Here is a 71937-nt window from a genome sequence, read left to right on the forward strand (position 1 = left end):
ACTGATAATGGGACTTGTAACAACTGTATTAATAGTTGTTATATAAAAACATTTCTGTCCTCTTCTGTCCCCAAATCCTGGTCACATGAATGCTTTGTATGATCTCTCAAAGATAGTGATTTTAAATTACAGATTAGCATAGAGCCCAGGTGAAGGTTTTTATGGGCAGAAAGTACTTATAGAAAAGACACCATGCCTTGGATTGAAGGACAAGATTCTACAGAGCAAGACTTCATGTCTTTAAATTTTTTTCATTAACTTATTTTTAATTTTTAAAGTGTTTATTATTTTTGAGAAGGAAAGAGACAGAGTGTGAGTGGAGGAGGGGCAGAGAGAGAGGGAGACACAGAATCTGAAGCAGACTGAGCTGTCAGCACAGATCCCAATGTGGGGCTTTAACTCACAAACCATGAGATCATGACCTGAGCTAAAGTCAGCCACTTAACCAACTGAGCCACCCAGGTGCCCCAAAACTTCATGTCTTGAAGGAGATTTATGTTCCCTGATTCACAATCACTTGCTTGATTTATGAAGAGGACAGGCAGCAAGTAGGAACCTTAAAGGTCGGAGGCCTCTGCAGTTAGTTGGAGGTAATACCACCATAGCTGGGAAGGCTTGATGTAGCTAGGGTTGTGGATGGATTCGTGGAGAGGGGGCAAGAAAGAGAGGAACCATTCAAGAAAGCCAAGGATCCCTCAGTGTGGGCATCTGCAGGTTCAGACAGGTGAGAGAACAGACAGGTTGAAGCAGGTTGGATCACAGGTGACACAGAAGAAAGGGCGCTTGGGAGTGAGATGAATCCGGAGAACTCACTCCTCTTGCAGCCAGTCTTGAGTCACTAAATGGATTCTGGTTGATGCAGAAAGGGGACTCTCGAAGGCAGTCTAGTAAAGTGCCTCCAAGCATATTTGAATCCCAGTCTGTCACAAGTTGAAGAATCTTGGTGAATCACTTAATCTTTAGGCTTCCACTTTCTCATCCATAAAGTGGGGATGACAACAATACCTGCCTAACTGGGATGTTACGAGGATTAAAGAACTTGATGAAAGTCAAATGCTCAGCATTGTCTCCAGCACTTGCTGCTCAGTACCAGGCCATGATGATTATTATTGGACTGGAGAGACCTAGGGCTATCACTTTTGGTTTGTGAGCCCCTCAAGGGCAGGTTCTATGGTTTTATATTTAAGTACTCATTAAATTACTTGGTTGATCATTGTTATCGTTGTTGATAAAATAACATTTAGCTTTTCTGAAACATGGCTTCTGCCTCTAGTGGTGACTAATACCTAATAATAAGCAAGCTCTCTGGAATCAACTCTTCCAGGTTTTTTCAACCAAAAAATAGATAGCTGAGGAATAGCAATACACCCAAGCTGTCATGTAAGTTTTCTTCACCCCCATTGCTTGTCTTCACTTTATTCCCTGAACCCCAGACCCCAATAAAGGAGATAGCATAGATAGAAAGAAGAAAGAAATATGAAAGCAAAAATAATTTTTGACTCAGAGTGTTGGAAGGCATTGAAGGTTCTCCGGAACCTTCCAACTACCTCACAGTCAACAAAGAGTGGTAACAATGACGTCAAGAAGGATGGAAAGAAGTGGGAGGAGGGAGGGAGCCCTCCAGGGAGAGGCAGGGGTAAAGGATATAAGGTGGTTGGACAGAAGCTTTGCTCCTAATTACAATGTTAACAACCCATCGGTGTCATGTTAAACAGGCTGCAATCTGGGGAGTAGGCAGGAGGTCTTTTTTCCCCATCCTCTCCCACTTAGATTTCTTAGTACTTGATGCATCTTTCCATCTTCCTTTGCAATTTTTTTCCTTTTGAAATGTCTCTCTACATCTCTTTTATTCTGAGCATAAACTTTTTTTTTTTTAGAAAAGTTCCTTCACTTCCTTATTTTTTCTCCCTCTGCCTCTCCAACTCTCTATCTCTTGCCCTTTTGCCCTTCTGTTCTGGTTGTTTATTTCCTTTTCTGTCTTACTTGCCATTCATCTTGCTCTAATGCCACACAAGAGTTTCTATGCATCTTCAGCCCAAGATAACTTCATTCCCTTCATGGAGAGGAAGATTTACGAAAAATCCATAGCTCTGGGTTCTGGCCCTTCTCTTATTGTGTGGCTCTGTTATTCCTTTAGTGTTTTCAATTCTCAGTCTCAGCATTAAAAAGAGAGAATGAGTTAGGATACTGCTAAGTACTGTGCTCCATGAATTACATTTCGACTAACGTTTAGAAGACACAGCTTCACTGTTTAAGATGCAAGATGTTCCAGGCCAATGTTATGCCACTGACGTTATGCTCTTATGGGACGAGGTATTCTGGTAGAAAGCCAGCCTCAGCTACTCTGCAGCCTACAGGCATTGGGACACTTTGTAATGCTTGGTAGACCTTGCTCTGGAATTATGGAGACTTTGGCAGAAAGTTCCTTCAAAGTCAAATGTAGTCTACCTTGTCCCCTGATGTCTGCATCCCTGAGTCCAGGGAAGGGGACACTCACTACCTCCCAAGGCAGCCCAGTCCATTTCACGGCCAAGTAAGAAAGTTGAATTTTCAAAGAAAACATTCTTATGTTTGGTCATGGTGGTGGTTTGCTTAGCAAACTATCTGTCCATGAATGACAGTTATTCTTAATTCTCAGTAGTCACAGGTCATTCCCCTCCAACTGAGTTCTTTGCAAAAGAAAGGGCTTTAAAGTTATCAGAATGCTGGATTATTTGTCTTCCTGAAGTTTACAGATGTAGAAATAAAAATGTGTTTCTCGTGCAGGGATCTGTCCTCCTCAGCCTCATCGTTAGGCATAATAATAATGGCTAACATTGCTATAGACATACTATGCGCAAGGCATTATTCTAAGCATTTTTACATATTAAATCAAGAAAATATGTTATTCTCTAAATAACTTTCCTATTTTCTTTCCTAAAGAAGTTTGAATATATTGGCACATCAACAAGAGAAGGAACCTAAATGTCATCTGGCCCAACCCCCAGCTTTGCTGATAAATCCCAGAGAGGGTATGTGCCTTACCTTAGGTCACCCAGCTATAGTGGTAGAGTGGGATCTCAAGTGTTTTAATAACAAGCTCACTATATTCAAAGCCAGGATCAAGGATGGTATTTTGGGAACCTGAGATTCTTTTTCTGGAAGACTCTGCCTCATTCTGCTCTACCTGTGGCTAGCACTCAGCCATAAAGGTGCCACAATCACCTTTCTATTTTTCCTAACTTCTTATCTTTTAAAATAAGCCCTTCTTTGAACCTCCTTTCAGCACCTGTATCATCTTTCATTTCCCAGTCTACTTAAAAACTTTTCTAATGTAGCCAAGTGAATTTCTCTCCAGGTTAAAGTGAGATTTCTGGTTGGGAACAAAACAATCATTTCAACTTCACTGCCATTGACTCTTATCAGAACAATTGCCAAACACAGTTCAGTTGGATAATTTAAGATTTGTTGGATCTTTTTCCTTTGGTGGCTTGTAGTAAAGGCCTGTAGTAAAGGAGAGAAGAAACAGTGGGGAAGCAGGTGTCATGGAGAGGAGACCTTTGGGTAGAAAAGGTAGATGGATAGTGTCTTTGCTGGTTTCACATTGAACAGAACACCTCTCTGGAGGGAAAAAAGCAAGGTGGCTCCTAGGCTGTTTGCTTTGATGGAAATCCATCTAAATTTTGCTTCTGGTACAGCCCAGGAGCACAGTATGGAAACTCCTGCCCAATTCTGACAGTGAACATTTCTTCCCAAGAACCTCTGTCTGTGTCCAATCCATATTTGGAACTAGGTCTGACAATATTCATAGGGAGGAAAGAATTTGTCCTCTCAGAACACAGGAATATTCTATGTCAGCAGCTGCCTTTTTCTCAATATGAGTTTGGTGCATCAGTGTGTGGGCTACATAGAATATTTTAAAATCATACTTGCCTTCAAATATTGACAACTTTATAAACATTATGGACATGGACAGATAAATCAAATTCAATTTATAACTAATGCTAAGGTAATTCCCAAACTATTTTATTATACAAAATATTATTCAGAATGTTTGTTGGGTTTAAGCTTCTTTTATTTTTTTATTACTTATTATTACTTTGTTTTATTATTATTTTTAGAGAGAGAGTGCAACTGGGGGAGAGGGGCAGGAGGAAAGAGAGAATCTTAAGTAAGCTCCACGTTCAGCACAGAGTTCGACCTGGGGGTTGATCCCAGGACCCTGGGATCATGACCTGAGCTGAAATCAAGAGTCAGACACTCAACCGACTAAGCCATCTAGGTGCCCCTTCTTTTATTTTTAATATAGATATAATTATAGTTGTATTCGGTTGGTTGATTTTTACTTAGGTTTTGGGCAAAAGTGTGTTTTCCTTAATTGTCTAAACTTTTCTTCACTTCTTAGCTAGAAAGATGGGGTTTGTATGCATTTTAGGGTCACACACACCTGGGGCTGAATCTTCATTCTACCACTTAAAATTGTTGAAGCGTGTGATTTAGCCCTTTGAGTTTCCACTTCCTTCCATGATATAACACTTCTCTCATAAGCCAAGCTGAGGGTCAAACAAGATATTTGAAAAGCACATGGAATAAATTTGCATAGTGCTGGGTATATAGACACTCAGTAAATGTTAGTTTGTGTGTGTGTGTGTGTGTGTGTGTGTGTGTGTTTGGAATGAAGAGGGGAAACTAAGTTGATGAGTATAAATTGGAGGACCATTCCAGAAATAAATGATCTGTAAACAGTCAAATTAACAAAAAAAAAAAAAAAAAAAATCAAACACAAAACAGAAAGGAACAGAGAGGTGAAAAATGGCAAAAACATTTAGAAAAATGCTACCAACACATATTTGCTAAGCACCTGCTATTTATATGTTTTAGGTCCTTTACCAGGTGACCAATGTGTGGGATTCAAGGATACACTAAGTTTGAAGAGATAAGATTTACTCATTTGTTAAATAGATAACGAAAATGCAAAGGAGCTGTTCCTCCTGGAGTTGAGAGAAGAGAGCAATTTCTGTGCTTATGGTGTCTTTGGAGACAAGAGAAGTTCAGTGGTGCTGAGGGTGGGAGGCAATGGCAGATAAGAAAACCTTGACACGACCAGCCTTTTGAGTCTGATGGCAAAAGCTTGGGAATGGCTGAACAAGGCAAGACTGTTGAGTTGTTTTTTTTAAAATAGCAGTGGTGAAAAATGATCTTGATAGTTTTATGAACAACAGAAAATCCCCCAAGCAAGCCTAAATGGGGCTGGATAGTCTTCCTGCATTTATGCTAAGGCGGTGGTGGTGGGTGGACAAGCTGAAGCCATACAGTGCATAGTCTCCTGGCTTCCTTATTGGGCCTGAGAGACACCCATACCCTTTGTTGAGTTGCTTATTCAGATCCTCCTTAAGCTCCCTTTCTTTCTTTTCCCAGCAGATCCCGGGAGAGATGTATTTTCAACCCTGCGTCTCTGCTAAATGCCTTTTGGATCCCAGCAGTGGAGCCTATTGGATGACTGGACTAACTCAGAGACTACTACAGAGGCTGATTAGGCTGGCAAAAAGAATTCTAACCAAATCTTCCAGGTTAGAAGAGAAATGACAGCTGCCCACAAAGAGATTTCCAGGATGGAGCATAGCAACCATCCTATAAAGGGTTAATACTCCCCCTCCTCTGGCCCCCAACTTGCTGCCAGAGATCAGCTAATCTGATAATTACAGCAACAAACACAGTTTAGACAAACAAGACCTGACCCTGAGGGTTTGGAATGAAAACATTTACTCTCTCCCTCCCCAGAGAGACGGTGCCTGGAGCATACACACAGAGACACTGGGAAAATACCCGTGTGCTGAAGTGAGGGGTGAAAACATCTGTGTTCCTGTGTTTCTTGAGAAGATAGCGTTAATGGGGAGGGGGTGTGGTGGGGGAGGCGGAGGAGTGGGCAGCAGTGCAGCGGAAGGGTGTGCAGGCCGGGAGCAGATGGAACATGTACCCATAACTGGAGATGTAAGCCAATTGTAATTGATTTTATAGCAGAGGCAGAGTGCAGGGAGAGGTACATAGGATACTCAGTGATCAAAATTCCAGGGAAAACCTGGAGAGTGGCTAAGTGGGGAGAAACGTCCTATGACACCAAAGTGGGATCTATTTTTTTAATTAAAAATTGTTTTTAATGTTTATTTATTTTTGAGAGAGAGAGAGAGAGAGAGAGAGCATGTGCGTGAGACTGAGGGAGAGAGAGGGGGAGACACAGAATCCAAAGCAGGCTCCAGGCTCTGAGCTGTCAGTACAAAGCCCAACTTGGGGCTCAAACCCATGAACCGTGAGATCATGACCCTAGCCAAAGTTGAGCCTTAACCAACTGAGCTACCCAGGTGCCCTGAAAGTGGGATCTATTCCTGAGAGCTAGAGGTGAAGGATATTCAAAGTAGCCCAATTCTAAGTCAAGTTGATATCTGCCCACGAGGGAGTGAGGGGATCATCCTTTTCTCATCCCCCAAGTTTGGCTTCCAAACAAAACAACATTCCCTTTCCCCTCCCTGCTGCCTCAAAACATGTCAAACTATCCCCTCCCTCTTTTACTTCTAAAATGCTGGTTCCTAGAAGAAACCTTTCTAGGTTGCTTAAACTGGAGAGGCTGACATGCCTTGCTTCAATCTGGAATTCCAGCAATTACTCCTTCCCAGCTCCGTCCTCATCATTTTTTTCTTATACTTGGCTGATGGTGTGTCAGCCCGTAAACGCTTCCTGGCCCCTTAGAGCTCTCCAAATTATCGTGAGGCATCCAAATCCTTGGAGGACTGCAGATCACTATATGGATTACATCCAGCTAAGAGGAATAACTGTGATTGATGATAGGATCAAGGTTTAAAATGAATTCCATAAGGTGAAAGATGGTCTAAAATCAATAAGATAGGATGTGTCAGGAATGTGACATACTGCATTTAGGTCCAATAGTCAATTGTACAAGTATGAGATGGAAAGACCTACAAAACAATAGTTTATGTAAAAATGACAACAAAGCAAAACACTTTTTGGCCAGTAACTGGTTCAATAAGAGATGAGCATATTTGTTTAAAGATCAAGTATTAATAAAAGTATTGTGATCACATTAACATTTTACTGTGTTCTTAATATGGACTTAACAAATCTTTTTTCTTTTTAAAAAAATGTTTGTTTATTTATTTATTTTGAGAGAGAGAGAGCAAACACACGTGTGAGTGGGAGGAGAGGGAGAGGAGAGAGAATCTCAAGCAGGCTCTGTGCTATCAGCACAGATTCCAACATGGCGCTCGATCCCAAAAAATATGAGATCATGGCCAGACCTGAAATCAAGAGTTGGGTGCTTAACCCACTGAGCCACCCAGGTGACATTCCTTTTTCTTTTTTAAGTATAACTGCTGGCTGACCAAGCACAGTGGGGAGCAATTTTATTTGTCTGTGCTTTAGTTTAATTTCAAATTCAAGTCCCCTATTGCAATCTCTATAGGGTCTACCTTGGCAATAGTCAGAGGCTCCCATACCCTGTTCAGCTAGGTTCACTCACCCCATGGTTTGAATCTCCTGCAGGCCCTCGTGTGTGCTCCTCTGTTTAGCTGTTGGAGAGCCCCCCGAGTCCTCAAGGAGACACCCTTCTTTACAAATAGGCCAGTCTTCTCATGGTTCTACACACACCCCATGGCCACTCACTCCTTCATTCCCTTGTTCCTGTACCCCTTGGCCAGCCACTATGTACCAGGCACTCTTGCAGGAACTGGGGGTTCGGTAGTGAACAAGACACAATCCTTGCCCTCATCAAGCTAATGTTCTCATGTGGGTAGGCAAATCCTAAACAAAAACTAAAAAAAGAAAAAAAAGTCAGATTAAAAAAAAAAAGATGTGAAAAGTTACCAGGTACTTGAAAAGACTTCCATTTGTCTAGACTTCTCTGAATGTCACCTCCTGCCTCCTAACCTAGCTCAAGTGCTTTTCCCTTGAAGGCAAAAAACTGCTCCAGCTCTGTCTTCCCTGAACTTCCGGTGCCCAGGGGCTTGTAACACATAATTAACACTCAGCTGGTTACTAATTGTTTCCCTAGCTAATTTTGCCACCCAACAGTTTGTAGGAGACAGAAGCTCTCTGAAGTTATAGGATACGTCTTCAATTTAAATATATTCAGTTCATCTCTGTCTAAGGTTCTCTTTAAAAGGAAGTGAAAAACACAGTTCAAACACAAGGAGGTTTTAACTGATTCACAGATAACAGGAGAACTTCTTCCAGTGTCTCTAAAATCCTCTAGAATGAGAATGTAAAGTTAGGACAATAGTTTGTTTATTTGCTGAACCTACCTCCTCCAAAGAGTCCTAGACTCTGTAAGGAGATCCTTAAAGCACATGCCTTACATGGAGTAGTAGTCGGATTAGAGGGAACAGCAGGAGAGAAGCATCCACCAAGCTCAAAAAGGGAGGAAACATAAGGACAAACAATGACAAATTCAGAAAAATGCTCAATCCAAAATCGAGGCCAAACAACATTCTTTGGGGGCCCTCGTGTTCTATAAAATAAAAGCATCAAACTGCCTCCCCAAACAATAAAAATGGCCATCAATGGAGGAGTGCAAAGAAATAATGACACCTTCATATGGTGGGCCGGCATGTGGGAGGAGTAAAAGTAGGTGGAGCTACATACACTGACCTGAAGAGATGGCCACTATGACTTGCTTTAAGAAGCAGGTCTCGGGGCACCTGGGTGGCTTAGTCGGTTAAGCGTCCGACTTTCGCTTAGGTCATNAGCAGTTCGTGGGTTTGAGCCCCACGTTGGGCTCTGTGCTGACAGCTAGGAGCCTGGAATCTGCTTCAGAGTTTGTGTCTCCCTCTTTCTCTGCCCCTCCCCTACTCACATACTCTCTGTCTCTCAAAAATAAATAAATGTTGAAAAAAAAAAAGAAGCAGTTCTCAGAACAATGCAGATAATATGATCCTTTTCATTTAAGAACTATGTTTATATATGTGTAGAAAATGCACGTAGAATTAGATATCAAACAGTTAACAATGATATTTTTGGGGATGGGGTTATAGGTAATGGAGTGGAGAAGAGAGACAGGCAGGAGAATTTAAGAACTTTTATAACGTCTGGGGAGGAGCCAAGATTGCAGAACAGCATGGAAGTCTTTTTTGCATCTTGTGTCCATGAAATATAGCCGGATCAACACTAAACCATCCTGGATACCTAGAAAACTGATTTGAGGATTAACACAGCAATCTGCACAACCTAAACCACAGAACTCTGCAGGTACACGGTGCAGAGAGGTGAACTGGGGAAGAGAGAAGCCGTGGAGGGCAAGGAGCTGTTTTTGCTTGCGGACAGAGGACGGAGACAGGGGGAGAGTATGGAAAAAGCACCCCCTCCCCAAAAGCAGCTGGAAAGAAAGTAGAAAAATAGAAATAGCCACAGGGACTGAAAAAAAAAAAAGGGGGGGGGAAGGAGAGGGTTTAAATTCCATTAAGACTCTATAAACGGGGATCACAGAGTTTGAAACTCTGCAGCTCAATACCTGGTAGTGCTCTGGTGGGAAGGGCAAATCCCCAGGAGCAGAGTGAAGTCTGGGGGTCCTCAGGCTACATGCGGAGAGGCGGTTCCCCTGCTGGGAGGACATTTGGTGAGGCTATGCGGCTGCCCCACAGCCAAAGCTTCCAGCCGACTCCAGAGAACAACCACATTCGCTGGTGCTGAACAATGTCGTTAAGGGTGAAGTCTGGGGCCGAACGTGTGTTACGATTTTCCATAATCCCTGAAATGGTGCTGCTTCACGATCGCATGAACCTTTCCTGGGGCCGGCTGGCACCCAAGCCACAGTCTTTCGGAATTTGGCAGCAACATGTCCCGTGAACATTCCTGGATGCGGCAGGCGCCGCGGCATTGCTCGGTGAGACCCTCCCGCAGAGGGTCAGAATGGTCAAAGCTACAGCGCCTCAGAAGTGAGGGGTCGGGCAACACAGCCGCATCTGAGATAAAACTCAGGAGGGAGGTGCTGCCTGGCAACCTGACGGCCTGGTAACGGACAGTGAAAAAGCACGGAGTGGACGAAAGCGGGAGACAAAGAACGGGTGCACAATTGCTGATCGGAGGACAGAGTTCTGATGCTAGAGACTGGGTAACGCCATTTTCACCCCTCCCGCGCATGCGCATTCACACATATATGCGCCACAACAATCCACCCCAGTAGGCTAAGCAGCGCCATCTTGTGGAGAACGGAGCCGTTACACTATGTCCTCCCCAACTGAGCCAATCTCGCTCTTCTGAAACACCACAAGTCTCCCCCTGCTTAGTTTAAGGACTATAAAGCGCTTCATAGTTTCACTTCTAGTGGAAAACGATGTAATTTCAATCGTATTTCAGTCTGTTTGCTGGTACATCTATTCAATTTTTTCTTTTTTTTGAATACAGAAAGAGAAAAAAATTATTTTTTAAAAAATATTTTTATTTATTTTCTTCTAATACATTTTTTACTTTTTTGGTAAATTTTTCAAATTCTATTTTACTTCCATCATTTAATTTTATTCTATTTCATTGTATTCATTTTTTTTCAAATTTTCAAACGTTTTCCTTTTCTTTTCTTTCCCTTTTTTCCCTCTAATCTATCAAGTTCCTTTCAACAACCAGACCAAAATATACCTAGGATCTAGTATCATTTATTTGATTTTTTTGTGTTGTTTTAATTTTTTAATTTTAAATTTTCTCTTACCTTATTAATTCCTTTTCTTCCTTCAAAGTGACAAAATAAAGGAATTATCCCAAAATAAAGAGCTGGAAGAAATGACAGCCAGGGACTTAATCAACACAGATACAAGCAAGATGTCTGAACCGGAATTTAGAATCATGATAATAAGAATACTAGCTGGGGTTGAAAATAGATTAGAATCCCTTTCTGTGGAGATAAAAGAAGTAAAAGCTAGTCAGGATGAAATAAAAAATGCTATAACTGAGCTGCAATCTCGAATGGATGCCATGGTGGCAAGGATGGATGAGGCAGAGCAGTGAGCTTATAGAGAATATTGAAGCAGAAAAAAAAAAAGAGGGAGACTAAGGGAAAAGAGCACAATTTAAGAATTCAGTGACTTATTAAAAAGGAACATCAGAATCATAGGGGTCCCAGAAGATGAAGAGAGGAAAAACAGAGGTAGAAGGGTTATGTGAGCAAATCATAGCAGAAAACTTTCATAACCTGGGGAAAGACACAGACATCAAAATCCAGGAAGCACAGAGGGCCCCCATTAGATTCCACAAAAACTGACCATCAACAAGGCATATCATAGTCAAATTCACAAAATACTCAGGCAAGGAAAGAATCATGAAAGCAGCAAGGGAAAAACGTCCTTAACTTATAAGGGAAGACAGATCAGGTTTGCAGCAGACCTATCCACAGAAACTTGGCAGGCCAGAAGTGGCAGGATATATTCAATGTGCTGAATTGGAAAAACAGGCAGCCAAGAATTCTTTATCTAGCAAGGCTAGATATTCAAAATAGAAGGAGAGATAAAAAGTTTCCCAGACAAATAAAAATTAAAGGAGTTTGTGACCACTAAACCAGCCCTGCAAGAATTTTAAGGGGGACTCTCTGAGGGGGGAAAAGACAAAACAAAACAAAACAAAACAAAAAAACAAAAAACAAAAAAACTCCAAAAGCAACAAAGACAAGAAAGGACCAGAGAACACCACCAGAAACTCCAACTCTACAGGCAACATAATGGCAATAACTTCATATCTTTCATTACTCACTCTAAACATCAATGGACTAAATGCTTCAATCAAAAGACATAGATGGTAACAGAAGAGATAAGAAAACAAGATCCATCTATATGTTCTTTACAAGAGACCCACTTGAGCCCTAAAAACACCTTTAGAGTGAAATTAAGGGGATGGAGAACCATCTATCATGCTAATGGTTAACAAAATAAAGCTAGAGTAGCCATACCTCTATCAGACAATCTAGACTTTAAAATAAAGACTGTTACATGAGATGAAGAAGGGCATTATATTATAACCAAGAGATCTATCTACCAAGAAGACCTAACAATTGTAAACATTTATGCTCCAAATGTGAGAGCACCCAAATATATAAATCAATTAATCACAAACATAAATAAACTCGTTGATAATAATGCCATACATTATTCAACTTCAACACCCCACTTACAGCAATGGACAGATCATCTAAACAGAAAATCAACAAGGAAACAATGGCTTTGAATGGCACACTGGACTAGATGGGCTTAACAGATATATTCAGAACATTTCATCCTAAAGTAGTGGAATACACATTCTTCTCTAGTGCACATGGAACATTCTCCAGAATCGATCACATACTGCAATACAAATCAGCCCTCAACAAGTACAAAAAGATCGAGATCACACCGTGCATATTTTCAGACCACAATGCTATGGAATTTGAAATCAACTACAAGAAAAAATTTAGAAAGATAACAAATAACTGGAGACTAAAGAATATCCTACTAAAGAATGAATGGGCTAACCAAGAAGTTAAAGAGGGAATTAAAAAGTACATGGAAGCCAATAAAAATAACACCACAGCCCAAAATCTCTGAGATGCAGCAAAGGTGGTCATAAGATAGAAGTATATAGCAATCCAGGCCTTCCTAAAGAAGGAAGAAAGTTCTCAGATACACAACCTAACCGTACACCTTAAAGAGCTGGAAAAAGAACAGCAAATAAAGCCTCAAACCAGCAGAACACAGGAAATAATAAAAATGAGAGCAGAAATAAATGCTATTGAAACAAACAAACAAAACAGTAGAACAGATCAATGAAACCAGAACCTGGTTCTTTGAAAGAATTAACAAAATTGATAAACCCCTAGCCAGTTTGATCAAAAAGAAAAGGAAAGTACCCATATAAATAAAATCAAGAATGAAAGAAGAGAGATCACAACCAACACAGCAGAAATACAAACAACAATAAAAGAATATTATGAGCAATTATATACCAATAAAATGGGCAATCTGGAAAAAATGGACAAATTCCTAGAAACATAAAAACTACCAAAACTAAAACAGGAAGAAATAGAAAATTTGAATACACCTATAACCAGTAAAGAAATTGAATTGGTAATCAAAAATCTCCCCAAAAAACAAGAGTCCAGGGCCAGATGGCTTTCCAGGGGAATTCTACCAAACATTTAAGGAATAGTTAACACCTATTCTCTTGAAGCTGTTTCAAAAAATAGAAATGGAAGGAAAATTTCCAAACTCTTTCTATGAAGCCAGCATTACCTTGATTCCAAAACCAGACAAAGACTTCACTAAAAAGGTGAACTATAGATCAATTACCCTGATGAACATGGATACAAAGATCCTCAACAAGATATTAGCTAACCAGATCCAATAAGACATTAAAAAATTATTCACCACAATCAAGTGGGATTTATACCTAAGATTCAGGGCTGGTTTAATATCCACAAAACAATCAATAAAAAAAAGGATAAGAACCACATGATCCTCTCAATAGATGCAGAGAAAAGATTTGACAAAATACAGCATCCTTTCTTGATAAAAACCCTCAAGAAAGTAGGGATAGAAGGATCATACCTCTAGATCATAAAAGCCATATATGAAAGACCCAATGCTAATATCATCCTCAATGGGGAAAAACTGAAAGCTTTCCCTCTAAGGTCAAGAACAAGACAGGGATGTCCACTCTCACCACTGTTATTAACATAGTATTGGAAGTCTTAGCCTCAGCAATCAGACAACATAAAGAAATAAAAGGCATCCAAATTGGCCAGTTAGAGGTTAAACTTCCACTCTTTGCAGATGACATGATATTCTCTATGGAAAACCCAAAAGATTCCACCAAAAAACTGCTAGAACTGATCCATGAATTCAGCAAAGTCACAGGATATAAAATCAATGCACAGAATTTGGTTGCATTCCTATACGCAAATAAATGAAGCAACAGACAGAGAAATCAAGAAATTGATTCCATTTACAATTGCACCAAAAGCCATAAAATACCTAGGAATAAATCTAAGAGGTGAAAAATCTATACACTGAAAATTATAGAAAACTTATGAAAGAAGTTGAAGAAGACACACACACAAAAAAGGAAAAACATTCCATGCTCCTGGATAGGAAGAGGAAATATTGTTAAAATGTCAATACTACCCAAAGCAATCTACATATTCAATGCAATCCCTATCAAAATAATACCAGCATTCTTCACAGAGCTAGAACAATCAATCCTAAAATTTGTATGGAACCAGAAAAGACCCCAAGTAGCCAAAGCAATATTGAAAAAGAAAACCAAAGCTGGAGACATCACAATCCCAGACTTCAAGCTGCATTACAAAGCTGTAATCATCAAGACAGTATGGTACTGGCACAAAAACAGACACATAGGTCAACTGAATAGAATAGAGAACCCGGAAATGTACCCACAAACGTATGGCCAACTCATCTTTGACAAAGCAGGAAAGAATATCCAATGGAATAAATACAGTCTCTTCAGCAAGTGGTGCTAGGAAAACTGGACAGCAACATGCAGAAGAATGAACCTGGAGCACTTTCTTACACCACACACAAAAATAAACTCAAAATGGATGAAAGACCTAAATGTAAGACAGGAAGCCATCAAAATCCTCAAGAAGAAAGAAGGCAAAAACCTCTTTGACCTTGGCCACAGCAACTTCTTACTCAACATGTCTCTGGAGGCAAGGGAAACAAAAGCAAAAATGAACTATTGGGACCTCATCAAAATAAAAAGCTTCTGCACAATGAAGGAAACAATCTGCAAAACTAACAGGCAACTGATGGAATGGGAGAAGATGTTTGCAAGTGACATATCAGATAAAGAGTTAGTATCCAAAATCTATAAAGAACTTAGCAAACTCAAAATCTAAAAAACAAATAACCCAGTGAAGAAATGGGCAAAAGACATGAATAGACACTTCTCCAAAGAAGACATCGAGATGACAACTGGCCCATGAAAAAATGCTCAACATCACTCATCATCAGGGAAATACAAATCAAAACCACAATGAGATACCACTTCATACTCATCAAGATGGCTAACAGTAACAACTCAGGCAACAACAGATGTTGGCAAGGATGCAGAGAAAGAGAATCTCTTTTGCACTGCTGATGGGAATGAAAACTGGTGCATCCACCCTGGAAAACAGTATGGAGGTTCCTCAAAAAATTAAAAATGGAACTACCCTATGACCCAGCAATTGTGCTACTAGGTATTTATCCAAAGGATACAGGTATGCTGTTTCAAAGGGGCACATGCACCCCAATGTTTATAGCAGGACTATCAGCAATAGCCAAAGTATGGAAAGAGCCCAAATGTCCATTGATTCATGAATGGATAGAGAAGATATGGTGTATTACATATATATAATGGAGTATCACTCAACAATCAAAAAGAATGAAATCTTGCCATTTGCAACTACGTGGATGGAACTAGAGGGTATTATGCTAAGCGAAATTAGTCAGAGAAAGACAAATATAATATGACTTCACTCATATGAGCACTTTAAGATACAAGACAGATGAGCATAAGGGAAGCAAAAATAATATAAAAACAGAGAGGGAGACAAAATATAAGAGACTCTTAAATATGGAGAACAAACAGAGGGTTACTGGAGGGGTAGTGGGAGTGAGGATGGGCTAAATGAGAAAGGGGCATTAATGAGTCTACTCCTGAAATCACTGTTGCACTATAGGCTAACTAACTTTTATGTAAGTTAAAAAAATAGATAAAAAAAAAGGAAAATCTACTTGCAAATAATATTTTGGTAAAGAGTTTAATATCCAAAATTCAGAAGAACCCCTGCAAATGCAACAACAGGACTGAACCAAAGACTTGAGTGTGACCCCAGGACTGATCTAGATGGAAGTGTGTGTGGGTGGGGGAAGGGACCGGCTGTCTTCTCTAGGATTGCTAATTGTGAAGATTAAACAAACCTACAGATGCCATGTGAGGAAAGCCCGCCCCAGAGCAAAGCCAACAGAAAGAAAAGCAGTGTTAAGACAAAGAGAAAGCCTAAGCCCTGAGACTACACTCCTTGGGCTGAAGCATGTCTAAAGCCAGCATTCCAATTAATTGTCCAGTTACATGAGCCTAAATAGTTTTTTTTTGTTAAGATTAAAAAAAGGTATCATTACACACGACCTGCAGATGAAGCTCTTCCTTCCACTGCCATATTGAATTGTGTCATTTAGCTTTCCTTGTGCCCCTGGCCTAGCCCAGTGATTAGTACAGTGTTTGCAATGTAACAGACACAGAAGAGTGACACAATTAAAATATCTTTTAAATTCTTTCCTTACAGAAAATAATTTTTAGAGGGCTCTTCCTCCTCTTTCCAGCCCTGGAATGTTGGTGGTCCCAAGGCTGTTGTCTTCCCCCTTCCCTGGGTGATGGTATCTCCCTGAGACATGCACATCAACAGATCAGGCCACACCTCACCCTTTAGCTATGTGCTCTGATTGACGCCTTTTAATGGATCTCCATCTCCCACACACACTAACATCCTTTAGCATACATTACATGGCACTTCAAAATCTAGTTTTGGTTTCTCTCTCCAATCTCACTGTTCACACATTGCCCTCTTCCCTCTCTTCTCCAGTCATACCAATCACTTTTCATTTCCTTAACTCGCCATAGTACATGTTCTCTTAACCCTAGACCTTTATAACTACTGTCTCCTCAGCCCTGGCTTTCCTCTCTCCTCTTCTCTTGGATCATTCATACGCACTCTTTAGATCTTCACTCATGCCTCACTTTTTGCGAGGAACCCTCCTTAATCCTCCTCGTCTAGGCTGTGTCCTATCACCCAAACCAGTGATTTCCTGGTACCATGCTTCTCATGCTGCACTGAATAACTTGTTGACACATTCAGATCATTCAACAGATCATGCATACAGTGAAAGCAAGGGCTGTGTTTGTCTTGTTTGTCACCGTATACTTAGAACATAACCACCAATACTGGCACTCAATAGCCTTATGATAGATACTTGTTGAATAAAGCACTGTTATGATTGCTATGATGATATCAGCAAGGTGATATAATGGTTGACAGTTGGTCTCTGGGTTCAAACATAGTCCTACTGCTTAACAGTTGTGCAATGTTTGGCAAGTAAATTAATTTGTATGTGCATCAGTTTCCTCATCTGTTACTCCATCTAAAATGCTTAGGTGTGGGGTGCGTGGGTGGCTCAGTTGGTTGAGTGTCCAACTTCAGCTCAGGTCGCTATCTCACAGTTCGTGAGTTCAAACCCCATGTCAGGCTCTGTGCTGACAGCTGAGTCTGAAATTGCTTTGGATTCCGTGTCTCTCTCTCTCTCTGCCCCTCCCCTGCCCATGCTCTGTCTCTGTCCCTCTCTCTCTCTCAAAAATAAATAAACATTAAAAAAAATTTTTTAAATAAAATGCTTAGATGACATGCTAGACTAAATGAAGTAATCTTTTTCAGTACAAATCAAGAGCTCAATAAATAATAGTAATTTTAATACTGAGAAATGCTTAGAGCAGTACATGGCACATAATAACTTAAAAAAAGTTAGTATTATCACTATATTTTGTGATAACAAAAATAATCTCTAATGAGTTTTAAAAGTTTAGATTCTTGGGTATCGATTTTCCCAAACCACAGCATACTGGCACTTAGCAAGTCATAGAGTCTAGCAGCTATTTACCTATAGGAAAGTACTTGATTTCTTGGGTAGAAAATTATTAGGGACATTAAGAGAGTAAAGAAGGAAAACCAATTGTGCTCAGTGTTAATAATGTTTTGGATTCCACTTTCTGCAGTACAGTGGTTAGAGTTTTATGAGACTTTTGTTCTAAATGATGGTTCTCACACTTTGGTGTCTATCTGCATCTACTGGTAGCTTGTTAAGCTACTTATCAATCAGCTTTATCCCAGCGGTGGTCCTGGGATGGGGCCTGGGTCCATGGATTTGAACCAACCTGTCCTGGTAATTCTGAGGCACACTCAAGTTTAAGGACCTGTGATCTAATAAAAATCAACCAACCGTTATGACCTGTGGCAGCAGGGGGCTCTTTGTTGCAAGTCTTTGTTGGGAGTTGCTTTCTAGGGGCTCTGAATGGCTGGTCTCTGGGAGATGTCTCTCTGCTGAGAGTGGTCTCTGAGGACTACTGTTACCTGAAGGAGAATCCTAGAGACATCTGGCTCTACATCCCATGGAAACAGCTGCTGAGAACCGGCTCTGGGCTTGTTGGCCAAGGAGGAGAGGAGCTCTTTGAAAAGGTGGTAGGAACACCCTTAGGAGCCTTTGCTGGAGGTGCTCTTGCAGGCAGCAGCAGAGGGCAGCAGTGCTTCCCAAAGTGGGGCCCCTGGATCCCTTGCATCCAGAATCACCTAGAGAGTGTGTTAAAATGCAGATTCCTTGGCCCACTCACTCCAGACCTACTGAATCAGGATCTGCATTAAAAAAATTTTTTTTAATGTTTATTTTTGAGATAGAGAGAGACAGAGAATGAGAGAAGGAGGGGCAGAAAGAGAAGGAGACACAGGATCTGAAACAGGCTCCAGGCTCTGAGCTGTCAGTACAGAGCCCCATGTGGGGCCTGAACTCACGAACCTCGAGATCATGACCTAAGCTGGAAGTCGGATGCTCAATGACTGAGCCACCCAGGTGCCCCAGGATCTGCATTTTAAATGAACATCACAGATTTTTCCAAGGCATGTTAAAGTGGGAGAGCCACTGACAGAAGGTTGAAGAGACCTTGAGATACCAGCATGTTCAGTCTCTGTAGTCTGGAGCAGAGTGGTTTTTCATTTTGTTTGATCACACTCCCTTTTCCAGTAATTTGGCAAAGTTGGAGGCCCAGATATTCTCCTAAGAATCTCAGACAAACTTCTCAGATCTTAACTGGTCACCAGTCTTCAAAGACCAAGTGGAGAGTGTAACTCCGAAAAGGCTTGTGCAAATCAAAGCATACCTTCTCCTTGGAATTATTAGGTGTTATGCACTTTTCTGAGGACTAGAGTGGGCATTTGGTTTCTAGGAACTGTCTGGGTACAATGATTTTCTTTTGAGAGAAATCTCAATTGTGGTCAGTGGGTCTTGTCTTGATCCCTCCTGTAGGGATGGCCCTGCAAGGGGCGGTATGGCCCTTGGCTCACTTGGCTCAGGTGAGCAAAACTTTTTGTGGATGACATCTACTCTCCTTATCTGTCAAAAACAGATAGATGAGCAGGGGCTTGGTTGCCACAGGGGATGTTACTGCCTTGCTTTTCCCATCAAACTCTGTCAAGCTTTGTAACTTGAAGAAATGAAAGGGGGCTCAGGAGAGAGACAGTTTCTAACGAGCTGTCAGCTGGGCCCCACTGGGGGCTGGAGGCCTTGCTCTGTGTCAGTCTGCCTCTGTGCTGACTTTATTCCAATGCTATTAGGGTAAGAATCCTTGAGTCTCTCTCAGAGAAAGTGGCCTGGGGCTGAGAGGGACAGATTCATAAGTAATTTCTCTCATTATACACTTCCAGTGCTTACTCACCATTTCAAAGAGGAAGAGCTATCCCAGGCGACTCTGAGAATTTTTCCCTAGACAGGATTCCCATCCCTCTTATGAAGGCTTAATCAGCGTGCTTTTTGCAATTACCTAAAATGGAGGAGACCTCTCAGCAAGGCTGAGTTTTAGGGGCCTTCTGTCCTTAGTGACTTCTAGGGCTGGACAAGGAAGAATTTACAAAGTGCTAATGTAGAGATCCTTCTAGAAGTGGGATCTGCTTACATGGGTGAGTTATCCAGGGAACTAGGGAGGTTCTTAGAGTCAATGCCAAATGTAACGTTGGATGGGATGGTATCTAGAGAAGTCAGAACAACATAATTCCAGTGATCCCAGAGTCAAGAAGTGACAGGTTGAATAACAAAAATGCCAGGTGCCCTAGTAGTTTTTGTTTTGTGTCGGTATTATAGATTTGTTTTATTTTTGTCAGCCACTATACTCTTTATTATAAAATTATGCATTCAAGATTATAACATTAAAATAATAATTAGTTTAAATAGTCTATTATCCAGGATTACAAATGGTATGACAGCCAGTAGCCCTGGAATGTATTTTGAATACTCACACAAGTAGTGTATGGATACATTCTTGTAAAATATTTAGAAGTTTACACAGTGAAAAGCCCCTTACCCATCCATTCTTCTTCCCAGAGGTAACCACTGTCAACAGCTGAGCGATCTTTCTAAACATTTACATACCCATGGATGTATATATGCACGCTTATCTTTTCAGATAAATGAGATCATAAATGAGATCATCTATCACATATAGTTAGGTAATTTTAAAAAATTTAACAATACATACCTTGGAGATATTCTCATGGCAGTAGATAGAAGTCTTCCTCATTCACTTTAGTCGTTAGCACAGTATTGCATTTATATGAATGTGCCCTGCTTATGTGATCATTCACTAATTGGTGGGCACTGAAATTGTTTCCAGCAAATTTGCTCTTACAAATAATGCCACAATCAGCCTTTGTGCCCATACATCTTTGTACACATATTTTTGTAGAATGGATTCCTGAAAACAGAACTGCAGCTGCTATTTTTACATATGTTTATTACACCCTATGTCTAAGTCTCCTCATCTCTTATTTATTTCTATCAATAATTACCCTAGCAGTACATTAGATCTACCTAGGGAACTTTAAAAAGCTAGGGCACCTGGGTAGCTCATTTGGTTAAGCATCTGACTTCGGCTCAGGTCATGATCTCCGAGTTCAAGAGTTCGAGCCCTGCATCAGGCTCTCTGCTGTCAGCACAGAGCCTGTTTCAGATCCTCCATCTCCTTCTCTCTCTGCCCCTCCCCCCCAAAACATAAATAAACATTTAAAACAAATTACATAAGCCCAAGCTGTACCCTAGACCCACTGAATTAGAATCTTTGGGAATAGGACTCAGGATTTAGATTTTCAGAAAAAAATCTGAAAATTCTCATGTGCAGGAAGGATGAAAGAATCGTTGACCTATATATTAAAGAAAATGAAACAGAACTCTAGGGTATTTTAAGAAAGTACAACCAGTTATTACAGAAACAGAGTCAGTCAAGTAGGAGTAATCTTTGTTTACCTCTGAAAGCAGCTTTAGTAGCTAAATCAAGTTATCTAGGTGAAAACAAATAATGTTAAATTTGATGTTTAATAGCTACAATGAATTTTTGTTTCCTGAAAATGGTTTTTGTTATTGTTTTAAATATTAGAGCATCTTCAATTCAAAGCTGTGAGCAAGGTGAGCTGGGCAGGAAAGACCTTGCCCATTTTATATTCCTGGAAGCTGATGGGGGTAAAATGATGCTTCTCAATTTTAATGTGCTTAGAAAAAAATCTAGGGATCTTCTCGGTGTGCAAATTCTGACTTCGTAGGCCTGGGCAGGATGGGGGGGGAGGGGGGTGGCTGAGATTTTACATTTCTAATAAGCATATTAGCTAGGTGATGTTGATGCCATTTGTCCGAGGACCACACTGATTAGTAAACACCTAGATAAGAGGTAATGAGCTCAATACAATGGAGAACCCAATCCAATAGCAGACATAGGGTGTCAGCAAAATGACGAACACGTGGTACAACAAGGAAAAGAGTGAAAGGAGAAGGAATGCAGGGTGGGCAAGCATGGAAGGCAAAGACTCCCTTCTCCAAATCCTGGAATCCCATTGCCCTAAACAGGGGCACATACATGATTATTTAATAAAACCAACTGACCTTTAAATTAAAAAAATATATCTTACTAATGGAAATTAGATTTTTCAATTGATGTTTTGGCGTTTTTGTCTTTTGGAAAAAAAGAGCTAGAAACAATAATAAAATAATAAATTAAAGGCATTATTTTTTAATGGACCATTTTCTCTTGAATGCATTGGCTGCCTCAATGGATTCCAGAAATTTAAGATTAATATGTGCAAGTTGTAGGATCTAAGAGGTGCTGCAGGGGCAGGAATTAGAAGACAGATTCTATCCATGCTGGGGGGAATGTTCTGAGAGGGAAAGAATCAGCCTCAACTAGATTCATTTCCCCCTATTATATACTTTCATATCCTTTCTCCACAAAGCTACATAGCACTTACCATGGCTGTAATGGTCATAATTTCATTTATGCAGTATTCTTATTACGTGTCTTCCCACATAATAATTAGAGAAACCATGAGGACAAGGAGGTAGTCTTTTTGTTCACCATATTATCCTTAACACCTAGTGTAATGCCTGGTAGATAGTAGATGGTCAATAACTATTAATTGAATAAACTCAATGCATGCATGAATGAATCATGAAAAAGAAAAGGTGGTATTATGTTATGAGATAAAGTTAAATTAAGGTTAAAACTAAAACAAACAAAAACTCTCAAGAAGTCTATAGATCCATTGTGTTAGCCATATGGAAGATTAAAACTCACACACATCATCTTCCCTTTTAAATAATTTTAATCTTGTTATGTAATTCTTCTCTATAAGCCCTTATGCATCTTCCATTTCCAGAGCATATGTCTTTCTGTTCAGAACTTGGAACTGTTTTATGGAAAGTCTATGACATCAGAAAGCAGATATAGTGACTTCATCGCAGGAACAAGGATGGCCCATGGTCTTTTATGACACAATTATAGAACTAGTATTATTTTATTTTATAGTTTTATTTATTTATTTTGAGAGAGAGGGAGAAAGCATGAGATCTAGTGGGAGAAGGGCAGAGAGGGAGAGAGAGAATCCCTAGCAGGCTCCATGCTGTCAGCGCAGAGCCCAATACAGGGCTCAATCTCACCAACCATGAGATCATGATCTGAGCTGAAATAAGAATAGGATGCCTAACCAACTGAGCCATCTGGGCACCCCAGTAATACATTTTCAACATTTTAAAAATACGTTCTACCTCAAAGGGATATTGCAGGATTAGTTTTCAGGTATAGTTTAACACAAAATATTCTGAGCTCTCTATAATAGAAGTACAATGTAATTTCTAATAAGCATAATATCTCATTCATTCTTTCATTGGGTAATTTTTATCACATGACTGGGAACATGGCACAGTGGAGCAGGGGCCCTGAAGCTAGATTGTTGGTGTTCACATCCCCACCATTGTCTAGCTGTGCTATCTCGGGCAAATTGCTCAATTGCTTTTTGCTTCAATTGCCTCATATGTTAAATGGGATAATAAGACTAGCTACTTCAGCTGCTCCTGCAATTTGTATGAGTTAATGTTTGTAAAGCACTTAGAACAGTACTTGGCATACAGTAAGCGCTATATGCATGGTTTTAAATAAACAAACCCCTGTAATGTGCCAGGGAGGTATGAAGCTCAAACTTGGCCTCCAGGAAAGTAGTGAACTAGCACCTACTAAACACTTGTTATGTATCAAGCACTAATCTTTAGGCAGTTTTGTATCAAGTCTTATGACAGCCCTCATGGAAGTATTATTCTCATTCATTCATTCAGCCAATATTTATCATCCATGAGATTTTATTTATATCCTGGGATACAGAGTCTGGGATTTATACTTTAAAAATCACTGTCTTATTAACAAGTGATTTTTAATAGCTCTCTCGATTTCCAGGTTAGCTCAAAACTATGGCACACCACATTATTCTTTATTAAAAGTAGTTTCTCATGACTACTGAAGTTTTAGCTGACTACATCTGTCGTGCTTCGGAGATCTATTTTTTTCCAGTTCTATTTAATTATTGTTAGAGACTATCTTTTTTAAAAAATAATTTATTTATTTTTAAATTTTAGCTAGTTAACATACAGTACAATGTTGGTTTCAGAAGTAGAAATCAGTGACTCATGACTTACATACAACACCCAGTGCTTATCACAAGTGCCCTCCTTGGCACCCATCACCCATCTAGCCCATCTCCCACCTACCTCCCTCTGTCAGCCCGCAGTTTGTTCTCTTTTGTTAAGAGTCTCTTGTGATTTATTTCTCTTTCTTCTCTTTTTCTTTCCCCTTCCCATATGTTCAGGTTTTGTTTCTCAAATTCCACATATGAATGAAATCATATATTTGTCTTTCTGTGATTGACTCACTTCACTTAGCATAATATATCCTAGCTCCATCCACATCTCTGTATTTTTGTGAAATCTCTTTCAAATCTGTGATTTTTTTCAATACAAACTTGATGTTTCACATTATAAAATGATACATTTGTTGGAAAACGTCATTGTTTACTATTTTCCTATTAAAGCAATGCTGCAACGCACAGCTGTATACACCTCTGTACCTACCTATCTTGTCAAACTCGTGTAAGCCTCTTTAGGATAGATTCTTAGGGGAGAAATTACTTGGTAAAATGGCATGTCCATTTTAATTTTCACAGATATTGCCAAAATGCACTCTGAGGAAAACTTTCATGAATTGACATTCTTATCAATAGTGCATAAAAGTGTCTTTTCTCCTGTACTCTCAACGGGGCCAGAACTCATGAACTGTGAGATCCTGACCAGAGCCAAAGTTGGAAGCTTAACTGATTGATCCACCGAGCTGTCTCTAAAATATTTAAATCTTAAATCCATCTAGAGTTTATTTTTGTTTTCACTTGGTGCAAAAGAGAAAGCCAATTTTTTAAAAAACTTCAAACGAATGAGACATGATAATTAAGTCACTTTAGATGAAGCTTTGTGCGTGAAAAGATACAGTTTCTAAAAGCACATATTGAGAGTTCAATACTGTCATGCTATCCTGAGAGAGTGCTAGCAGCACATATATCTATAGCCAAAGCAAGGTCTTGGGGGAGGACAGTTTCCCTCAATACGTGAGTCCTCACCCGTACTAGCTAAATAAATATGCTACTGTGATACTATTAATGATTTAAAATAGTACTTTATTTTCAGTAATTAACAGAAGTCAGAGATTCTGAATATCAATTGGAAAGCACTTATATTTTAACGTAATAGTTTCCTTCATATGAATGTTGAATTATGTTAGATACAAATGACTCATGAACGCACTTTATAGAGTGCCCTTTCTGGCATACGTTCCAAGTTTATAGAAAATGGCTCATCTATGGGCTAGAGAAACATTAGGACAGAATCTCTATGAGGGCAGAAAGGATTTGAAAGAGTGGATATCTTTTAATTACCTTGTTCCACACATCCCTAGCCACATGGCCATAGTCCTATATTTGTTTCCTGTCTTTGCCCAATCAATAAAGAAGCACTTTGGACACCATGGGATATGTACGATAGTTATGAAGAATTCTGGATGAAAAAGTTCTAGAAATCTGTTGCATGACAATGTGCATACAGTTAATACCATTGTACTATACATACTCTTTAAAATGGTTGAGATGGTATATGTTATGTGTTTTTTTTTTACCACAATTAAATAAAAAGTTAATTCTGCCTTGTAGTTTTTGTTTTTCATCAACCAACACATATTTGAGTACCTATTATGTACCAAATGTATTCTTATAGAGGATAGCAGGAAATATAGTTGATGGTTTCAGTTCTCAAGGAACTAACAAGCAATCGAGTTGGAGGAAAAAAGTTAAGTACCCATGAAAATGAACCATCTCAGGTAATATAAGGATACCACATGAGGAGAAAAGATACACGGTCCTATTTTTAGAAAAGGCAGGAATCTCTTTGGGCTACAGTTACAGAAATATTCGTTAGGTACTTAAACGCCTTTCAAAGGGCTTTGATATGTAGTTTCTAAATTGACCCTTTTCCTACTAGATCTAGAAGACATTATCTCTGTTTAACAGATGAGGAAACAAAGTCTCAGAGGTTATAATTTTTCCAAGTTCACACAGGATGCTGGGAACTAGACCCTGTCTTCCACCTCTTACTCCTGGCAGAATTTGTTTAAATTGGCACTGAAGATTTGCTGCCAGAAACATTTTGAGGGTTAGAGCAGAATCCAAATGTGCTAGGGACACTGTGGTTATGTATTTGCTGAAATTAAGATTATTCCCTCCTCTGTCATCCTCTCAAGGAGAGTGAAGCAACTTTTAGTACAAAATAACAGATTTGTTTTTCTTGCTACTTACAGGATAAACTCAAATCATAGTGTAATAGAATGAGGACCAGCACACAAGCCTTCAGTCCCCCCCCCCCGCCGCCAGATATACATAGTCCCTTAGACAACTACAGTCTCATGAAAGACATTCCTTACCATCATGTCTGACATCATTCTTTAAGGTTATAATACAAGTGGTATAATTGAGGTAGGTCTGATCTGATCAAGGTGTGACAGAGAAGAAAGCTAACACAGATAGCAGAACAGTCAGTGAATTAGGATTCAAAAGCAGTTATCAGGGCTAAGCCCATATGAATTACACACATTTTTAAAACCACATCCTGCTAGTTCTGTAGATTGACTTCTATCCAGAAAGTGCAGGAGAATTAGGTCTGTTCCTACAATAACCCTATCTGATTGTCCAGGGTCAAGCTACTGTTTATCTTTGCTAGGCAGAACCCATATCCTGAGCATACTCTATGTTTTTCACCAATTACTTCAAGGCAAGACAGGCTCTGACGTTCTTTCTACATAATCACCTAAACAATAATAAAAAGACTCTATTTTTTTTTCTAAAGTATTAGGTAAAAGTAAACACACAGACACTGTAGTCAAGAGTGTCTTTTATTTTCCTTATGAGCGGTCAGCCTTTTGCAAAAGAAGGGCAGTGCTGCCCTCTACTGCTGGATGCTGGAATGTTAGCAATACACTTCTGTATACCTCACTAGCTGTGTGGAATAGATTAGGACCGTACATTACACTGCTTTAGACTATCCCTTTAGGAATTGTTTAAAATAAATGTGTTCTTGGAAAACCCGCTGAATATGTTTCCTTCACTATCTATTCATTTACCTTCATCTTGTATCAAAGCATAGGATGTTAGAACATGACCCAATAAAAAAAAGGATAGCCCAGCCTTGGTGAGGGGTTTCGGGAGGGAAGCTTAAGACCTTCTCTAGAAGTAAGAGGTTGTATTTGTCATGCATTTAGGGAGAAACAGGACAAGAAGAGGAAAATTTCTTAAGACTTCAGGTCTACAGTCTTCCCCTTCTTCTGTTGTTTGAAGTGTCTTCATTTGCTTTTTGCTAAGGCTATCCATGTCCATTGTGTTTTTGACAGGAGACAACAGTCACCTTGAAATGTAGAGAGAGTAGTAGAATCGTGTTTCTAAAACACTTTCTACTCTTCAGAAAAGGATCGTATGGAAACACAAAGAGTAATTATTAACACTGTTATATTTTAATTAAATATTAAGTATGCTGTCTTGTTACCTTTAAATTGCTTTGAGATTTTACAGATATCTATGGAGACTTTTTGGAGAACTCTAAATATTTAAAAACTTGTGTTCTCTGCTTTCTTTTCCATCTTTAAAACATTTCAGAGTATATTCCTGCAAGAGGCCAGGGCAGAGAGTTAGCCTAACCACTACCCTAGAGCTATTCAGGGACCAAAGTGTAACTGAATAACAACAACAACAACAACAACAACAACAACAACAATTCCTACAACTGTGTTCAAGGGGTGTGTGTGTCAATGCTAAGCAAAAATATTTTTGTCCCAAGTTATACAGCTACATTAAGAGATTTACTCCAAGTTTCAAAACTAGTAAGAGGCAAAATTAGATTCTGATTGTGGGTGCAAAGCCTATGCATTGTTCTACTACACAGCTCCTCATTCAAATCTCAAAGGCAAGTGCTAGTAAACAACATTTGTGATGATGATGCTGGTGACAGTGAACATATTGAGTACTTACTGAGTGTCCCTCGAAAGTCAGTGTTTTACATTCATTTAATTACATTACATCATCTAATCTTCACTCCATGAGGTAGAACTATTATTATCCTCATGTTACAACTGAAACTGAGGCATACAGAGGAAATTTAGTTTCAGAGGTCATGCTTTTAACCATATGCTATACTGCTTCTTAAGTACAAAAACTATACAGCGCAATAATTTCTACATGGTGGCCTAGAACTTAATTATGTTCAGCAAGTGGATAAAACCATCAGTAGTTGTCATCTTATTGCTATCTGTTATACAAAGGTCTCAGCAGCTTTAAAAAAATGGTCTGCTCATGTAGATGCCTGGTTCTGATGCTAACATTAGACCCTCAGCCCTCATTGGACATACCCTTCTATGGATTAGGAAGCGACAAGAGACCTTCACTTGGTCCAATCCTTGTGTGCTGATGGGGGAGGAGTCATACATATGGGAGGGAGGAGAGAAATGAGGGACGAGAAACAAAAGGAGATGATAGTTCCACTAAGGCATGCCCAGGAAACAAGCCAGCTAATTTGAAGGAAGAGGTTGATAAGCAATCACTTTCCTTAACAAGAGTAAACTCAATACAGTGGGAGAACAGCATAGGCTTAGGGCCTCTAGCTTATCTTATTGCCCACTATTTAGTCACACAGTGATTCTTTTTTTTTTTTAAGCTTATTTATTTTGAGAGAGAGAGAGGGAGAGAGAGAGAGAGAGAGAGAGAGAGAGAGAGAGAGAGAGCACGCTTGCGAGTAAAAAAGAGGAAGGGGCAAAGAAAGAAAGGGAAAGAGAATCCCAAGCAGGCTCCACACCACCAGTGCAGAGCCCAATGCTGGGACCGAACTTACAAATTGTGAGATCATGACTTGAGCTGAAGTTAGACACTTAATGGACAGCCACCCAGGTGCCCCTGCCACACAGTGATACTTGAACAGATCTCCTCTTGTAGCTTTGGGTTTTAAAGAAATGCTTGTTCAGCACACAAGTCAGCTTCTAAATAATATCTTACTCTTAGTGACAGTATACACCTAAATATAACTATTCCAAAGCACTTCGCACTTCAGTCCAAAGTGTGAAAAACTCCTCCCTCCCCTGATTTGTTCCTAAGTTTAGATCTCCTCGGTATCAGGGGCAAGATTGAGTACAATAAGCAGGTGCTGACTTGCTTAGAGGTCCATGCAGTGTCCATGACTGACCCAGCTTGGCCTGCCTATTACACTATGGGGCACGCGGCTCAGCCCTGAAGCCATCAGATTTCCAGGAGAGTATATTCTAGAAATTCATTCCAGATGAAGCTCCTGTTGTGTGAGTTCTGAGTTCCTCCATCCCAAGTCTTTGGAAGAAAAAAAAAAAGCATCCAGAAGGGAGATGCTAGGGAGGATGCTTGAACAGTCATAGCAACCTCATGAGGCAGGGAGAATATCAGTCCTTCTTTCTTTTGACCCTATTGCCCTCTCCCTGGACACTCACTTTACCTGGGCAATGTTCACCTCTAAAGAGTCTTTTGCTTGGTCTATCCATTCAGCAGAGAGGCAGTGTTGCTCAATTCCAAGTCAAAGTGTTAAAATTAGCAATGGCCTGGAAAGCATTTTGTTTATTTCAAGATTGGCATTTTGTGTAGAGGGGTAGCCTGCAGGACTCAAGACAGAAGGATACTGAACATAATCTCCAAGAACATTACCAAGGACATGGACCCCACATAATATGTAGTTCCCCTTCCTGCTACACCCAGTTAACTGTCTGCTCCTTTCTAAAATTTGGAACAGATATTATGAAGATAGGAAAAAAACTGCATATACCACTTTCTTTTCCCCTATCGGCATTGACTTGGTTACGGAGCTGCTTAGATTGTCAGTAAATATTTATCTGGACTTAGCTAAGTTGAGTGTTTAGGGGACCATGGGTTGTTTTTTCCCCAGGGAATGACGTAAGAAATGACCATGAGATTGTTGGCCAATGCTGTGAAACTCATACTTTTCAAACTCTGGGAAGGTTGGGCTATAGAACACTGGTCTCAGCAGTTGCCCTTTGCCTTTGCTTTTGGCACCACTAAAAAGTTCATTGTCATTTCACCTTCAGTGTTGAACTTGCAATCTTAGAGGAAAACGTTGTTAATGAAGCACTATGGGCAGTTTACCTTTAAAAGCAGAGGTAAAGCTTCTGAAGAAAAAAAAAAGGCAGGCGATACAAAGGTTGCCAAGTGTCGCACAAAGATTTTTTGGCTTGTGTTCATTACTTTGAATGGAAAATTCATTTTGAGATTTGTCCTATTATCCAGTAAACAGAGGCTGAGGTATTGTTCTCTTCTGTAATACCAAGCAAAAGGATTCCTCCTTCCACCATTTATTGAAAACTTACTAAGTGCAAAAAACTGGGGGATACTTATATAGAGTAAGATCTCTAGCCAAAAGAAGCTTACCATCTACACGGGTGTGGCAGATGTGCATTGACAACAATGGCTAACATTTAGGGAGTACTTACTCTATGCAGCTAAACACTTTATGTGTATTAACTCATATAATCCCCACAACAACCCTGAGGACAATACTATTATCTCCACTTTACAGAGCAGGAACAGAGAGGTTAAGTAACTTGCCTAAACCTGCCCAAGTCAGTAAATGACAGAGCCAGACTCTAAACCTAGGTGGTCTGGCTCCAGAGCTAGGTTCTTAACTAGGGCATTTTCTGAAATGGTAATATTGTCAACAAGGTACAGAAGCACAGGAAAAGAGAGACGGATTTTGACCAGGGTGAGGATTAAGGAAAGTCTTTATGAAGGAGACATTTACTTTGGGTCCTGAGGGTCACCAGGTGGAGAAGGGAGCTGGGGAGGTACAGCCTGACTGTAAGAAGAGGCAGTTTGGGTACCAGCCAGCTGCTGACAACGGAATCTGGTTGAGTGCGCGTGTGGGAGAAAAGCGGGAGAGGGACTGTGCACAGATCCTGAAGGTCCTTGAAGACCAGGCCCTTAGGGAAAGGGGAGCAAAAATCTAAAAAGAAAGAGGAAAGAAAGAAAGAAAGAAAGAGAGAGAGAGAGAAAGAAAGAAAGAAAGAAAGAAAGAAAGAAAGAAAGAAAGAAAGAAAGAAAGAAAGAAAGAAAGAAAGAAAGAAAGAAAGAAAGAAAGAAAAGCTGCAGAAAGGAATTTCTGGTCACTCATCCACTTTTTAGTAGGATGTTCCTTGCCTGACACTCACTCACCCACATTTCTCTCAGGGGGAAAAGCCGACCAGGATGGTCAAGGTCACCTGCCAGGGCTCCAGAGCTGCACTTCTGGCCAAGGACTCTCGTCCCTGAGCGCAGACGCCCGGGATTTGGCTGCCAGCCCGGGTCAGGTACGTGAACGCCGTCAGGCCTGGCAGCGAGAACGCCTGCTTCATGGCTACCGGAAGGGCCAGTCCTCCGGAATTCCCGCCGGCCACCTAGCTTCTCTCTTGGCCTTGGCCCTCGAAGGTCAAGTAGGCCACCTTCGGCGCACCCGGCTACTCGGCTCCTCCCTCAGCACAGAGATCCAAGGGATAGCGTTCTCAACTATAGGAGTCCGCTCTGCCAATCAATTCTAGCCCCCGCCCCATCTCAGCCAGAGCACAGTGCATTGGTTGCATCATTACTAGCCTCTGATAAGATTCTCTTCTTGGATTGGCTAACAGCATCCCCTCCCTCCTGTTCCTTCTGCGTCAGAAGCTCGCGATTGGTTCACCGCGTTGCCAAGTTCCGGACGCAGCTAGGCCATTGGAGGCTGCGGGCCCGCCCCTGCCAGCTAGGTGAAGGTGAGAGTCTCCTCCAGTCACCGGGGCTAGACGGGACCGTGTGGCTCCGGACGCAGAGTGAAAGCCCTCGGCCGTCTCCAGCTGTCCTGCAATGGCGCCTCCTTCTGTGTTCGCCGAGGTCCCGCAGGCCCAGCCCGTCCTTGTCTTTAAGCTCACTGCCGACTTCCGGGAGGATCCGGACCCCCGCAAGGTCAACCTAGGAGTGGGAGGTAAAGATGCAGTGCTTAGGAGTAGAAGCAGCCTGGGGAGTTGAGCGGACCTAACCTGTGCCGCGGGGAGTGGGAGAGGTCGAGGCCCAGCTTGGCGCTGGCCGCAGAGGGGAGCCCCTGAGAGGAGGCAAGATCCACGAAGGTTTTTCAATCTGCCCATTTTACAGATGAGCACATGGAGGCCCTGGGAAAAGGAGATGTGCCCAAGGTCCACGGTACAGATCTAGCAGCCAGGGCACTAACCCGGTTTTTCCGATTCCCCATTCTGTGTTCTTTATACCGCATCCTTTCACGTGTTAATAAATGGGGCGCCCAAAGATTGGAAGGAGAGGGAGGAAGCTAGGAAGGCTGATAGGCTTGAAGTCCTGGCTACTGGGGAATGGATGAAGGAGAACTCTGAGCCTTAGGGAACTCTGATCTGGGTCACTAAATGTTTGAGTGACTACCAGGTATCAATCAGTACTTTAACAAACCTTGTGGGGGGAACACTGAGGGTTGGTTTTGGCCTCAAGGATGTTAAAGTCAGGATATGATATAATAGAAATGTAAAATACTTCTGAGACAGGTTAGTGCTGCCTGGGAGAATCTGGGAAGAATAGTCTGGCCCTCAGAGATGTGGTAGGAATGGGTAGAGATGGTGGGAAGGAGTAGAAAGAATGTGGAGGTAGGAGCTCCCTTTTCACGCATTCTTGTTTTCATTTTTTGTTTGTATTTCTTGGACCTGGGACAGCTCGGTACATGGGCCTCAGTTTCCCCTTCTGCAAGAAAAGGGTTTAGACTGGAGTACCTTAAAATAACTCCAACCTTTGGTGAATTTGTTGTTTCTCTCACTGTCATTTGAACGTTTGAAGCCCCACAGATGCTCGACCACATACAAAGACCAGTCAGGTTGAAGAAAATGAGTGTGATGATGTTCTGTGCTAAGGATCATACGTAGAGGACTAGAGATTTTGGAAAGGGAAAATCGAGGGTGGCAAGAAGGAGGTTCAGAATCAGGCTTCCCACAGTGAGTGTTCATAGGACCTCTTAAAAAAAAAGTCTTTACCAAGGAGTATGAGGGAGGGGAGAAAAAAAAGCCATTAAAAAGTATGGTTTGTTGAATCTAGTAATGAGTACATGAAACACCCATTATTCTTGCAACTTCTGTATATGTTGGAAATTTTCCATAATAAAGCATTTTTTAAAAAGCAAATACTGCATAGTTTAGCCCATGGAGAGAAAGTGATGTTTTCAGTAGGCAGTTGAGTGGAAGAAATATTGACAGGATGCCTTGAATTGAATTGGAATTGGGCACTATTCAAGCTCTTAATTTAAATCCAATTAAAAACCTCCAAGTACTTATTTAGAGCCAGATATATATGTTGATGTTGATTTAAAAACAGCTTTAAAATTTATTTTGACTCAGTTACCTTTAAACTATCTTACAGAGTTTTTGTGAGAGTTAAATACATTTAAAGTATTTAGGCCATTGGCTGACAAATAAGTAGGAGTTATGTAAGAGTCGTTTTGGCATTTCTGTTACTATTATTACTATTATTGTTGTTCTGGCATTTCTTTGGGTAGGTTACATAGAAGATGTTGAATAAAATTTTCAGCTTAAGAACTGCAAAATGAAATCATTTTTGACATTCCTTCAGAAATAAACTGCTCACGTAGAGAAAAAGTGCCCTGCCAGCCCAGGGTAGAAATGATTGGCTCAGAAGTATGGTTTGTAGTTCAGGTGGTCACCTCACCTGTAACAGGTTTCCAGGAACCCAGGAACTTTACCTCCTTACCATGAACAAATGATTTATGCATTTAATCTTTTTTTTTTTAAAGTTTATTTATTTATTTTTGAGAGAGAGAGAGAGAGTGAGCGCGAGCGAGCACAAGTGGGGGAGGAGTAGAGACACAGGGAGAGAGAGAGAATCCCAAGCAGGTTCTGCACTATCACAGCAGAGCCTGATGGGGGGTTCAAACTCTTGAACTGAGAGATTGCAAGTTCACCTGCGCCCAGATCAAGAGGTAGAAACTTAACTGACTTAGCCACCGAGGCACCCCTGCATTAAATCTTATTTAATCTCAGGGTTGTTTTAGACATAAGAAAGCTGAAGCCCAGGTGGATGAAGCAGCCTGCCCCAAGTCATAAGGCCATTGGTAAGGGGACTTCCTCTCCTCTATTTTGGGTCCTTCAGGTGGTCCAGAGGCTGCCGGTGCACTGTAGTGGCAGGCGCTCTGCATACAGGCCAGCCCTGCCATCTAGTGATGTGACCTTGGGAGGGCTAGTTAACATCCCTGGACTCAGTCTGTTAAATGAGGAGCAGGGATGGAATTACCTCTCTCTAAAATTCTACTCTAAGATTCACTAACACATTACATGTAAGATAATGATGTTACTGGCCTCATCAGTTGACTGAGGATTAAATGAATAATTCCATGTGAAATGTGATTTCTAAGTGAAAAATGGATGTAAATAGTATTTTTCTTTTTATGATCACCTTGACCAGTTTTTTTTTTTTTTTTTTTGTGGATGGCAGGTGCTCAGGTAAGGGTCTCCTTCAGCTTTTGTATGTCCTGGTTGTAGTTATACATATCATCAAGTATATTCCTTTAAGGAAACGTAATCAATCACTGACTTTGGGGAAGCTACTTTTTATCCCCCCCAAGTTAAGATAAAGCCCAGGGGGGATTATCTAGCTCAAGTTGTAGTTATGTTGGACGTGTTTGAAATAAACTACAACTATAATTTTACTACCTAGTTCTTACTTGCTGATTGTTTCTTCAGAGACATTCTTCTAGCTGTTTCCATAATTTCCTTTTAGTTAAAGCAGAGCATCACATGTAAGTATGATATACTCTGAGTTGACCATTTTAGTGCTTGCCAAAGTTTCAGACACGTGGCTTTAAGGGCAGAGGAGACACAGGTCCAGCCTGATGGAGCCGAAGCAAGACCTTTCTTCATAGGCTTCAGTCTGTTTTTCACGTAAACTTAGATTTCTTTTGTTCCAGATAAACTGCTCTTATTTTAATGTCTGTTGTTATTTTTAATGTGGATGTCTTGCATCTTCACATAAAACTGTTGGATAGCTGTGCGGTATTGGGTGTTTCTGAGTACTCCCTGCCCCTCTTCCCATGAGCCTAGTTGGAGAAGGGCTTTAAGAGGTGTGCATACATGCCTCGACTCTTGGGTAGCAGTGGGTGAGGGAAGTGGGGATGTTCGGAGGAGAGGAGGGGGACTGATCATTGAATTCTCCATGTTCTTTCTTTCTTCTGGGGAGCAGCACTGCTCACTGCCCCAAAATTCATGTGCCTCCTCTAAAAGAGGGGTGCCTGGAGCTGGGAAGTCTGCCGGCAGACAAGCCCCTCACACAGTCCTCTGGGGCCTGCTTGCTGTAGACTTTCCCTAGACATCTCTTGTCCTTAAAAAAAGTACATGGATTCATGAGCTAATATAGTATGACAGCCTAGCTCTTACAGTTCTTTGATCTTTGACAAATTATTCAACTTGTCTGGCCTCAGTTTCCAGGTTATGATACCTATTTTGTGAGTTGTTTAGAGGAATTAAACAGGGCTTGAAAAATAAAAAGTTAAAGCATTTAGGACGGTGCCTTGTGTGTACTAAGTATTTAGTAAGTCCTTGTTGTTTTTCCTATGGCTCAGCTACCGTCGATATCTATAATTATGATATCTTTCTTTCTATCTGAGACCTCTTCCCTGGATGCCAGACCCATACTTGGTACAGTTCACTAGACACACCAAATTCAGCATGTTTAGAACACAACTGGTCATTTTCACCTTCCCTTCAATCTTTTTTTTTCTGCTTATGTTTTATATCTTGGTTGACCCTCTACGCCCCACATCACCACCAGTCTTTATCCAGACTATAGAGACTTTGAGTTATTTGCCATCCTTCCCTTGAACCCATGTCAATTTATTTGATCACTCATTCTGTATTGTCGACCTCAAATCTTATGACTATCTCCTCTTTTCTTTATCCTTGCCATCACTGCCTTAATTCAAGACTTCATTATTCCCTTTCTGGATTATTGCGGTAGCCTCCTGACTTAAATATCCGCCTGTGTTCTCCTTTCCAGTTTATTTTCTACAGTGTCACCCAGATGATCCTGATGTACAGCTGTCTACGTCACCCTCTTGTTTAAATGCTTCTAGTGGTTTCCCCATTGAAATGATGTTCCTTAGAAGAGACTCAAGATACTCCAAAGACTTTTTGAGCCCCTCCTTGCTGTTCTTCCTTGGATCCTATGTTCAAGCCATGGAAATGCAGGTCCTCAGACACCTCAGGTCTCTAGGTCTCTTGGACCTTGCACAGGTGTTCCTGCAGTCTGGTGAAGGGAAGCAGAATTTACCACCCCGAAGTATGCCTTAAGCTGGTTATTTTTAAGAAGCTGCAGATAGAGGAGAAGCTCTGAAAACCATGTAGAAGTTACCCTTTAATAAGAAACATTTACATTTATAGGGGAAATATCCATTTGTAAGAGTGTCTCTCAGATGACTCTAAATATCTAGAAACTTATGAGTGGAGAGGGCTAGGCTTAAATCTGCCTAACAATCTTACTCATGTTCACTGTGCTTTTACTGGTCACCTCCCATAACTGACTCCCCACCCCCAACATCTTTTGTCTCTAGCTGAAGGTGATATTTAAATGTGATGGCTTTGGCCATTTGGGGGAGTTACTCAGCTCTCCTGTATATAGAGGGTACAGGAGGTACAAGTTATTAAGCTTTTGTTTTTCTCCTGTTAATCTGTCTTATGTCAATTAAATTATTAGACCAGCCAGAGAACCTAAAGGGGTAGAAGGGAAAACTTCTTTGCCTCTACACTGGTATGCCCTTTCCTTTACCTTTTACATTCTTATTCATCTTTCATACTTCATTCTCTGTGAAAGCTTTCCTGACTTCTTACAGGAGAATTAAGTGCTCTATGTTCTGTTTCCTCGAGGGCAGACAGTATCCTACCTATTTCTGTATAGCTCCTTGTAGCCAGTGCCTGGTTCTTGGTAGATTCAGTAATGAGTAATGAATGAGTGAATGATTCAGTAATGAGTGATGAATGAGTGAATGAAAGAATGAATGAGAAACTCCAAAAAATAGGGGTAAAAATCCCTGGGAGAGCAGGAACCATAGTTGTCAATCATGTTTGCCTTCACTGCTGTAATCACGAGAACAGTCTGCTGCTCTGCTTCATCAGGGCAGTTAGGCAAGGCATTGGGAATAAATATGGAATGGAACCTAGGAGAAACTGGGTGGTGAAGAAGGGAGGGTAGGTATCAATTGGCTAATTTCTCTTTTGTCACAATATAGACACGATGCCTCCGTGCCTCCAGTCATATACAGGATTTTTTAGAATAGTACAGAATATACAGTATGGATAAGAACAGAGGTACTGCCACTTTTTATCTTCTCTATTTTTATTTATTTATTAAAAGATTTTATTTTTAAGTAATCTCTACACCCAACATGGGGCTTGAACTCACAACCCTGAGATCGAGTCACATGCTTCACTGACTGAGCCCACCAGACACCTCCCTATTTTGTTTACAATACGTGGTTTACAAATAACATTATTATCATAAATTTAATATATATGGCATAATTATGTAATAGATTACATAATCCAAACACAGATGTGAAGCATAATAAAAGTGGTTTTTCTATGGACACCCACACTCTTGTACATCTAAATAGCATCGCCTCTGTGTGTGTAGTCAAAGATGTGTTTGCTGTTGCTGCAAGTACCATTTCCAGAAATCAGATTTGCTTTCAAGGACAAAGATTGGCACCAACTGAGGATATTCAAAATAATGAGACTAATAATTCCAAAAGAAGAATTCCGGGAATAAGATGGACAATGGTAGCATTGTGATCATAGATACTCCAGTTCCCTTCAGGGACAACTCTTAACTTAAAAGTGGTTATTTTGGTATCTCTTCAAAAAAACCAGGGGCGCCTCAGTGGCTCAGTTGGTTAAGCATCTGACTTCGGCTCAGATCATGATCTTACTGTTTGTGAGTTCGAGCCCCACATTGAGTTCTGTGCTGACAGCTCAGAGCCTGGAGCCTGCTTCAGATTCTATGTCTCCTTTTCTCTCTGCCCCTCCTCCATTCATGCTCTATCTCTGTCTCTTTCTCTCTCTCCTTCAAAAATAAATAAACATTAAAAAATTAAAAAACCAGACTGCCTGGGTGGCTCAGTCAGTTAAGCATCAGGCTGTTGATTCTGGCTCAGGTCATGATCTCATGGTTCCTAAGTTGAGCCCATCATTGGGCTTTGTACTGACAGTGCAGTGCCTGCTAGGGAATTCTCTCTCCACATTTCTTTCTGTCCCTACCCCACTTGTGCTCACTTGAGCTCTCTCTCTCTCCCTCTCACAATAAATAAACATTTTAAAAAAGGAATTGAAAAAAAAACCAGATCCAAGTCCTACCTGAGAAGTAGGCTTTTTAACTTGTTTAGAGCGAATTCCCTGGGCCAGGGGCTAGCATGTGAGCATGCTCCTATCCATGCTCCTATCCAGAGAATATTGGTTGGTTAGTGGCTGTGTCAGTCTGAGCTCTGTCTACATTCTTATTACTAGCCTGATGGCTTCTGCAGATGATTTACAGATGATACATCCCTAGAGGGTAGAGTTAGTTGATAGGAGATAGACCCCAAATCAGAATGGTCTTATAAAGTCTTGACTTATTTGTTGTATAACTCTTGACCTATAATTTTACATATAGAATAATTTTTCTAAGGGAACACTCAAGAATATGTGTGAAGATACAAGAACATTTATCACAGTACTTACAATATCAAATAAACAAAAGCAACACAAATATTTAATAATTTAATCATGGAAAGGAATGTTGTCTCTCCACTAAAATTGTGTTGCAAATGGATCATAAATATGAAAAATGCCCAGTTGCATTTATAATAAGAGAAATGCAAATTAAAACTACTCTGAGGTACCATTCGCATCCTCACACTGGCAAAAATTTACTCTGGATGAGGCTGTGGGAGGCAGACACTTACATGTTGATGGTAGGAGTGTTAACTGATGCATCTAGGATCAGTGCCTTGTGCCTGATCGGCCTGTAGGTGAGATTTGGGCCCCTCTGCCCTCTGGCCTGTCCCCCTCCGCCAGCCCCGAGTATTCCCAGCTAGTCAACCGCCCTCTCTTGCTGACTTCCCCTGCCACCTCCCACAGTAGCGCCGTGGGGGTCTGCCGTTAGGCCAGGTGAGGCTGCAGCCATCCCCATCCCACCCATCGTCCTGGCACCTCGGCTGTGAGGCAGAGGTACAGGCCTGCTGCTCTGTCCTTTTTGATTCTAAGAGCAGCTGTTAGCTTTGAAGTGCAGCATGTCGTTTATGCAGGACATGGCAGGCAGCTCAAAAAAAAAAAATCCCTATGGAGGCCAATTTGGATATATCTGTCAAAACTACAGATACATATACTTCTGATCCATCTCTTCCATTTTCAAACTGCATCCTACAGATATATTTGCATCCATGTATGATGACATATGTATGAGGCTATTCACTGAAGTATTGTTTTGTAATAGCTGAAGATTGGAAACAACTCAAGTGTCCATCAACAGGACACTGGCAAAACAAATTATGCTACATTCATCAGTTATGCAGCTGTAAAAAAGAACAAAGGCATTCTGTGCAGAAACGGAAAAAGAAAAGATCTTTAAGTAGAAAAAGCAAGGAACAAAACAGTGTATAGTATGTTGCATTTTACCTTTTAGGTGAAAAGGGGGGACATACGAAGCTGTATTTGCTTGTAGATTCATAGGGAAATTCTGGAAGGATACAAAAGAAATTAAGAACAGCTGTTCTTTTTTGGAGGGCGAGGATTTGGAACTAGGCAGATGGAGGATAAGGATGGATTGGAGACATGAATATATTATAAGAATAGTTATAAGAACTATTATAAGAATAGTTAATGACAGCGAAAAATACTCATATTTATTAAGTGGAAAAAAGCATGTTGAAAATTTTATATATAATATGATGCATATTTTGTAAAAGAATGTACTCATGTCAAATAAAGCTTAGAAGGTTGTACACCAAAGTGTTCATACTGTATCTGAGTGCTGGGGTTATATATTAATCATAATGTTTATCATTTGCTTTCTGGGCTTTTTAAGATTTTCTGTAGTCAACATGTATTGTTCAACATGTAAGCAATGTCAATAACCTTTCTAAAAAGTGATTAAAAAAAAGTCAAGGATCAGTGTTGGGCAGAAATCAGCAAGATAAAACAATCAGAATTACTCTGAAATTTTCAGTTTCAGGGTGCCTGGATGGCTCAGTTGGTTTAGCATCCAACTCTTGATTTTGGCTCAGGTCATGATCTCACTCTTGTGTGATTGAGCCCCATGTAGGGCTCTGTGCTGAGCGTGGAGCCTGCTTGGGATTCTCTCTCTCTCTCTCTCTCTCTCTCTCTCTCTCTCTCTCTCCCCCCTCCTTTCCCTCTCCCTCCCTCCCTCTTTCTGCCCCCCCAAAATAAAGAAAATAAACATTAAAAAAATAAAATAAAATTTCAGTTCCAAAATCACTTGCAAAAGTGTGGGCCTGTTGGAGACGTGAACATTCCAGCAGAGACCGGTGACCCCTGCCAGGAATCTGCACAGATCGTTGGCTTGGGTGCAAGCCACAGCAGCTGCCCTCTAAAGCTCTAATCCTAAGATAATACGTTAGTCGTGGGGAAAAAGTCAGTGATAGGATAACTGGACTAAAAATACTTCTAGTGTAGAGGTGCTTAGAAATTTGCTGTAGGCAAGACTATAAATATTGTGAAATAGATACATTTAGATCAATAAAAGTGTGAAACATGAAGTAGGAGGAACAGTGATGGTCAACCCTGGTAGAGAGAAGACAAAGATGTGTGCAGATTTCAAATAGGTTGTTGAGGGATCGTGTAACCATTTGCTGGAATCTTCAGCCCTGGGGCATTTGCTTGCCACTTGTCCTGTTCCTGTTCTTACAGGACAGGAAGAGGCGGTGGGCCTTCTGCCACGCCCCTCCCCACATTTTATGTTTGAAGGTGCAGCATTTGTGTGAAATAGCACCTTGCACTTTCTGGAAATCTCTTGGGGAGATGCAGAAGGAAGGAGATTCGAGGCCCATGGCTATACAGAACTAGGCGTGCCAGTAATATCGACATAGCATCTGTAAGGTGTAGCTTAGTGTGCAGAGTGCTTTCACGTGCACTCTTTCCCTCAGTCAGGCTCTCTGACGCCCCAGTTTTTTTTCAGCATTCTGTCTTTTTAGGTCATGCATTCAAGGGCTCTAACTTCCATAAGGGTAGAAAGCATGTCTGTCCTGCCTGCCCAGCATGTAGCCCAGTGGCTGCCCCAGAGCAGGCAGGCAGTCAGCGAATGAACTTTAATTTCCCTCACTCTTCTATTTGGTTGGAAGGTGGTGCATGCTCCCTGTTCGCAATGCTAGCTCTTTCTTGGATGAAACCTCACTCTGCTGTTACTAACTCTTCCCTGTCTTCCAGCTTATCGCACAGATGACTGCCAGCCATGGGTTTTGCCAGTCGTGAGGAAGGTGGAGCAGAAGATTGCTAACGACAATAGCCTAAACCATGAGTACCTGCCCATCCTGGGCCTGGCGGAGTTCCGGACCTGTGCGTCCCGCCTTGCCCTTGGGGATAACAGCCCAGCTCTCCAGGAGAATCGGGTGAGTTTTGGGTGAGGGTGTGCAGTTGACCCATGGACAGTGTGGGGGTTAAGGGTGCTGACTCTGTGCCACACTGAGTCAAAAATCCTTGTATAACTTTTGACTCCCCAAAACTTTACTAATAGTCTACTGGAAGCCTTATGGATAACATAAACAGTCAATTTATGTATGTTGTATGTATTCTATACAGTATTCTTACAACAAAGTAAGCTAGAGAAAATGTTATTAAGGAAATCATAAGGGGCACATGGGTGACTCTGACTTTGGCTCAGGTCATGATCTCACAGTTCGTGAGTTTGAGCCTGGAGTTGGGCTCTGTGCTGACAGCGCAGAGCCTACTTGGGATTATCTCTCTCTCTCTGCCCCTCCCCCACTTGCACGTGCACGCGTGCTCTCTCTCTCTCTCTGTCAAAATAAATAAGTAAACTTAAAAAAAAATCATAAGGAAGAGAAAATGCATTTATAGCATGGTACTATATTTATTTAAAAAAAAAATTCAGGCATATGTCCACCCATGCATTTCAAACCTGTGTCATTAGAGGTTGACTGTATTTTCTTTAAGAGGTTGCACAGGGGAGAAGAGGTTGAAAACTCATTTTGGTTTAAAGTGTCAGGTGTTATGTCTCCTGACTGGTAGTGTAAATGGTGTGGCTGTATACCAAGCATGGCTTCTTTGATTGTTTTGTTTTATGCAATAGATGATCAGATTTTAGCTGCTGGGTTTGAAGCAGTCAGTGTTTCAGGGAATTTAATGGAATGCTCAAGAGAGCAGGGCCTGGACCCAAATCTGCCCCTACTTTGGACACGGGCAAGTCATTTACCCCTCTGAACCTGGCATCTCATCTACATGTTAGGAGAGGAATAGTTTGTAGTTCATGGTCCCATTAGGAGCACTTGCATAGGGGATTATTTAAGGGGCCTCCGAACCCCCGGAAATTTTATGCAGAATTCTGTGTGTATGTGTATTTCTGAGGAGAAGGTTTTAGCTTTTATTGGATTTTTTTGTAAAAGATTTTTTAAGGAATCTCTATGCAACATCAAGCTTGAACTCACAACCCCAAGATCAAGAGTGGCATGCTCTACCAGCTGAGCCCGCTTTTATTGGACTTTCAAAAGGAGTCTGTGGCCCCAAAAGTTCAAGAGGCACTGTCTAGATGCTTTCCGAAGTTCCTGCCAGTTCTAATGTTCTTTAATTCTTCTAGCCTTGACTTCAGCTTTTCCCATTTAAGTGCTTCCTAGTAGGTATGCTGTATCTAGCTGGAGATGTATGGAAGAACACATTTGGAAGCAGACATAGCGAGATAGGCTGTGTGTGCCCAGAAGTGGTTTGGTAGAGATTTCAGTGTTGTAGGGACTCAGAGGACAGGGATGGTGGTAGGGCTGGAATTGGGACATGAGGTGAACTTTGGGGAATGAGACCAGGACACTGGCTGTACATTAGCATCATCTAGGGAATCTGACATAAATACAGGTGGATGGACCCCAGTTTAGACCAGTTAAGTCAGAATCTTAGACGGTACCATCCTTCCCTGTCCTTTCACTCCCTGCCCCCCACCAACTCCCTTTCCTGCATGGACATAGTTTGAAAAGCTCCCCAGGTGATTCCAAAGTACAACCAGGGTTAGGAACCTCAAAGTAGAGAGGAAGGAAAAAGGAGGGGTCCTTTTTTGGGAGTAAAGGAATGCAGGGACAGAGGTCGGAGGTAAGTGGGTTTGGTTGTAGAGAGACCTACCTGATTGGAGCTGGGAACATGTCAGGTAGATTGGGAAGGCTGATTTTGGCACTCTGGGCAAGGGAAAGGTTTGAGCAGAGGAGTTACCCAATCAGTGTGTTTGAAGGAGATAAGCCTGGCTGCCATGAGGAGGATGGGGAAGGTTTTGCAGTAGTCCAGTTAGGTATTGTGCAATTTAAACCAGCTGCCCTTACTGCTCCCCTGGGCCGGTGTTGTAGTGCAGCCTTCGTGCATGGAAGGGACCACATCTTGGAATCATCTGATTTATTCCCCACCTGCTGTTACCCAGTTGGCTCCCTAAGCAGAATGGCAGGGTGAAAACTGAGGGTTGGACACAGGCACGGTCTTCCGTGAATCAGGAGGCAGGGAGGCTCGGAGTGAATGTCCTGGAACTCGGGTCAGTGATCAGGCAAGTCATGAGTATATTTCGGTGGCTGACACTGGGACGTTGAGGAGAGTCCTGATGAACTGTGACAGTGGAGGACTTTGGCAGCTAGGATGCTGTTGATAGATTAGATGGAATTCTATTGTTGACAGAGGAGAGAACCAAGTTTTTTCTGTGTTGGGGACCTTCTTCCTCTGAGACTGCACATTTCTTCTAAACTTAATAACTGTGTTGGGGGCACCTGGGTGGCTCAGTTGGTTAAGCGACTGACTTCGGATCAGGTCATGATCTCATGGTATGTGAGTTCAAGCCCCACACTGGGCTTTGTGCAGATAGCTCAGAGCCTGGAGCCTGCTTCCGATTCTGTGTCTTCTTCTCCCTGACTCTACCTTGCGCCTTCTCTGTCTCTCAAAACAAAAACAAAAACAAACGTTAAAAAAAACCCCAAAACTGTGTCGGGTGGATTCTTGTTTCTCTGCCCCGGTGCTTTCGTTTTGATCATTTCATTCTGTAAGATGTGTGGAACATGGCCCTCCCTCTTAGTCTGGTTTGTCCTGTGTTGTGTTTTCAATCAGAGAACAAATTTAGGTGGCAGTCCATAAATATTTGAAGGCTTTTTTTGAGGGGTGGGAGGATGGTTTGGGATGCTCTCTTGGCATCTGCATCATCATGGTTACTGGCTGGTTCTGAGCTCTGAGTCCGTTCTTTCTCCCTGGACGTCTTCACCATCCCCAAGTTCAGCCCACTATCCTCTCATTTGGATTCTTGTAAGAGCCTCTTGCCTCTAGTCCCTTCCCCATCCTGTTACATTCTGCACAGTACAGCTAGGATGATCTTCCTTAGCAAAAAACACTGATAATCATTTCATCTGCTCCCTGCCCCCTCCCGNTGCCATTCCAAGGGCCTGTAAGTCCTCCAAGGCCTGGCCAAGGGTCACTTCCATGCTGAGTCCTTAGCTCTCTTGGGCAGAGCTGAGTTATCACAGGACTTTGTTCACAGCTCAGGAATAACTGTACTTATGCTTACTATATTGTATAATTTTATAAGTCTCTCCCATAAGACCATAACTTCCCTCAGGGCAGGGATGATGGCTTACTCATTTATCTCGTACATCTTCAGCATTTAGCTCCTACTCTGACACTTCAGAGATTCTTAGATGTTTGAATTCCCTCATTCATTCAGTCAGCAGATGAGTGCTCACCATTAAGGGTAGGCACTGTTCTAGAAGCTGGAGCACAGTGGTGACCAAAAGACCCAAAATTTTCTGCCCTGGCTTACTGTTTGGTGGGGAGAAGGAACTGTAAGCATAATAAATAAGAATATGATAGAGTCTATTAAAAGAAAATAAATGCTATAAAAAGAAAGTAGGAGAGGCACATTAGGAGAGCTGAGGGTGGGAGTAGGGGTAGACTTGGTTTTTACTGGGGTGGTCATGATAGAAATAGAAGTGGCATTTCAGGGGGAGGGGGGGATGGGCATAGAGGAGGACACTTATGGGGATGAGCACTGAGTGTTATGTGGAAACTAATTTGACAATAAACTATTTGTAAAAAAAAAAAAGAAGTGGCATTTCAGCCAGATCTTGAAGGAGATGAGGCATGAATGAATGAATGAACCAGAAAACAAACAGTAATCATCTCTTCCCTTAGATTTTTCTTCTCAAGGTTTAACATTACCAGGTCCATCAACCATTTTGAGGAGACCTATTTTCTACACTCCTCACTGCCTCTTACTGCTTTCTATTTTCAGACCTTATACCATATGTCCAATTTTCATCTCCAGCATTATAATGTTTCAGCTTTCGGAATTTCCAGGCCACTGTCAGTACGAGGGCTTGTAGTTCATGTGATGCCATCCCAGTTTCTTGCTTTGACTGTCACTTCTGGGAGACTTAGGCTTTCTCTGTGGCTCATCTTGTCAACATTGTCATCTTCTTCATCTATTTTGTCCATGATTAGCACCCTGTGCTAGATACCTGTGTGAACTGCTAACCGTGCCCAGGTTCATGCATCATGGCCTTGGCCACAAGCAGCTTCTGGTCAGCTTTGCTGCTCCTCCCAAGTGACGTCATCACATCAGCAAACTGTGATTTCTGACAAGTGCTCTCAAGTCTGGCAGGGATTTCTTCAGGCCATGTAGCTAAATCAAGAGTACAGATTGCCTACTGACATCATTCACACCATACATTACTGGATTTTTCTTGTTCTGGACACCCCAGGTTAGCCGCCAGGGCTAGTTGCCTGGTTCCTTTTGAACTTTGCACTTGTTTCCTTCCTTCCAGATGCAGAGCTTCCCTGGACTTTAGAGCACTTTGCCAAAATTCAGGTTACAGAATGACCAAACTGATACATTATGGATTCGCTCCATTTCTTTCTTTTAATTGGTCATACAGTTTTGTGTTCACTGAAGCCATCCAGTATTCAGTATGTTTTTAAGGAATGACAATTTCTTGAGAATTTGTTGTCAGGTGTTACATGAAAGGATTCGTTCACATTAGTGAAGTGAGTTTATCTCTTCCAAACATGTTTTCAATCTAAACATGTTTCTGGCTTTCTTACTTCTTTTAGTTAATGAATTGGCATCTTGAAGTGGGAGAGAAAGGAAATACAAAATTACACCCGAGAACATTTTCACTGATGTCCACACACACCTGTCACATACCCCTGATAACTTAACACCAGGTTCAAGGGAAGCCTTGCTCATCTGTATAGAAAGTGTAAACATGCCAGAATTGCCTGGGTGTTTGAAATGTGAGATAATGAATAAAGTTGACGTTCAACTTAGCTGATTGGACAAGTCCCTGAAACATAAATGCACATATGGTTAACATCACTGACTAACTGTCTAACTGACTCAACCACCCAGGCGGCCCGCAAACCTTTAAAGTAATAGGAGGGCCCTGGTGCTCATCGGGGATCACTGCGGAGAACAGAGAAGTTAATGTGCCCCATCTGATATGCACTAACCATTTTCACCCAGTCCGCTGCCCTTGCTTTCCTACAGCGCACAACCATGCTCACTTCATCGTTTGTGGGAATGTCCACTTGGCTTCTGTTTCACATTTCAGACAGTATTCTTTCACAGATGCTCAGACCTCTGCATACAAATAGAACACTGGGGAATAATAACAAATGGTGATAATTGGTATCACTGCCTCGTTCCTGGCTCAAAGAGGATTTCTGCTAATGACTCATTGTTCATCAAGAAGCTGACTTATTCATCATGGCTGAATGAATTTTTCCTGTTATTTTCAAGAAGTATCCATTATTTCCTATTTTACTGAGCATCAAAATCAGGGATGGCTATGTTTTTCTTATCTGTCATGAAGATCATTTGGGTTTTCTATATGTTAGCGGCATGACACATTTGATATCTCTAACAATCTTGCATTCATGGGATGACTGTCACTTGAGAAAGGGGATATTTTTTAGAGTACTGTTGGATTCATACTGTTTGTTAATGTTTATCTGGAAGGTGAGTATCAATATTCATGAATGAGCTTGGTCTCCCTTTTTTTGTTGTCTTTTTCCTTTGTTATCCTTTAGTATCAGTGTTTTTTTTTTCTTTTAAAAAAAGATTTTAGGAGCTTTTCTTCTTTGTCTAGGAAGATTTTTTTAACCTTTCTATTGTGGAAAATTCCAAATGTATACATAAGCAGATAATTGAGTGTGACGAACAAACCCCCACGTATCCATCACTGAGCTTCAACAATGATCTGTATTTGGTCACTTTTGTATACCCTCCCACATCTGTGCCAAAAGCAAATCCCAGACATCTAAAAAAATTTAAAAATTATTTAAAAATTTTGCAAATAATACATGAATACATTCTCCTTATTTTAAAAATTACTCACACATTAGGCTAAAGTCCCCATGATCACTATTCCTCCATCCCAGGATTCCCCTGTCCAAGGTCCCTCCCCAGGAGGTTGCCACTGTGTTAGATTGCTGTGCCCTTCCTTTTATTTAGATAGATTTTTCTCAAGTGATCTTTTTCTTTCTCCTTAATCTTTTAGACATATTGAGCAATTTATGACATTTCTCTACTGAGCCATGCTAAAGCCTACTAAGAATTGCAAGAGGGTGGAATCGAAGGCATGTAGGCAGAACAGTAGAGCAGGGTAGATGACCTGATTTGAAGCAAGAAGGCCTGGAATCACTTCCAGCTCTGCCTCTCACAGCCGCACAGCCCTTTGGGAGACCCCTTCTCTGCATCAATTTCCTCATGTATGAGTTAGGGATCTATAGCTTACTTTATAGGGTTGTGCAAGGATGAATAAGAATTGTGTGAAAGTATTTTGTAAATGGGAAAACATAGGACTCTATTATTGCCCATGTGAGGTCATTTTAAGATGTAAGGAAGTAAGGAAAGTTGCCTTGAGAGGCTGATAACTGAGCCAAGTGCTTCACTTCCCGTAGCCTCAGTTTCCTCATTTGTAAACATGGGCAAATAATAGCGTCTCCTTCATGTAGTTGTGAGGTTTTGATAAGATAATACATTTAAAGGACTTAGCACAGAACAGGCACAAAGTAAGTGCTCGTTGTTACTGGAGTTTTCCTAATAATCATCTGACTTCACCATTATCAACCAGTGACCTTGCTTCTCCTCTTTCAGGTGGGAGGTGTGCAGTCTTTGGGGGGAACAGGTGCACTTCGAATCGGAGCTGAGTTCTTAGCACGATGGTATAATGGAACGAACAACAAGGACACGCCCGTCTATGTGTCCTCACCAACCTGGGGTGAGTCCTTTAGCTGTAGCGAGAGGAGCCAGGGGGTATTACCCTCATGAATCTCACCACTTATGCAGAAGATGTAACCCAACCCTGAATCAGCTGACATTTGGGAATGGCTCAAGCAGTGGGTTGTGGCAGTACCTGAGTAACCTGATGCTCCAGTTCAGAATAGGAATGCTTGTCCTCAAGACGCTTGGTACACTTGTATTTTAGCATATGCTGAAACTTCCCAGAGGAGATATAGAATGTAGACACAGGAAGTCCCATGTGGTGTAGGATATAAGTTTAGCATGACTGACCAGTTGAACTTGTTCTTGATTACAGTCATTTTCCTAAGTCCTTTTTTTTTTTTTTTTTTTTTGAGAGAGAGAGAGAGAAAGAGAGCGCGAGCAGGGGAGGGGCAGAGAGAAAGGGAGAGACAGAATCCAAAGCAGGCTCCAGGCTCTGAGCTTGTCAGCTCAGAGCCCAATGCGGGCCTCAAACCTACGAACTGTGAGATCATGACCTGAGTTAAAGTTGGAGGCCTACCCAACTGAGCCACCCAGGTGCCCCTCATTCTTCTAAGTCTTAACCCCTATCCTCAGTGTTGTCCAGGGAATATTGAGCCTGTGAAGGCCCTGGAAGGTGACTTGTACCCTTTCCAATTAAGCTTCTGTGTTTGTAAAAGTGTTTTAACTTTTTTCCCTTTGCTTACAGAGAATCATAATGGTGTATTTTCTGCTGCTGGATTTAAAGACATTCGGTCCTATCACTATTGGGATGCAGCGAAGAGAGGACTCGATCTCCAGGGTTTCCTGAATGATCTGGAGGTGGGCGATTAGATGATAAGTAAACAGACCCCCATGGTGTCAGGAGAAGCAGAGAAAGGTCTTTGGATCGGTTGATAAGGGAGAGAGTCTGAAACATCACTACCCAAACCAGATGGTGGTTTCTGTGTTAGCACATAAGTAAGAAATATGCTGCTCCTTGCCCAGTGAGCCACTGACTCTGACAGCCCCCCACCCCCGCCCATATTCCTGCACGTGTCATAGCTGATATAGCTTCCTTCCCCTCAGAATGCCCCCGAGTTCTCCATCTTTGTCCTCCACGCCTGTGCACACAACCCAACTGGGACTGACCCAACTCCGGAGCAGTGGAAGCAGATTGCTGCCGTCATGAAGGTAACTGCCTTTTCAGAGCATCTCTTGAAGCATAGTATGTATTATTGTTTTATGTATTCAAAAGCAATATCTGTTTATGGAAGAGTTTGGGGAAAAGCCCAAAGAAGAAGATAAATACTAATTGTAAATCCTATTACCCAAAGAAAGCCATTGTTAATATGTTATACATATGTAAACATATTTATTTCACAAAGACAGGATCATTTTCTTTATGCTGTTTTGTAACATACTTTGTCTTTCATTTGGATTCCTTTACATGCCATCGAATGTTTTATAGCACCATTTTCCATGCATGGCTACGTGCCATCAGGGATTGATTAAATCAATTCATGGACATTTAGATCTCAGGTTTCTTACTCTTCTAAACAGTTGTGTATAAGATTCCTTTTTATTATTTCTTTGGGATGACTTTCTAGATTGGAAATTCTAGCTCAAAGTGTATATATTCTCCATTAATGTGTTTAAAGAATACTCATTGAGAAACTGTTATGTGTCAGGAACTGGGAGGATATAATAGTGAGCACAGCAGGGACCATCTCTGCTCTCAAAGAGCATACAGCCTGTTTGGGCAGACAGCCAAGTACTGTGGGATGCGGTGTTGATGGGGTTATGTGGAGGCACATAGCCCAGACTTTGGGGAGTGTGTGTGTGTGTGTGTGTGTGTGTGTGTGTGTGTGTTGGGAGGGCAGTGGTGTCAGAAGAAGCCATGTTGTGACTTGAAGGATGAGGACAGGTGGGGGCTGGCAGGGAAGGAATGTTCCCTACAGAGGGAGGAGTGTAGTCAAAGCCCAAGGCAGAGTCATGGCCCATGTAAGGAACTGAGAATAGTTCTCAGTACAGCTGAGAGTTCTAAGGGATTATGAGTGAGTTAAAGGTAAATGGCAAGATTTGGTGCTGAGCCATTGGACTTTATTTGGAGGGTAGTGGGGAGCCACTGGAAAACACTGATGTCATGCTGTGTTGTGAGCAAATGTGCTTTGTCTTCAGGCTACATAGCAGGGAGTGGATCCAAGGGAGGCAAGGTTAGAGAAGCAGAGAGAGCAGTTAGGAGGCTGTTGTCATGATCTAGGTGGGAGCTGATGGGGACCTGAATGAAGTCAGTGGCAGGAGCAGACTTGAAAGGATTCTCAAGCTCCCAGGAGATGGGGGTGATAGGAATCGGGATGTGGTTGGATGTGAGGGCTGAGCTACTGGGGTAGGAGTGGAGGATGCACCCTGGGCTCTGCCTTGGACAGTTGGGAGCATAGAAGTGGTTCCTCTCAGAGAACAAGTGTAGTAGGAGGGCCAAGTTCAGTTGTGGGGAGTTCTTTGAGGAGGTTGGAGGGGTGAGAGTAGGGACCACCTGGTCTGCTTTGTCTTCAGTGCCCAGGAGACTAGTCCTGGGATTGTTGGGGAGCCCTGGGGAGACCAAGCTGACTAAGCTTATCACACCAGGAATTCTGAGGAAAGAATCCTCCACCAACACAGGACACTACATCCATACCTCATAAATAAGCCCTGTTTGGCAAAGTGGCATCATGACACCCTAGGAGAATGTACTTTAAAAAAATAAGGTTTACTGAAATTGTTAGATTTATTGGTTGGTGTTTAGCTGAGCAGAGAAACAGATGTAAGTGGCTGCTGAATGCAGAAAGGGGAGAGATAGGAGAAATGGGTAGTATTAGAAATTTTGTTCGGGCACCAGCTGGGGAAGGAAGGCTGGTGTCTGAGGTTGGTTCCAGAAGGATCTCCTGGCCTGACTCGCTTTCCTTCCTCACAGCGCCGGTTTCTGTTCCCCTTCTTTGACTCAGCCTATCAGGGCTTTGCATCTGGAGACCTTGAAAAAGACGCCTGGGCCGTTCGCTATTTTGTGTCTGAAGGATTTGAGCTCTTCTGTGCTCAGTCCTTTTCCAAGAACTTCGGGCTCTACAGTGAGTGCTCTCCTGAGTTATAGCCCCACCCCGCCCCACCCCCATTACAGCTCCCAGCTGACTCTCATCCCTCCCTCTAGATGAGCGAGTGGGCAATCTGACTGTGGTTGCAAAAGAACATGACAGCATCCTGCGGGTCCTTTCCCAGATGGAGAAGATTGTGCGAATTACTTGGTCCAACCCTCCTGCTCAGGGAGCACGAATTGTGGCCTCTACCCTCTCTAACCCTGAGCTCTTTAAGGAATGGTAAGGGGCACAAAGCCTGATGGGTGAGATGTGGGAATGTAGGCCAGTAATTGTCCCATCACATTTAACCATCTCTTCCTTTTATATTGGTAGAGGCAGGACAAAATTACTTTGAACTCTTTGAGTCGCAGATATTTCTGTAAAATAAGGCTGGCTAGAACCTGCTCACATGTGTTATTCACATGCATAACACAGCGCATGTGAATAACACATCACAGCACCAGGAACATAGTAGGAAGCACTCAATGAATGGGACGTGTTCCCCATTCTCTTACCACCCAGGCTTCCCCCCTAAAAGTTGGAAAACACAGGACGGATTTCCTGATAGACTAGAATATCCAACTGCAAGTTAGTGGGACAACTTGAGGACTCTTCATTTGTATCTAGTTTACATACATTTTGCCTTATTTTGTTTTGTTTTTCATTTTGCCTTATTTTGAAACAATTTTTATGTAGTAACTATATAAAAGTAGTAGACTACTACTACTACTACTACTACTACTACTACTACTACTACTACTGACTACTATGTAAGTAGTCTACTTAATTAAGCCTGATAAAATCCTGTCTGGGTCAGTCCCTAGGTGAATTCTGGGTTAAAACAAGAGCGGTATTACAGCCAGTATACCCATGACTAGTGCTAAACTCCATCGGAGGCTCAGTTATTTCCTTCTGCCTGGTAAGTCTCTCTGTAGTCTGCTTATCTACCCATCTAGGCCTCCACAAACTATCATAGCCAGGTTGTGATCTCATTTGCAGTTTATAGATTAAATTACATTTTTAAAACCTATATGTTTCTGTGTGCCATCTGTCCTCTTGGGACTGATATTTATACTGCTGTCCACTCAGGACAGGTAATGTGAAGACGATGGCTGACCGGATTCTGACCATGAGGTCTGAACTCAGGGCACGCTTAGAAGCCCTCAAGACTCCTGGAACCTGGAACCACATCACTGAGCAAATTGGAATGTTCAGCTTCACCGGCTTGACTCGTAAGTGTCCCCCCCCAGCCACCTGGAATGCTCACTCCTCTCTGTTCTTGGGTTCAGCCCCTTTGGTTGTTACCTGTTTGGTCAGTCACTCATAACTTTGGGCAGAACAAGTTAGGTTTTCTCAGTGTGTCCCACCCATCTGCGGAGCCATAACTCAGATATTTTCATTTTTGTGGGCTGGGAAGTAACAGGATTTATACCTTGGAGACTTGTTTTATGAAAGGTCTCTCATAAATGCTCAGGTACCTTTTGACTTTCCTTAATCCTATGTATAAGTATTATATGTGATTATTCAGGGACCTGATTCTTTTTTTTTTTTTTAAATGTTTTATTTATTTCTAGGAGAGAGAGAGAGAGAGACAGCGTGAGCAGGGGAGGGTCAGAGAGAGAGGGAGTCACAGACTGAAACAGGCTCCAGGCTCTGAGCTGGCAGTCAGCACAGAGCCCGACGCGGGGCTCGAACCCACGAACCGCGAGATCATGACCTAAGCGAAAGTCGGACGCCCAACCGACTAAGCCACCCAGGCGCCCCTCAGGGACCTGATTCTTAACAGGTCTTTCCTAGTCTCCAAGCATTGCCCTCAAAAAAGAAGTTACAAAGTTATCTCTCCATTTCATAAATAAGAACTTAGGTTGGTAGCTGGAGTTGAGAGCTGATTGGAAGTCTAGTGGGCAGCCATGCGTGACACTTGGTCAGCTGTGTGTAGGGCGTATCAGCCGTCAGCTGTCCTTCCTGATTATCGATAGAGGATTCATTCATTTAATATGTGATTCCGAACCCCTGCCAGCCAAGCCACAGGTCATGTGGTGCAGATGTGGCCGCTTACTGCATGTGGACCTTGTGTTCGAGTGGCTCTGGGGACAGTTGTACGGCTGGCTTGGGTAGCAAGTGGAACATGAGAGGTCTGGGAGCACTGTAAACCAGGGCCATCAAAGTGCCTGTGTGAAAAAGCCAAAGGAAATATAAACAAAAAAGATGGTACTGGATATTGTAGACCCCTGGAAATACTTTGGGGTAAAATGAGGCTACCCAAAAAGTAAAGATTGGCTCAGTTAGCCATAGGTGTCCCCCGATTCTGGGTGGAATTATTCACCTGAATAAGCAAAATTATCCTGTGCAGTTTTTAAAATATTAGGTGTAATGGAAGTGGTATTTAGTAGCAATATTCTAAAGGCTCAGAGATGGGATGTCTCCCCATCAAATATTTATATTACCCCACTCTCCAGAGTAGGAAATTCATTTTATTATGAATTAGAAAACGGTGAGAATAGACCTGTGCTCATAACACGTAAGTTCTATTTTTAGCACCTGGCACTATTTACCCTTTTTAAAAACAGGTTTTTTTTTCCTCCCAAAATTTTATTAGGAAAACTTTTAAAACAGAACTGTTGGAGGAATTGTACAGTGAACTGCATATACCACCACCTGGGCTCTACAGGGCTCACGTCGCAGTGCTTCCTTTATGACATTTCGTCCATCAGAACAGGGGACGGCAGCCTGTCATTTGTGGTGTACTCTAAGAGACCTCTCAAGCCCCTGACATGTTATTTTAAACATTGTGTATGTGTGTATTGGCCTTTTTCTAGGGAAAGAGTTCATCACCTTAGTTTCTCAGCTATGATGCTTCCCTCCCTGACAAAAGTAGAGAGGTTTCATCTTTATTTAAAAAAAAGAAAACAGGCTTGGGGTGCCTGGTTGGCTCAGTTGGTAGAGCGTGCAACTCTTGACCTTGAGGTTGTGAGTTTAAGCCCCACATTGAGTCTAGAAATTACTTAAAAATAAAGTCTTGTAAATAGACAAACAAAAAACCAAGGTTGGAGCCCTGTAACCACATCTGCCAGTGGGGCATAGGCTTTCCAGGTGGTAGTGGGCCTGTGGCTCTGTGGTGTGTGAGGTTACGCTCTGTCTCCTTGGGAGACCGTACTTCACCCAAGTGATCAGTTAAAGCTGGTCAAGGCTACTTCTTCTTTTTTTTTTAATGTTTAATCTTGAGAGAGAGTGTAAGCGAGGGAGCGGCAGAGAGAGGGAGACACTGAATCCGAAGCAGGCTCCAGGCTCTGAGCTGTCAGCACAAAGCCCGACCGTGTGAGATCATGACCTGAGCTGAAGTCGGATGTTTAACCTACTAGGCACCTGACCAGGCACCCCTGGTCAAGGCTACTTCTGAAGGTCACTTTGTTTGTTTGCAGGGGTCCATGGTAGCACTGACTACAGAGTCCAGATTTTCCATTTCTATACAGAGGCAATTCAGCATCCTGGCTAGGAACTCAGATTTGGGAGTTACATGGCTTGCTTTAAAATCCCAGATCTACCACTGACTAGCTGTATGACCTTGGGGAAGTCTTTTAACTTCCTATGCACCATCTATACAATGGGAATGATAAGGTTATCAAGATTGACTGAGTTAATATAAGGTGCTTAGAACACTGTCTGGCACATGGTGTTTGCTCCTGTGATTATTATGATTTTATCACCATCTTCGTTGGGGCTGCTGTAACAAATTAGCATAGGCTATTTATTTATTTCTCACAGTACCGGAGGCTGGGCAGCCTGAGATCAGGACACCAGAATGGTCAGTTCTGGTGGGGGCTCCCTTCCTGGTTTGTATATGGCTGCCTTCTTACTGTGTGGGGGTGAAGGGAAGAGAGAGAGTGTGCATGCATGCTCACACCCAAGGGCATTCCTGCCAACGCAGGGGCGCTACCCTCATGGTGTTATCCAAACCTCATTACCTGACAGGCCCCTGCTCCTAATTCCATCACATTAGGGGTGAGGGTTTCAACATACAAATTTTGGAGGGACATGAACATTCAGTCCATAACAATTATCCCATTCCCTCAAATCGATGGTGCTAATTGAGGGTACTAATTATTTAGGGAAAACTCAAATAAAATTGTCTCATGGCTTTGCAATAAACCAAAAATCTCTAGAAATTGTGGCATTCTGAGCCTGGGTGGCTCAGTCGGTTAAGTGTCCAACTTTGGCTCAGGTCATGACAGCATGGTCTGTGCTGCCAGCTCAGAGCCTGGAGCCTGCTTCAGAGTCTGTATCTCCCTCTCTCTCTGACCCTCCCCTGCTCGTGCTCTCTCACTCTCTCTCAGAAATAAATAAAAACAAATTTTAAAAAAACTGATAGAGATTGTGGCATAAGGGAAGAATAGGCAGTTCCCTCCTATTTCTAACACGAGCTTTTCTGCAAACACGTGGGGAAGCCCTCCTGTGTGTTTGAATGAGGGACCTGAGAAGTGCCCGATCACATGTGACTTAACAGGTTTTCAGCCTGTTGGTTCATGCACACAGCGTGTACCCAGTACCTCTGGCGCGAGGCCTGTACAGTGTGCTGTGAAAAGGAAACGTCAGAGGGCGTTTGCTGCTGGGTGCTGGGGTTAAGGAAGAGATAAAGGAAGCACTTCAAACTGGCTTTTCATATCAATGGGATGTTCTTAAGTCTTAGGGTTGTATTAATAGGTTGTTCTGGTGAATGTAACTGCATCTTTAGTAGGGAGGTAGTTCGCATCAGGAGAAGCCATATTAAACTTCCTGGAGATCAGAAAGTTGGATAATAAGTGGTTTCCAGAATCAAATGAACATACTTCCCTGTGTTTTAATTGGGCAATATATCTCTTTTTTTTTTTTAATTTTTTTTTTTTAATGTTTTATTTATTTCTAGGAGAGAGAGAGAGACAGCCTGAGCAGGGGAGGGTCAGAGAGAGAGGGAGTCACAGACTGAAACAGGCTCCAGGCTCTGAGCTGGCAGTCAGCACAGGGCCCGACGCGGGGCACGAACCCACGAACCGAGAGATCATGACCTAAGCGAAAGTCGGACGCTTAACCGACTAAGCCACCCAGGCGCCCCGCAATATATCTCTTTTTATTTTGCTTCTCTGTGTTGGGGGAAAGAAGGAAACCTGAAACTGTTGTGGAATCTCTGACCCTCAGTGGCTGAGAGGGTTCCTACTGCTCTCATTATCTCTCTTTTGGTTTTCAACAGCCAAGCAGGTTGAATATCTGGTTAAGGAAAAGCACATCTATCTGCTGCCAAGTGGTCGGATCAACATGTGTGGTTTAACTAGTAAAAATCTAGATTATGTGGCCACCTCCATTCATGAAGCAGTCACCAAAATCCAGTGAAGAAAACACCTCCCCAACCAGCACCACCAAAGCAGCCCTGTCACGTGTGTTCCCTGCCTGTGCAAGCCTAGCTGTGCGTGTCACGGAAGGAGACTCTCGAGGGCTGGAAGGCTGCTCTGGTGAGCCGGCCCCACGTGAAGAGAATGTCCCTTGTAAAGAAATGGGGGCCAGGGATTAGAATGCCCCTTAGGAGGCCAGAGCAAATTAAGGTTTTAATTTAAGAAGAATAAAAAGGTACTTTGATCATGACACGTAGATATCTTGCCCCCTCACTAGAAGCCAGAATGTTGCCTCTGTTGCTCATGTGCTTCTGTGTATTGCTTGACTCTGCACAAAGTCTTGTCCCAAAGATCAAGTTGTTGGAAACGCCAGCCGTGATTGTGAGTGTTGGCTGTGTCATTAAAACTCGTCATCTCTACCCAGAGTGTCTGTCTCCTGCTCTTTCTGCATGGTTGTGTCCCTAGCCCTAAGCTCTAGTGCTCTAGGGTGACCAAGGTAAGAGAGAGATTTACCTCTCTCTCTCTCTCTCTCAATCTCTCTCTCTCTCTCTCTCACTCTCTCTCTCTTTCTCTCTCTCTCTCTCTGTCACACACACACACACACACACACACACACACACACACATTTGACTGAAACAGAAGTTTAAGGAAACCGTATTTCACTTGCTGGGAGCAGTGCGTTCTGATGTTTTCCATTCTATTGTGTTGTTTCACTAAAGAAATAAAAGTTTATTGAGACCCATGGAATTGATTTTGTGATCCACTAATGGGTTGTAACCCACATTTAAAAATGAATACTCTGGAGGGATTTACTAGTTGCTAAAGAAAAAAACTAAACTGCACTCTTGAAGTATGCCTCCCCTCAGTGACCTCACCTACCACCACTCTGGTAGTTTGGGCTTGTCCTTTAAAGGCCAGCTATCTTCTTCTGTACTTAAGAAACTGGATTTCGTGGATTCATGGAAGGGTTGGCATCACTCAGGGTGATTCTGGAACACAGTCCCTCCCATTGCAGGTGGGGGACCTCCACGTCTGTCGAAACAATGAGAGCCACATAAATCACATTTTCCAGAGAGTCTGAGTGACTCTCCAAATGACAGCTTTGAAGACTTTGAGTCTTAAAATAAGAGGGCTACTACTTGGAGTTTTTAAATATTGAAAGATAACTCTTATTATGACAAAATGTGCTCCTTTCTGGGATGCCTCTGAGTTCTAAAATTCTGCAGTCCTGGGTGATGATTGGGGTCTTATCTGCTCCAGTCTGTCTCCCCCAGTGTGGTATCATCCCTGACTCCTTTGCAACTGTACTGGGATGAGATGGATTCTTCCACTACTTGGTGAAGCATCCCATTCTACTGATGGAGCACCTTATTTATTTATTTATTTGGACCACCTTAATTAAAAAGACCTTTACCTTGATCCAGAATTTGATCTCTGTCTGTTCTGCTCCCCCATCCCCTCCTACCTTCCTCCCCTCTTTTAGACAATGGACACTAAGTCTATTGGCATTTAGGAATGACTTTTCCAATAGTTGAAAGTAGCAGTTATTCCTTGTTTTTGCTTTTCCATGAAACTCCTCCCTCCTCCCATTCTTCAGTGTTTCTGCACAGATACGGTTTCCAGATCCTTCAGGTTCCAGCTGGATCCCAGGCAGTCGTTCAGAGAACACTGTGTGATTGGGTCTGGTGGGTGTCAACGGATTTGAAGAGATGGCCCTACACTCATCTCTCCATTACCTCCTGGTCTGTTTTCTTTTCCATCAGTATTTGTTCTTCCTATTTAAAGATGCTGGTCATTTGTAAGGGAAGACAACAAAACGTATCAGTAATCCTACCTGCTGTCACTCTTCTGTCGTCTTCTCTAAGCACAGCTTTAAGCCAGGAATTCTCAGCAGGGTGACAGTACCTCCAAGGGAGCAAAAGAAGTCTGAGAGGAAAATGGTGTGTGGCCCTCCGATGCACAGTCCTACCCCACAGAGTCTCAGTTCTTAGTATCTCATTTCTCTTGTTAGGGAGAATTTAAATTTAATTTTTCTCTTGGGGGAAGACACTAGTGCAAAAAATGGTTAAAAACACTTCTTTAAACCAGAATGTCCCTACCAAAATGCTAAAATATTTTTTGCATAGAAGAAAGCCCCAATCAATGGGAATTTGGCCCTCATTCTACCCCGGCATATAGGCTAGTGTTTTTCCCAGTGTGTTCCATTTTCACCATGCTCACCTGAACAAGCCGTTTTGTGTTAAGTTTGGGAAAAGCTGGGCTTAGTGAGTTCCACAGATTTCTTTGCTGTATGGCTTCTTGGCCTCTCATGCAGGTGTGCACTGTGAAGTTCACAGGTAGGACTGTTTTTTTTTTTCTGTTTCCTCTGCTCAGGAGGAGGTCACTCACCTCCAGGCCCTGCCACTACCTGGCTGTATAACCTTGAGCAAGTCACTTAATGGCTCAGAGCCTCTTTCACAGACTACAGCCTTCCCAGGGGTTTTGAGACAGAAATGAGTAAATGTATACCTAGCACACTACTTGGCACATAAAGATTTCACCAAAACAGCTTGGTACTATCATTTATTATTATTGCTAGTAAGGTTAACAGACTGGAGAATCTTAAGTTGTCCACAGGCCACTAACTGACCTTGGTGTTGGAGAAATTTGTAGTGTCAAATCCCAACCTTCCTTCCACAAAGATGTTAAATGCCCAAACACACCCTCTTGCCTGTCTGGCTGTTCCCTCCTTCCTGCATTGGTTGGTTGAAAATTGATCAATATGCTTGGCTCCCTCCCCTTTTCCTTTTCCCAGCCTTTGGTTGGAAACCACTGGATTTGTGCCACTTTGGTTCCTCTCCAGAGGGTCTGCAGAAGTGAGTCAGTGTGACCAACACATTTTTTCAGGGGCTTTCCCAGGNTTCCACAAATGCCAGCCCCTTCTCATTATCAGCTTAGTACTTCTCATCCTCGTTCACACTTGGGCTTCTCATTTGGGTTTTACTTTCCATTGCTGGCATTTGCTTCAACAAAGTCTCACCCATCTGGCCCCCAAAGCAGAACGCCAGTGCTTTCCTATAACCGTCAGTACAGTCTTGCCTCTTGAGGCTGGTAGGCCTCAGGTGAGACCATTCCATGTGTGCTTCAACCTAACCTGTATCTCAGATGTGAAACCACTTTAGAACTGAGATATTTCAGGGGCAGGAAAAATATTCCAGGAAAAGCATTTTCATTTTATTTAAAAATTATTTACAATTTATTAAGCCTTCATAAATGCTTTATTTTAAAATCCTCTCTCTCTCTTTTTTTTTTTTTTTTTTTAAATGTTAACTCTTTAAACCTGAAGAAAATCTTGGGGAACAAAGCAGGGAATAGGGAGGGGAGTGGTGACAGGCTCCTTCAGGATTTTGCAAAGGGATGGATGTATGCAACAGCAGTGGTCTGAGCCCCGTGGCCTAAGCGGTAATGACAAGGAGACTAGCCAGGCAGGCCCCCTTGGGCCAGTGGCCAGCTGGGTAGGAAGATTGCACAATGACAGTTCTTGCTTGAAACTCAGTGTTCGCTGGTTTGGGTTTGAGGTGCCCAGCACCAAGGGCTGACACTTTGCCAATTCCTATTAGGCAAGAGTAGGTGTTGGGAGTGGGTGGCGGCTGTGGAGTTATCTAGGAGTCATGCACTGCTGAGCCTCAGGCAGAGCCAGGCAAGGGGTGAGAAGTCAGGCATACATTGCTGGAAAGGGCATCTCCAGTGGGAAAGTCATTACTTCCAAATACTGTGGCCCTCCTGTCTGCAACATTTGCTCTGGTTTGGTGGGGAAGTGGGGGCAAACGTGTGGGGGTGTGGTACAATACTCTAGGGTATGCCAAGGATCTCTGAAGACCTCCACTTTTTGGCGGGTCCTAGCTTTCCCCATCGTTTTGCTAGACTCTAGAGAAGACCACTTGTGTCGGTCTCGAACTGTCCACTATTCAATTCGCTCTGCATTGCAGAAACTTTGGGCTGAAAGTTCCACTAAGTTAAAATAGTGGTTTTTAACTCTTTGTGGGTCTGAGAACTTTGAGCATCTCATGAAAGCTTTAGCGCTCTGGAAAACACACATAAGGACACATACACTAAGTTCTGACAGTTTTAGGGGTTTCATTGACCCTCTGAAGTCCAATAATGGACCCCCTGGGGTGACTGACCCCTAAATTAAGAACCCCTGAGTTAAAGGTTCCAATGGGTATGCATTTTCTTTTGAGATGCAAATAACCCAGAGGAATGAATTATCAGTCTCCCTGCCTCCATGTGATTACTGATTGAATGGGTGTGGAGGTGTGGGAGTAAGCATTTGGGGGAAAGGGGGTAAGCCTGGATAGTACCCCAGGGAAAGGTTTGGGAATGGTTTGGAGATTGAGCAGGCAGCAGGAGATCCCTGGATTCCTGACTGAGGGAACTCAATGAATGGGAGACAGAAAGGGAGCCAGGTGTCCTAAAGACAACCTTCACTTACTTCCACATTTTCCCAAAGGTTGGTTGGCTGAATGGTTAAGTGATCTGCCTGATTAGGGGGTTTTATTCTTGAAGTAGGTATGTGGAGTTATTCCGCCATCTGGTGGCCGTACTTGGAATTGCATATGCCCCAACATCCCGGTGAAAAAAGATCTAGTACGTTCTTGGAATGAAGTACACTTAGCTGACCTGCTGGGGAGAATTAAGGGGGGAATGGATGAAAAAGGATAGCGATTCTTCAGTGTTCCTGTTTAATGCACATTGAAGTCCCATGAGAGCTTGCATCCTTCTTGGCTGACCTGGGCACTCTTTGGTTTGTCATGGCTAAACTTGCTTTAGAATTTTTCTACATAAGTTTCTGTCTGTTTGCTTGCTTTGATTTGAACTTAAAACCTGAAATTCCATCTCTGGCTCCCAACTGGGTCTCTGCTTTCTGCTTCTCCTCTTCCATAACAGATTTATTGATGGATTGATGACTGCTGATTGGGAGCCAAAAAGATGTGTCCCTGGGAAAAACGGTGACTTGATGTTCCATCTCATTGTCTTTTCATTCCAGCCGAGACACACTTGCCAGGCTGCTAGAATCCTTATCTAACAGGAAACTGGTCACCGACAGTTTTCTGTTCTGTAACATCACATGCCACCATAGGCTGAGTCCCACAGCTCTAAAGTCCTGGAGAAATTCTTGGTGTATCTCCTGAACTGACCTTCATACCCGCAGCTCCAGCCGCCTGTATGCCTGTCTTCCAGGGGCACCTTCTGAGCTAAGCTAAGCATGAAATATGGCATGAGGGGATCCCAAAGAACAAGAAGGGAGTCAGGGGTCCCAGTGTGGCATTGTCAGTGTGGGGTCATTTCTTCTCCAGTCCCAGACTGCTATGGAGAAGATCATTTCTAGCATGTTTTCCACCGGAGGCCCCTCCATCCATGTTGGGCATAGCAAGGCTCTGAGTCAAACTGGAGGCAACAAGGGGTAATCTGCCAAACTGACAGCTAGGGGTGAAGAGGTGGTAAGGAAAGCAGAATGCTCTGTCACCTATGGGAGGCCTCGGGAGACACACAAGATGGGAGGGTGGGTTCTCCCTCAAAGCTCTGGAATCTCACATACCCAGCAAACGCTGTCTGCCCTGTCATGTGATCAGAGGCATTAAATTGGAGTTCTCCTCAGAGGCTCTCTCTCCATCGGGAGACCTCTTCCTTTTTCGACCACCTGAAAAACAATTTGTAAGCATCAGTCTCTGGCTGGGAGGACACTGATACGTACTCTCTCCAAAACAGATGCAAAAATGGTGACAAAGCCTTCGGTAGTTTTGCAGAAAGTAATCTGCATTGCATTCTAGTGTTGCTATCAGCATATTTACATCTACCTGGGATGACATCTCCAAAAAGCCAGGCTAGTGCCTGCAGAATGGAGATTTCCTGAGAGGATTGAGTAAAGCCCAGGTAATGCCTCAGAAGCATGTCTTTCTATCCTCAGAAGGCCCAACTGCCTGGCAGACACCTTCTGAGAGAGGGCTGGTCTCATAGCCTTTGGTGTTCCATGAGCCAGGGTTTTGGTGGGTGTTCCTGGGAGCCATTCCCACACACCTACATTCTGTAGCTTGGAAACAACCTTCCTTCTGCATTGGGGCAGGTGGGGTAATCATGTAATTGTCCTCAAGGACGGAAGGGTAATGGGTTCCCAGCTCTGTTGTTTTTAGGAAGGAGTGTTTTTCTGCTATTGGCTTCCTTCCATGAAAGATACTGCTTTCCTTTCTACTGAGTCTCCTGGACACAAATTCTTTCTTTAAAGGACCAGATAGTAAATCTAGCTTTTGCAGGCCATTTGGTCCCTGTCGCAACTGTTCAACTCTGCTATTGTGGACATAGATAACAAATGGGTCTACGATCTAGTAAGTCTTTATTTATAAGAGGTGGGAGAGGGAGGCCAGGATTTGGCCATGGCTTGCAGAGTCCTGTCCTAGACGAATTATCAAGGGCACAGTACTGGCCCAAGCCCTGTTACAGATTTCCACGATTATACCTCATTAGGTTCCCACAAGGAGTCAACGGTTCTTTCTCCAGGGGTAATGCCCTAACATAATTTTTCTACTAACTAGCTGGTGGGAGGCTTTCATCTAAGTGAAGAGCTAGCTACTCACTCAAGGTTCTCAGCAGCTTCTTGCCCATGGTTTCCTCAAAGTCGCTACTGCAGGGGCTGGTCTCTGTGTCCAGGTTGATATTACAACATTCACTATCTGATGCTGAGAGAAAGGAAAGAAGAAAGAACTCAAGTCTTCCCAACCTACACACCCAGGAATCTAGGAAGGGTGATTCTGATTGATGTTCCTCATAAAAGTTCAAAACCAGAGCCAAGGCAGTGGTGGCTGTAACAGGGAGGGATGTCCAGGAAGCTGTTGGCTCTCATTAGTTAGCAAGGGGCAGTTTAATGCCACAAAAGGAACAAAGAGACCAGGAGTGAGAATCTAACAATACAAACGTTATTTGGCAGGAGAGAGATGAAGAGGACAAAATGTTCTCTGTTCAGTATCTTTGCCAGACAAAAAGCACATTTGAGGACCCTGAGGTGGGGATGCTCACTCAGGCCCTGGGAAATCACAGGGCTCAGTAACAATTAAGCACATGTCTGTATCTTCTCCCCCTGAACCCAGTGGGGATTTAGACAGGCACAGAATCTGAAAGCCAGAAAGAGGCCCAGGCCCTTAATGCCAGTGAGGTAAGAACCTGACCTGGGAGGCAGAATGTGGCAGTGGAAACAGCACTGCATACAAAGCCATGAGGCTGATCCTGCTTTTAGTGTGCTATATAGATCAGACAAGTCTTTTCTTGGGGCCTCAGGGTCCTCATGCAAGGTCCCCCTGTCACACAAGGAGGAAGGACTAGATGAACTCCAAAGACTATCTTCTCCATTCATATTCCTTTGATACAATTTCTTGCTACATGCTTTAGCTACTGACTTCAGTGTGTGAGGGAGAAAAAGAACACCAGTTCTAAATTCCGGTCCTTGCATGGTGATTATGTACATCCCAGATATTCTGAGTTAGCCACAAGTTCAAATATGTTGTCTTACTGACTGCAAAAATTGATGAGCACTCGAGGGATCTCAGACTATGGAGTGCGGCAGGTCTCGGAGGTCAGGTGTGGGGGCATAGGCACTGCTGATGACCTGGGGAAGTAGATACCAGTGGGGCGAGCACAGGAGGATCTCAGGACAGGTGAGACATTGGGAGCTCAGAGCAACAACACTGCCAAGACGGAAGCATTGGGAGATGCTCTCAGAGCTGAGGACAAGTTCTACAGATCACCTCTGGCCCAAAGGAAGGGAAGAGACCTGCCAGTAAGAGTGCTGGCTGACTTCAGGTTCCTCATCTGTAAGGCAGTCTAACAAAAACTGCCTAATATTCACAGAGCATGTTACCACACACTGTGATATGCCCTCTACATAAGCTATCTCATTCATGTCCCAAGCTACTTCGTGACCTAGCCACCATCATTTACATGTATTAACATAAGGAAGAAACTTATCTGTTAAGATAAGGAAACAGAATCTTAGGTTAAAGTAACTTGCTGAAAATCACATAGTTCCTAAATGAAGGAGCCAACATCTGAGTCCAGTTGGAAACCCAGCTCCTAACACCACCCTCCGCATGGTCTTCCTGGGAGAATGGATCGGCAGGCCTGATGAGGGGTTGGTGCTTAGTAAGTGTGAGTTTCCCTTGCCTCGCTCACTGTGTGAGGAGGTGGTACTATTACGCAGGGGCTGGGGTCCCTCATTGATTCTCCCCGGGCCATCCCAGTGCCCGACGGTGATGACCCCAATTTCCCTCCCGGACCTGCTGTCGTAGGAACAGCTGCAGAAGACAGCGAGAGCTGCTGTGTGCTCTGTTCCTCGAGGTCCGTCATCTCTTCCTGGGTGAAGGCCATCTCCTCCATCCTCAGGTACACGACCTCGCCGGGGCTTCTCAGCCCATCTGAGCGGCTGCCTGTGGAGGACAGCAAGTGTGTGACCAATCTGCTCTGGAGAAGACCTGCGTCTCCTCCTGGTATAGGATGGCAGCTCTGGGCAGGGTTGAAGGCGGAAGATGGGGCTGCCCTCACCCCATGGCAGCCCAGCCCATCCACCCAACTGACTTACATGGCAGGCTGTTCCTGTTGCTCAGGAGGGTGATGGCAGGGTCATCCTTGGGGGTCTGGGGTGTACCCCGGGTCGTAGGGGCTTTGGTGGAGTCTCCGTCAGCAAAGGCCTCCACGTCGGGGGACTGGGGTGAGCTGTCCATGTGGCAGGCAGTGAGTGCATTCTGGTACTGCTGCCGAGTGATCTAGAAAGAGGAGGCAGAGAGGGGAGGAAGCTCAAGAGGAGCTGGGCAGAGCCCTCTTTGGATGTGGTCAGCCTCTCCAAGCTTAGAAGCAGCCCTACTAGGCGAGGATCCATGAACTGGGTCCTTTCCCAAGCTGTACCAGCCTAGCAGTTGAGGGACAATGAGTCCCCACTGTCATTTTTATTGGCTTTGGACTCCTACAGTGTCCCTGGAGGAGCCAAGCCTTCTTCTCCTAAGACTCAGGGGAGGTTGGAGGGGACCTTCAGGTAGCAGAGGACTTGCCCACAGACAAGTTTTAAATACGTGCTTCCGCTATCGCCAAGGGCCGTCTTCCTAAAGGTCAGCAGGAAGCGTAGTGAGGAAAGCTTTGCTGCTCCAAGTCCTGCTGTCAGGAAGCTGGAAGTGAGGCCTCAGAGTGCACAGTCAATTCTCACTTGGATTTGGCCTGCCACCGGATGTGGGATCATGCTCCTATGTGGGAAAGGCCCACAGCAGAGGCTCCAAGTTGCTTCATCAGATCATGGGAGTCCTCCTAGTGACTTCACTGATGTGTCAAGCCTCACCCACAAGTAAAAGCATCTGGAGAATCAGGCTTAGCCAGACCAGAAGGGAATTTCCATAATTCCAGGAAGGAAAAAAACATGCATCAATCGTCTTTTCTGGAATACAGAAAGGTTTATCTGTCATCTATGTTCTCTGGGTGTATGTTGTAGACTTGTGCCTCATATCCTTGCTTCCAGTAAAAATGAGCTAGTTTTTGCGCCATCCATGATAGAAACGTGCTACCATGAGTCAATGAATGGCATGGGGTGGAAAGAGGCAATGGCACATCATGCCATACTGTGTCTTCCCAAGCACTACAGTCACCTCAAATGTTTTCCTCCCTTCGTCATTGCATTTAGCTAGAGAACTGGCAAAACCACAAACTGCTCATGTTCTTTCTTTTTCCTTTTGGGGCAGGCTTGGTATTACATGTTGGAACAGTTAGGTTCTGTGGCTGGCAACAGGAGAGGGAGTGGTTCCACGTTGGAACAGAGGCAACTTGAAGCTGGCTTGCTATCTGGCAAGGGCTCTTTCAAAAGTGGTCCCTTGTCAACTGCCGACTCTCCGGCACCTTTCTTCCAGATCTTCCTTACCCCAGTGGCTTGAATGCCTGGCCTCCCTGGGGACTGTGGGTGACACTCAAACCGAAGGCCTGGAGCCAATCCTAGACTGCTCAGTACTCACATGCTTGGGGGAGGGGGGAGTGTGAATCTCCATCATCTCTGGCTCATCCCACTTCTGCCTTCCTCATACACCCATGTTTCTCCTTTCCTTTCTGTACAGGTTGTTGCTCTGGTCATTTTTATTGAGTATTTTATTCTGCTTTATTATCCTCTGATGTTCCTCCTACATTTTCTAGATCTTATGGTCCTCCAATTACCCCAAAATGTTAAAAAAATTATTTAGTACTCATCCTGAATGTTAGGTTATAATCTTCACCAAAATATCTAGCCTCAACAACCATTCAGGCAGTGTTTCCTCTTCATAAAGAGAAATCTTCTATTTTCCCTCAAGTTGGGAACGCATTACTTTGTTGGACATTATCAGTCTTTTCTTCTCTAACAAACTTCAGGATGTCTTGCATGAGGATCAAGCAAATTCCAAGCACAACTAATCTAATCACAAAGCACCCATTAAGAATATATGTCTTTTTTGCATTTCATATGGGATACCCACATGGAGAGATCCCAAGCTTCTAGCTATACTATTGCCCAATGAAGGGGACAAATATAGCTCTCTTGATAGTTTAAGACTGTGATTCTCAAACTTCAGCGTGGAATCATCTGGAGGACTCATTAAAAACAAGATTGCTGGGCCCCATTCTCAAGGTTCCTAATTAGCTCGGTCTAACAGTTTGCAGTTAGGGCCTGACAGTTTGCAGCTCTAATGAGTTCTCAGCTGATGCTGATGCAGCTGGTTTGCAGCCTGCGCTCTGAGAACCACTGACTTAAGACCTAGTTAAAATCCAGACACAGTCCTCCCACTCAGGTTTTGAATCCTTTAAAGGATTCAAATGGATAAAGTGGCAAAGTGTTAACTGACTTTGATATTTTTCAGGCCAAAATGATGTGTTCTATGCTTTATGGCATGCAATGATGGGGGTCTCAACTTAGCATTTGCCTAAAGTCTTCAATAGATTCAATGTTACTGTAGACTTTTGTGGCCTCCTCTGTTGGGAAGTGAGAAATCAGGTTCCAAAATTTCCCCAAGAGAAGTCAACTCTGGAGCCTAGCCTCAGACTAAAGCCTTATCTTGAGTCAATCACAGAACATCAGGCATGTATTAGTGATTTCATCATCAATTGACTGTGATGCTGCCCATGCTGACAGTTCAGGGACTTGCAGTGTTTCAGAGAAAGGATCAAAGTGACATGCTAATTATTCATGCCTCCCGGGACAGTGGTTCTCAACCTTGGCAGCACATTTGAATCACTTGGGAAACTTTAAGCTATCCTGATACCCAGGCAACACCCTTAAGCAATTATATCCAAATCTCTGAGACTGGGGCACAGACATCTGGATTGTTTAAAACTTACCAGGTGATCCCAATGCTCACCATGGGTGAGTCCAATGCTCTGGACTCTTGATACTGCCCCTGTAACCAATTATTATCTTCGCTCCTCTTAATAATTGCCTTCACTGATGTTCAACTTTCATAGTGGACCCCTAGCTGGCGTATAGGGCTGAACTAAAAAAGCTCCATATGAAGAACATAAACTCTGGCAAAACTTACAGATGAAGCCAATATGTACTATTTTTTTCTGATGTCTTCCATAGTCCGATCGTAATCCATCTGATAAATCCTTCAAGAAATTGCTGCTAGGAAAAAGCTCCTTTCTTAGATAAATGACATACTGGATGAGAACACAAATGTCCACTATGTTTGCCCTCTTTGCTTTTATGACGAGGAAGCTCACAGATAAATTTATTATTTACTTACAGTAACAAACTCATGCCTTGTTGCTTTTTCACAGAATTGGCTTGCAATTTCTTTTTAATTTCTTATTTAAAACATTACTGGGCAATTCATTTTTGGAAATCATATATATTACCAGAAGTGGTATAAATTTCCTAAAGAGACGGAACTGATATTAGGTTTTCAGACATGGGTGGGAGCTCTAGCGCTAGTGTGACTAACCCAGAAGAGCTTGCTCTTGCAGGGAGAGGTTGGGATACGAGGGTGGAACCTTCCATCCATAGGGTATATTATGGCTTACAGAGCACTTGGGTGTGTGTTATCTCCTTTGCTGTTCTTAGTGACTGTATTGGGTAGGCATGAGGGCTCTTGTGATCCCCATTTTACAAATAAGAAAATGAGGTCCAGAAATGTTGAGGGATTGCCTGAAGTGTGACAGTGAGCAAGCTTTCAGAGTTCTAGCCAGGGCACTGTCTCCACTGTATGGGTTTTGCCTGGGAAAGTGCTATTCACTCTTTGGAGCCAGGGAGATGGTGGGGGAAGGGGGATGTGGAGCTCCAAATTTTCAAAGGGAGAAACTCCGGTGTCTAACAATGGTGCCCCCGCAACCTAGATATTGTAGTTCAAAGGCCTTTACTCTTGCTCTTCAGGGACAACCATCTCAGCCTGGGCTCCATACACAATGGATATGCCTGGCTGCATGAGGCTGTCCTCCACACCCTTTAGGGGAGGTGCCCTAATAACTGCTTTGTAGCTTGGGGTCTATAGGCATCTGATGACCAAAAAGCAGCTGGCACACAGCTAGAACCTGTGTCATCATCAAACCCAGTTCTCTAATGTGTCCATGTGTCTACCTTCCCGAAGGTGAAGCTTTCTTTGGAGGTTCTTCTGGCTTAAAGGACAGAAACATTTCCTAAATGACTCTTGATAAGCTCACCAGAGGACTTGACACTACTCTTTTATGGGTTAACTAGTTAGTTGAGATTTGGCTTCTAGTTTAGTCCCAGTGTTGCCACTTTCAAGCTGGGAAAACTTGGCCAAATCATCAGCCTCTCTGGGCCTGTAACAGAGGCCCAGCGATAACGAGATAATGCCACTGAACCTTGCCATTAGCAAGGTTAGCAATGACTGTTTAAAACACATCCACATCCATCTCTCACAAGGTAGCTCTATAGTGGGCATACACTTCAAAGAAAGGGGTCAAACCTATCATCTCATTTCATCTAAACTGTGTACAGCACATTGTGAGGTGGGGAGGGGGCAGGAACAATGGTCCCTCTGCCCCTGGAGTAGGAGTGAGTGGAGGTGCTGTCAAGGCGGGACAGGGGTCTTATGGAAGTAAATACTTAACTAAGAAAATAAAGTGAAAGACAAAGTAGTGGAAGGAAGGAGATTCCAAGTAGGGACAATGAGGAAAGGAAGAAGGAAAGGAAGAGACGGTAAGTGAAGGGAGAAGGAAGGGGGTGTGTTCTTGTTTGACTGAGATGGATTTGTGAGTTCAGTTGGGACATTCGCTGTGGTGACCATGCCTGAGGCCTCTCGGGAGTGTTGCAGAGTGCTGTATTTAGTTAAGTTTTGGGCAGGTTCTGTCCAGGCCACATGCACAGTGAGTTGCACCATTCTCTCTTTGTGCTTAATAAAAAGTGGTATGTCCCTCCAGAAACATGGGAGCAAGGATCTGGGAACTCTAGCTCTCTTTAGGCATTTTTCTGGAGCAAACGAATGAGCTGGGAAAAAAGTATTACATCTGGTAACAATCCCGAGTAAATGTATTCCTTCCTTGGAAAGTACTGAGTCCCCTGTCATGGAGGCATTCACATAGATGTTAAATAACCATTTGTCAATGATTTTAGAGGGAAGATTTGGACAGCTACAGCCAGGATACAATGTTAGAGGGAAGAAGCACAACTCTGTATTGGGGGATGTGGGGGTGGTTGCACAGTATAGGGGTAGGAGCCGAGGTTGGGGGTGGGCCTGTACTGTTGGTGGATGCTTATGTAAGTGGAAAGGCACTACCCACTGCTTACTTCTCCCTCAGTCTCACAGCCTTGTTTTCACAATGCTTCCTCTTTTGGAAAAAAAAAAAAAAAAACCCCACATAATCATAAACTACTGACATGTCAATCTGTCACCTTAAAATAAATTGTTGACAAGGCACCACTTTAGAAAATGTGTTCAGGAAACAACCTCTCCCCAGCTGCATTTCTAGATTCAAGCATTACTATTTTTTAAATTCAGTTCGTTATTATTATTATTTTAGTTTTTAAAAATTTTGATTCAAGCATTACTTTTCATCAGCTTGCTTCTCTTGTTCAACCATCTGAGAATTTCTTCCTACCTAAAACAGTACTGTCCAATAGAAAGATAACGTGAGTCATGTAGGTAATTGAAAATTCTCTAGTAGTCACATTAAAAATAAGTAAAAACAAGTAGATGAAATTAATTTTAATAGTGTTTTGCTTAACCCAACATATCCAAAACAATTCACATCAACATGGAGTCAATATAAAATTATTAATGAGGAATTTTACATTCTGGTTTTGTACTAAGTCCTTGGAATCCAACGTGTAGTTTACACGTATGACACATCAATTTTGACGAGCCACATTTCATGTACTCTGCCGCCCCATGTGGCTACTGGCTACTGTGTTGGGCAGCAAAGTTCTAGCAGATCAGCCTGAATCTCTGCCCAGTCTTGATAATCTGGCCTTATGGCCAATGGTGCTCCCACTGCTCGTGTGCACAGAACCAATGGGCCAGCTCAGCTTCTCTTCACAGTCCCTTTAATGCACTGTGCTTACTTGCCTGCCTTACACCTGTTCATCGGTATCCCTCATCCTGTTCTTTCCTAATTCTTAAAGGTCTAGCACATTTGCAGCAATACAGTGCTTAAAATAAGCGCTGGGGCACCTGGGTGGCTCAGTTGGTTAAGCGTCTGACTTTGGCTCAGGTCATGATTTTGCATTCGTGGGTTAGAGCCCCGCATTGGGTTCTGTGCTGGCAGCTCAGAGCCTGGAGCCTGTTTCAGATTCTGTGTCTCCCTCTCTCTCTGCCCCTCCTCCAGCCATGCTCTGTCTCTCTCTGTCTCAAAAATAAAAAAATAAACTATAAAAAAAAATTTTTATTTTTTTANGTGTCATGCAAACTCTTAATCAATTAGATGCTGCCCTGCTTTGGTCACTATTGCTTAACCTACATTTCTTCTTTCTAACTAGATTTTAAACTCCTCATTAGGCAGAGGATAAGTTTTATATTTCTTAGTATAGCCCCTGGTGGTCCAGAACCCTTGTTAATACTCAACAAATACCTACTGATTGGCTCATTGAGGAAGTCAAACCACTGCTCAAAAGCCAACATGTTTTTATTCTCTCTTTATTACTGTAGATATAGGCATTTCTTAGTGCAGCTTAAGTTCAAATTGTCTTCTCTTACATGGTGGCCAGTTAGGAACTCAAGCATCCTCTAAATTACAAAGGGAATGGAGAACTGTTTACCTTGAAACTATCCAGAAGTAACCCTTTTGGACATTTTGACTTGGCAGCCAACGTGTCCCGCAG

At 42.6% G+C, this 71937-nt stretch overlaps 2 protein-coding genes across 3 annotated transcripts in view; one reads left to right on the forward strand and one right to left on the reverse strand.

Annotated features, from left to right (window-relative positions):
- The first annotated feature begins 31430 nt into the window (after positions 1-31430).
- On the forward strand, positions 31431-57052 carry GOT1 (glutamic-oxaloacetic transaminase 1). The gene is made up of 9 exons (XM_077778897.1): positions 31431-31673; positions 41164-41345; positions 48077-48200; positions 48891-49003; positions 49250-49354; positions 51114-51264; positions 51345-51510; positions 52360-52502; positions 56495-57052. Exons 1-9 carry the CDS (start codon positions 31556-31558, stop codon positions 56632-56634), a joined length of 1242 nt encoding a protein of 413 aa, XP_077635023.1. The 5' UTR covers positions 31431-31555; the 3' UTR covers positions 56635-57052.
- A 2484-nt stretch (positions 57053-59536) lies between these two features.
- Positions 59537-71937, reverse strand: part of CNNM1 (cyclin and CBS domain divalent metal cation transport mediator 1) — a 60002-nt gene continuing 47601 nt past the window's right edge. For both annotated transcript variants that reach the window (XM_077778915.1, XM_077778906.1), the window contains 4 exons: positions 65239-65422; positions 64937-65086; positions 63245-63346; positions 59537-62313 (listed from right to left, as the gene is read on the reverse strand). In XM_077778915.1, coding sequence (XP_077635041.1) covers positions 62234-62313; positions 63245-63346; positions 64937-65086; positions 65239-65422 — 516 coding nt within the window. In that variant the 3' untranslated portion in view covers positions 59537-62233. The remainder of the gene's footprint in view (positions 62314-63244; positions 63347-64936; positions 65087-65238; positions 65423-71937) is intronic.

This window comes from Crocuta crocuta, unplaced genomic scaffold, assembly GCF_008692635.1.
Source record: "Crocuta crocuta isolate KB4526 unplaced genomic scaffold, BGI_CrCroc_1.0 scaffold170, whole genome shotgun sequence".
NCBI classification, from domain to species: Eukaryota; Metazoa; Chordata; class Mammalia; order Carnivora; family Hyaenidae; genus Crocuta; species Crocuta crocuta.

What these genes read in the sequence shown, in the direction of transcription:
- GOT1 (XM_077778897.1), top strand. Translation starts at nt 31,556, where the DNA reads ATGGCGCCTCCTTCTGTGTTCGCCGAGGTCCCGCAGGCCCAGCCCGTC. An exon ending in CAGCTCTCCAGGAGAATCGG is followed by an intron (nt 41,346 to 48,076) that starts GTGAGTTTTGGG and finishes CTCCTCTTTCAG; the next exon opens with GTGGGAGGTGTGCAGTCTTT. An exon ending in CAAGAACTTCGGGCTCTACA is followed by an intron (nt 51,265 to 51,344) that starts GTGAGTGCTCTC and finishes CCCTCCCTCTAG; the next exon opens with ATGAGCGAGTGGGCAATCTG.